Raw genomic sequence first — 72,089 nt, forward strand, 5'->3', positions numbered from 1 at the left:
AATGAAGATGTGTTTTAAGATGGAGGTACAGTATTAATAATTTACTGTGCTCAGTGGCAGTTGGAGACTATGCATGGAGGTGTTGAGCCTGAGATGCACGGCTCCCTGGCTTCTTCTCTGGTCTGCATTTGCAAACTTTTTGGAGAGTCACTTCTTCTGAGTGTGAAGGTTTAGGACTGCCGAGAGCCAGGTCAGTAACTGGGTTTCTCTTCAAACTTCAGACCTCTCCTGTGGTTGAGGTCCGTTCCCCACTGCCAGTGAAGATGGGCATTCGGAAACTTCCGTGCCTCCTTCTGAGATGCCATCCTGAGCCGCTTTGGTTCTGAGAGCCAGCTCACGTCCCTCGAACAGACTCTTCTCTTGACTATGATTGCTGCCGCCTGCGCGCCATGGTAATTCCCACTACCGCTGTCTACACTGCAGAGTTCTGTGGATCTGCGGAGGATACCGGCGCCTGGCCTTCTCTACTCTCTGATCTACTCGCAGATTCCTTGGCTTTGTTCGGAGTGGAAATTTGCCCCGCTGTACACGTTTAAGCTACAGGTACCCATATGACGAGGGTCTAGGGTGGTCGTTCTCAACCTTCTCAATGCTGTGACCCTTTGAGACAGTTCTTCGTGCTGTGGTGATTCCCCCCCCCCCCCACCATAAAAACCATTTTCATTGCTTGGGTCAATAATTCACTTTGCTAAAAGGGGATTATGGGAAGGAGTCCTTATTCCAGAGAATAAGTGCTGTTGGTTAGGAATTTTTGTAAAGATGGCAGTCGGTACTGTAGACAGCAGGGAGGTAGAGGGCAGAGCAAGGGGGTGGTAGTTAGAAGCCCCTCAACTCGGCTCCCTCCAACCTCATTCACATCTGTAGAGCACTTTGCCCTTGTTGCTAACCTCTGTGAGCATCGGTCGTGTATATATATCGTCTGCAGAGCAGAGACTATGAAGCACTCATCTTTCAGGTTACGTTAGCTCAGAAGAGACAAGTTATGAAGGTGCTTTGTAACTGGATTGAGGTGTCCAATGGGTAATGCATCTTTAAGTTTTATATGATCAGTACCATCAAGGAAAAGACATGAGAGCGCTTGAGTGTTTCCTCTTGACTCCTTCCTCGGTCTCTCTGGGCTCTTTGGATATTCTGGTTTTGGCTGTATCACAGTCGTTAGAATTCCTCGGTGTTCTAACCCATGCTATTACTCCACATCCTTGGACACTGCCAGGTGCTCATGAGAGATCCCTACAAGTTATCCATTAGCCTCTGGAACTCCCGAGCCAGGACACCCCCAAGCCAAAGAACTCAGGCATGTATCGACTATACATCCAGGTGGTTATGACAGCCGCTGTGGTCACAGTCCCAGGGCCCATCAATACTGAGAATTCTTGCGCGCATCCGACTCGACCAGCAAGAATGACGCTGCAACAGGATCCTTCTGCACACGTTTATTGGGAGAGCTTGATTGTAGAGGCGAATAGACCCCGAGCCCAGAACTGGTGCTGCTTTATATAGGCCTAGGAGAGGCGTGTCTCACACCCGGATTGATTGTGCTTGGTTGATGCTTACCACCTCATTTGCATGCCTATATCTGATTGGTTAATTTCTCTCTCATCTGATTGGTTAACTTCTCTCTCATCTGATTGGTCAATTTCTCTCTCTTCTGATTGGTTAACTTCTCTCTCATCTGATTGGTTAACTTCTCTCTCATCTGATTGGTTAATTTTGGTTAATTCTCAAAACCTCATCTTGGCAAAAAACTTTCCTGCCTATGTATGCGTGGTGGCCGACAGAAGCCTGTGCCACTCTGCAACGGCACATGTGGCTTCCCACAGAGAATGGGAACTCAGATCATGGGTTTCCCTTCCTTTTTCTTCTCTCTTCACCTAATTGTTTACACAGTGATTTTGCACAAGTTTTATAGGAACTCCTTAACAAGGTACGAGGACTTTTATTTTTGTCAAGATCCTATCTGGTAATCCGGTCTCTTCCACTTCAAAGAATTGTTTTTAATCACAAAACAGAATGAATCTGGTGTTACGTTCTGAGAATCACTCACCCCAAGGTTCTTCTCTAGGGTTCTAGAGGACACCTAGACACAGCAGGTGGGTCATCTCAGTTAAGGTGCTTTGGAAAGCAGAACCTCGGCAGATGTGCAGGTGACACATTAGAAAGTGATCCTGGGTGCAGTGTGGGGAAGGCAGTCTGGCAGGGCCCACCTGCGGTACCCACAGAAAACGCTCTAGACCATTTCTCTTCCCAGGCTCTCCCTCTCCCGCTCTCCCAGGCTTGTGCTTCCTGCCCAAGCCAACAGGCTGTGTGGCATGGGAGCAGAATGTGAGCTGGGATGAGTAGCACACAGTGGGGCAGCTTGCACATCCCTCTCCAGGGCAGGTGGCAGAGGCTAGCTGAAGACAAGTGCTTTAGGGTTTCTGTTGTTGTGAAGAGACACTATGACCTTGGCAACTCTTATAAAGGGAAACATTTAAGTGGGGCTGACTTATAGCTCAGAGGTTTCATCTGTTGTCATGGTGGGAAGCATGATGGGATATGCAGGCAGATATGCTGAGAGTTCTACATCAGGATCTAAAGACAGGAGGAAGAGAGAGTGACCCTGGGTCTGGCTTGAGCTTCTGAAACCTCAAAGCCCAGCCCCTGTGACACACTTCCCCGAACAAGGCCACACCCCTAATAATGCCACTCCCAATGGGCTCATGGGGGCCATTTCCATCCACTCCACCACAAGTGACTGGTGCATTGGGAGAGGCTGCTGACGAAGGCTCTGTATCTGTGAGTATGGACTGTCCTAATTATGAGCCGCTACATGAAATTGGTAGTTGGCAGTTTCTAACAACAGTAGTATCTAAAAGTTATTCAGTGTTATTCTAAAAGTTACTGAGTATTTTATGTGCACTTTAAAAAGATCTCCAGCTAATAAGATTGTGAGCATTATTGTTATTTATATAACTACCTGTGCATGAAATTAATTTACAACCGGAATAATTTTGACTATTTTGTCATTACTATTAGCAGTAGTTATACACACATATAATATAATCAATTATATTATATGTTATATATTTTTATATATTTACATATAATTAATCGCAATCAAAACAAAAATCAGTTTCTGCATTCAAAGAGAAACCCAATATCCAAACCTGATGTGTTTTATCATGTTGTGTGGGTTGGTGGTGTGGAAGAGAGGGTGGAATTGTATGAAGCAAGCAAGGCTGAGAAACACACAGTTTACTGTTACTATTATAAATGGACATGTTACATTTCAGCAGAGCTAAACATTTTGCTCCAGGATAGCCCTATTTTCTCTTCCTTGATTTTTCAAACCTTAAATTAAAGGGCATGGTGGTATACAGGTTTAAGCTCAGCATGAGGCCGATGCAGAGGCATAGGGGCATAGGGGCATAGGGGCATAGGGGCATAGGGGCATAGGGGCATAGGGGCATAGGGGCATAGGGGCATAGGGGCATAGGGGCATAGGGGCATAGGGGCATAGGGGCATAGGGGCAGAGGGGCAGAGGGGCAGAGGGGTATAGGGGCAGAGGGGCAGAGGGGCAGAGGGGCAGAGGGGCAGAGGGGCAGAGGGGCAGAGAGGCAGAGGGATCTCTACTGTTCGAGGCCAGCCTGGTCTATAGAGTGAGTTCCAGGACAGCCGGGAATACACAGAGAAACTCTGTCTTGAAAAAAGGAAACAAAACAAAACATCATTATACAATATCTTTTATAATAAGATATTTAAATTTGATTAAAGGGATTGTGTTAGATCCAGTCATGTGACCAAGATTTCCACAAAGAAAAGGGTAGTATAAGAGCCTTGGATTTCAGACAGCATGCACCAAAATAAAGAGGCATGCAAGCAGGGTGGCTCTAGGAGGCCTGTGCTGTGGGGTGGGCTGAGGTTAGCCAGGCCTCTCTTAGCGTCCAGGCATGGTGGCTTTGAGCAACTAGGAGTTAGACAGGTTTCCTTGTAGGCAGACTAAAGGGAGAGGGACAATGGCCAGGTAATAAAGATGGTGGCTTCCCAGCTGGCCACCTAATTCCTAATACTCCTCAGACAAAGCCTGATGGCTTAAAACTGTTTTTGTTTTTTTCTCCCACTCAACAAGTTCAAGTTTGTGTTTATACAACAGATATGAGCCGCTGCTTATCTTATAAGAGATGGCTCATCTGCAATCTTTCTTCCAGCGGACCAGACCTAAGTTATGGCAAAAAAAAAAAAAAAAAAAAAAAAAAAAACAAGCCAAAACAAACCCTTCCAGCCCTCAGGGGGGCATCAGGCTTTAGCTTCCTAAGTTTCCCCCTCTGCTGTCTTTTGGGGGTGGGGGTTGTCAGGGGTTGTCTTCATTTCTGTGTGCCTGCTGTATGCATGTGTTTCCTCACCCCCAAGAAAAGCCTTTCTTCACTGGCTGATTCTGACTGCTATACTCAGAGAGTTTCTCTGCCTTTTAATTCCTTAACAGGCAGGGAAAACAAACTGACCAGGACCCCTACAAGGTAACTGTCAGCAAGGGTACACTTAAACTGCCGAATTGAACCACTCTATGGGTAGAAAGGTTTATTGGGGATCAAAGGGCCAAAGCTATCTCTCCGAGGCCGAGAAAAAGATGGTGGGAAAACAAGCAGATTTCATGTGACAGACAGCCGGGTCTTTGAGCTGATACAAGCTATTTGACCTCAAATGAGATGATGCCCTTGCCTGAGGTAGTTGACCTCTGGGGGTGGATGATGGGAAATTCTTGGTAAACAGAATTATGAATTATGGCTGACCTCAGCCCACCCCACAGCACAGGCCTCCTAGAGCTTCCAAGGACCTGTGTCCAGAGCCACCCTGCCTGCAAGCCTCTTTATTCGGTGCATACTCCCTTATGTTACCCTTTTCTCTGTGGAAATCTTGCAGGCTAGGGCCACATGGGAAATGGTCATGTGATTGGATGGAACACAATCCGTTTAAGCAATATTATTTTAAGCACGCATGCCTTTAGGTTTCTGTTTACAAGGCCACAGTCCTGTTCAGGACCTTGTTACCAGCTCTGCTGCTTTGGCGGGCTGCTCCGGACAGAAAATTGCAGCCTTTTGTTGATGATAAAGGGTTGGGTGATGATAACCCTTGAGCTACTTCCTGCTGGTTGGGGGCTTGGTAAGAGAGGGGGTCTGGAATGCTGGTCCAACCCTGCAGGCAATCGTAAGAGATCAGAGGAAATTCTGTCAGAGGCATCTAGTTTACTGACCCTCAGGTTGTTTCACTAATTCTATCTCCCAAAGAACATCAAGTCATATCTTCAGACCCTCACAATCTTCATCCTTTCCACTCTGGAAGCATCTATCCGTCCTAATCACAACTTACATTAATAATAATGATGATGCATAACAAATGTATAATTATTTTATAATTATATATTATAAACAATCGTATAATAATTTTATAACTAAAATTTATAATTTTATATTTAACATATTATAATCATTATAATTATAATAATTTTAATAAAAAATCTTTCTCGTTACAAGTTTTAAGTTAACTTTGCTGTTAGAAGCTTTAATAGGTTTGTTTGTTTGCTTGCTTTGTTTCCCCCACACTCTGATGGCCTTACAAATCCTGGGGTAAAGTAAAATTTAGGCAAAAGCTTCAAAGATAGTAAACAAAGCCAAGGAACAGGGGAGGGAATAGTCAGAGAGTCAAACATCTGCCATTACATTCAGCCATTAGTAACCTCTATTGGAAATAGTTTTCCTTTTAGCTGTTCTTAAGTGTATTGCTTCTCCTCCTCCTCCCCCTCCTCTCCCTCCTCTCCCTCCTTCCCCTCCCCTCCCCCTCTCCCTCCTCCTCCTCCCCCTCCTCCTCTTCCTCCCCTTCCCCCTTCCTGGGCTGTTCTGTTTCCCCTTTTCCGTGTCATAGAATGAGGTGGCTACCTTGACTCAGGACAGAAGCTTTGGGGGAAACTTTTAAATAAATATGCTTAGATCTAGAGTGGGACGATAAACTCTTATGTCCAGAGCCAGGTTTTTCAGTAGGTAGAAGAACATGTGAAAATATTTTAACATTATCCATACACAAAAGTTATTTGAATCTCTGTAAGACCGAACGAACCCAGAGGTCAAAGGGAGGGGCTAGAGTTGAGTGGAGAGTGAAGAAGACTTAGAGATAAAGAGATTTTCAGGTCATTTGCTTGAGTGGTGCCCTAAATTGGCACAATCTGGGGGAATTTCCTGGCCATGGAGACTGATTATCTAGTGTGTACTGAGGTCGAGCCCTTTGTGGTAAGACTCTGTGAGTCTAAGGGGGGAAGGAAATCAGAGCAGGCAGGTGAGAGGAGTTGATGAGTTAATAAGAGCTCTGCCTAGTTCAGGCTCCAGCGAGTGAATGTGGGGGGAGGGGAGAGAGAGACAGAGACTGAGAGAGTGACAGAGACAGAGACAGAAAGACATACATACACATACACAGAGAGAGAGAGAGAGAGACACACACACACAGAGACAGAGAGACAGAGATACAGAGATACACATACACAGAGAGAAAGAGAGAGAGAGAACGCATGAGACCAGCAAGAGAACACAAGCTCCGAGAGCAAGCAGGAGACAGAACAGCCGAGAAAGAAGGCATCCTTTAAAAAGATGACAGTAGGGAATTTCCAGGAACAGAGAAAGGGGTAGGGGGTAGGTGGGGGAGTCTCAGGGAAGGGGTCATAAATTGGAACCTCCACTAACACAGGGACAGAGACTCAGGGAGGGAAGGGTACGTGCTACATCCACAGAGTCTCAACCCGAGGCTGTCCCCAAGGGAAAAGAGACTTGTCCTAGAGAGCTTGTGGGTAGATGTCCCTCATCCACCGAGTGGAGCATCCCAGAGGGCATAGTGAAGCTGCCTGAAGCACCTGTGTGACTCATGGAGTAGGCTCTGTCAAGCCAGAGAGACAGAGCAGGCAGCTCTGAGGACACATATCTGGGTAGTCAAGGAGCAGAAGTGGGTAGCATAGATGGAAGAGAGAAGTAGCTGAAGAGGCAGACTCTAAAATTTGGAGTCGGATATAATAGTGGATGGCAGAAGCCAGCGCAGACAGACGTTCCATATGCAGACGGGCGAACCATCAGTTCAGTTCAGTGAGGAGGGGAAGGGCCCTTTGGAAGGGGGTCCAGTGTTTCTCTCACAGGGTTTGGTAAACTGGACCACTCCATGGGTAGAAAGGTCTACTGGGGATCAAGCTTTGTCACCAGCACTGCTTGCCGTTTCGGGGGGCTACTTTGGACTTAACAGGTGACAGCTCTTTCGAAGAGAGCATCCTCTGTGAACAACAGAGACTGCAGAACAGGAGGAGCATCTCAGGTTGGCTCCATGCTCACGAACGAACGTTTGGGCAGAGCCAGGTAAATTTCACCTCCCACTTTGCTAATTTGATGTGTTGTTCCCAAGGTGTCTGGATGACCGAGAGCACACTGCTGGTTTGGGAGCTGGAGGCAGGGGCAGTCTGTCCGTATCCCGGGCTCTGCAGGGAACAGTGGTGGGACTGTTGGCAAGTTGTTTCCTTTTTACAGGCCTCAGCCAACCCCCACCCCCACCCCATGGTAATGTACCAGAGCCAGGTCAGGTCACACTTTCTGTGGTTCCCTGTGCAGGGGTCAAGGGTATGCTTCTTCTTGTCCTGTTTGACAAGTAAACAGGGAAGGGCAAGACAAAGAAGTCCCAAAATGCCAATGAATTTTAAAGCCAAATACAGGTATGTTTGATAACAGATGGTGTGTACACTTAAACATCTGCTATCAGAATCAGAGACAGGCGCTGTGCTGGGGGTCGGAGAAGACAGGATACTTAGTTACCTCCTTTTACTTTCTGTTTCACTTGGGGAGTACAACCTCCTGGTGAAGGTTGTACAGGCTTGTTTTTGTGGACTTGTTACAAATTAGAGTCACCTGGGAGGAGGGAACCTTGACTGAGGATCTTCCTTCATCAGATTGGCCTGTGGGCAAGTTTGTAGGGCATCTCTTTGATTGCTGATTGACGCTAGGGTCCAGCCCACTGTGGGTGGTGCCATCCCCTGGGCTGATGGTCCTGGGTTCTATAAGAAAGCAGGGTGAGCAAGCCGGTAAGCAATGCCCCTCCGTGGTTCCTGCCCTGACTTTCCTAACAGATTAACTGTGATCATGATTTGTAAGTGAAACGAACACTTTCCTCCCTGTTTCTTCAAAGCCAAAGAAAGAAACTAAGACAAAGGGCGAATCTGGTTTCCCTTTGTTGTCCCAAACTCTCTATGGCAGGGTGAAGCTAGGAGTTATCTGAGAATCATGCCTGGGAGTGTGTTGGTCCAAGCTTCCCTCTTCCGCACTGGGACCCACCTCCCTGCAGGGAGCATGCACACAGAATAGTGTTGTCTAGACCTTTCAATCCACGTGCATCTTTCAACTGCCTTTAGGAAATGCTTTCTAGCCAATTGCTTTGAGTGTTTCTGTTTGAATTTTAACTATAATATTGCCTCAGTCAGGTGTATGTCACCAAACCCAGGTGTTCACCTGGGTGCTGGGCATCCGGGAACAGCAGGCACAGCCTCAGTCTTCTCCCCCTGTCCCCTGTTCTTTGTCATCCCACCCCCACCCCACTGCTCTCAGATTGCAGTATGCAGTTCAAGCTGGAGTCGAACTGATTGCCCTACCTCCTAAGTGCTGGGATGACAGGCATGTGCTAAATTCTTAAAAGCATTCTCTGCGGTGCTTAGGGTGGGACTACATGATGTGGGCTTTCTGGTTAGGAAGTCCAGGCACTCTTTGCTCACAGGTGATGATTGGCCCAAGTCCGGCCTCTACAGCCACAGGTGTCCCCCCTGAGGAGTCACCCTGCTGCCTCTCCTGAATGCCAGGTGATGAGCAGTGTTAACCCCCAGCCAATCCCAGCTGGAGATGTGTTAGGCCTGATAAGGCAGGAAAGAGGTTCCATCTCACAGGGACTGCAAAGATGAACTAGCTCTTACTGGTAGGGGCCAAGGAGGAGAGCTAGGGAATACATTTTGATGGAGCTTAATCACAACGGCAGAACAGGAAACAGATGAGCAGGAATGAATTGGGAACTTTCTCAGGACATGAGATTTAACACTAGAAAGGAAACCGGTATGCTCAGTGGCTCTTAGAAAGATGGGCCCGTGGTTCAGCAGGCTGTGCATCCCGGGAAGAGAGAGACGGATGCTGATTTTCAAGGGTACCATTCCCGTTTGTTTTTATTGCAGTTTAAGGGCTGTGAACTCTCTATACCTTGGACAAGCACTTGGAATCCATTCATTGGGAACAGTATCTTCCCTGGGAGTGACTTTTGCCCTTTCTACCTTCAGGGCTTCAAAACTTCTGCAGGTGTTTGTTCCAGATGTGGACTCTTGCCCCAGCATTTGACCATCCATCAGCCAGCTATTTCACACAGGTGAGTCAAATCCACCTGGCCTGGACATAGTTCTGCGACGTGTCATTAAGAGTTAAAAAGCAAGTGCGGGTAGCCAGCTTGGTGAGAGGGTGTTTCTAAAAATAGCACACCCAAGGCCCTGGATTCAATCTCTAGCCTTGGAAAGAGAGAAATGTCTAGAGAAACGTGGCCTGTGATGTGAGTCATGTTTGAGAAACGGTGACAACCCACATCATATGTATGTGATTTTTTTTCATGATCAAGCAATATGGAAAATATCACGGAATGATACAGGCCTTAGAAATACATGCTGGTCATTAACGCTGGCTATGTGGGGTGCAGGTAAGAGTTAAGATGTCTGGTTGAGGGAGGAGGAGAACCGAGAGGAGACAGTTTAAGAGGCACTGAATTTGAAGACACTGCCATGGTGAAAAGAATGTTTCGCTATTATCCCATTTGTGTGGACTGCATAAAATACAGCTTCTAAGATATGAATAGTAGTTAGAGTGCTCAAACACCAGAATATACCAGATTCCATGGTCATCTGAGGTTTTCGGCCCTTCCTTCCTCCCTTCCTCCCTCCCTCCCCCTCTCTCTTTCTTTTGCTGCTTAGTAATGTAGTCTTTCTAAGGTTTATTAAGAAAGAATATAAACATATAAAATCAAGACTTGGTTCCGACAGCGGCTGCATATCGTGTAGATTAGATCCAGGATTCATGAGCAGAATCAAGGGTGAGAAAACAAAAGGTCTCACGTCTACAAGTCAGGTCTAACCAAGGCATTGGCAGCCAGGACAGAAGACCGTGAGGAGACGTGGCTATGAAGATATCTAAGTTAATACTGAAGTGCCTCATTTGTTTGGGTCAATCTCACCATATGTATACCTTACAAAACTACACAGTTAAAACACTTACGTTCAGAACTTACTGCTCATTTACATAGAAATTGGATTTCTGTGTAACTTACAAAACTTTGACCTTGTCAGCACTGCTAAAAAACAAAATTAAAAAACAAAAAACAAAAAAAAACCCAAAAAACCAACCACATGGCAGAGGTGAGATCTGTCAGGATGTCTGCTGTCGATTTCATTAGTATGTTTTCTCATCTTGGAAGGAAGCCTGAGCTGATGGGGCAGCCCAGGCTACCTAAGCAGATGTCACAGCCTGACTGGCATTCCATGTCCGCTCCTGACAGGAAATGCACGGCCACTGGGAAGCTGCTGTAAGTGGCTGGCACAGCACTGAGAGAAACTAAGGGCTTCCCTGGTGTCTATGGCGTATGCTGATGTTGATGTTTTTATTTTAAAGAAACGAAAGAGAGAGGGACAAGGAAGGCAGAGAGGGGAAGGAAGGAGATGCCAATCAAACGATCTCATTGATCTAAAAACACTTTAGAAATAAATATTTCTTTTTGATTCGTGATTTAGGGGAAACTAGTTTGGTTTTAACAGAGAAAAATGAGAACAGATACTTGTTAATGTTAACAGCTTCTTTCAGGAGCCTTCTCATCTGTTCAACAACGGGACACTCCTCCTGCAGGCAGAACTCTGCCTGTGCTAGTTGTCCCTGACTAGGTGTGTCAGCACACACAGCACTGTCCATAGTGTCTACCCTGCCTCCATCCCAACCAAAGGCAGGCTTTAAGCTTTGAACACCTTGGGTTGGACTGTGTTAAGAATTCCTTTCTTTCCTCTAGATAAGATTCTAATCTTTTACACTGGATAGCCACTGAGTGTCTGGAGCTGACCAGGAACAGGCCAAGAGCATGGCTCTCCTCAAACACACACATTTAAACACATCCAATCTGAATGGGGATGAAGTTGGCCTGTGGACGTTTACTTTACAGTAGATCTAAGTTGCACTATGGTGAATGCAGCGAACAGACTTCCGGTTGACCTGGAGGCGAGCTGCAGGCTGTTGCGGGAGGTAGCTTTTCTGGCACGTCAGGTGGGTCAACCCAAAGAGACGCAGCTCTCCAGACTGGTAAATGTTTTGTAAGCCCAGTGGGTTGAAGAAAGACGCAGATAGCTTCTTCAGGGTCAGCAGTATTTCCGAGATGCATCTCCCTCCTGCTTGATTGTGTCCATTCTAGGCAGTTGGTTTGGAAAAACGTGGCTTCCCCTCAAAGCTTGACCTGCTCGGGACCCATGGAGGACAGCCCTGACGTAGGCATGGAGGTCACTGAGGTCACTGAGGTCATGCTCCTTATCTGGTTCCTGTTGCTCAAGCTACCCGTGTCAGTTGCTATGGATACATTGACATTCATGCTGTTACTGTACATCCTGGTATTTGCTTGTTGCCCAAAGCGAGGTGGGGACTGTGAAAACATGCTGTTTCTACCCGTGCTCTCCTGTGCCCATTCGTTCATGTCTGAGGAGGGCTGGTAAGCTGGGTTGTTTTGAGACTGCTACATCATGGGACTCTGGGTATGTACCATCAGGGAGACATTAAAGGATTCTGGGGAGTCATAGCCCCAGGAAATCTAGGATCAGGTTCCTGGGAGATCCGGGGATTCCTCATGGCTGCTGGTAGACCAGTAGGAGCAGCCATGCTTGGGGTCATATTCAACCCTTGTCCTCTCATCGTCAGAAGTTCACTGCTGTACCTGCTGTTGCTGGTGCATCAGTCTCTGCTGAAGATGCTGGTTGAGGATTTCCGTCTGCCTCTGGGCCAGCATCTGTGAATTAATAGGAGCCTGAGTTGGGGCTCCAGGCCCCAGAGTCAAGTTCACATTGGAGACACTGTCAATCTGATTCATAAGAGGACACCTTGAGTGAGGTGCCATGGGTGGACCGAGGCCTAGGCAAGCTCCCTGTAGAGTCCTTGTTTGTGTCCGACAAGGAGCTAGGCAAGGGTGAAGGTTCCATCTGGTTGGACTTGGTGGTCAGCAGCTGTAAGAGTTTGGTCTGCCCTTTGCTGTCATGCTGTGTCCCTCTGCCCTGTCCCCGCTGGTCGCCTGGGGCATGCTGGAGCCATTGGGCACCTTTTGTTCTTCAGGATGGTAGCTGGCCTCTGCTTGTCCAGTTGTACCTTCTGAGGGCTCCCCATGAAGTCTGAAACAGTCTCTGGAATCCAAACTTCCCATCTTGCTGAGTGGTGGAGGATTCAGATTAACTGGGGAGTTTTGCAAATTGCCCATTTTTAGGTCCAGTGAAGCCACCGAGGACCCGAGTGAGACCCCACGACCCTCGCTGAGGGCTTGCAGTGCATCAAGGGAACTGTTGGTATAACTATGGCTATTTCCTGTGCTGCTGCAAACTTCCACAGGGGAATGCAAGCTTCCTGCAGGGGAAAACTGACTCGGTGCAACTCGAGGACTGCCAGCCACTCCAGGGCTCATTCGATGACCTGGGGAGAGCAGGGAGCTGGCTTGCCCTGAGTTCATGCCAGGGCTGCTTTGTGAGGGACTGTTCATTTTGAGTGCATAGTTACTATCCTGAAGAGTGCTTGCTTGCATGCCTGATACATGGTTAGTGCCCCCAGAGCCACCAAACCTGCCCATAGGCATGGTCCTTTGGACCATTCCTAGGAGCATTTATTTATTTATATTGCTTCCGAGGGTCATGTCCTGACCTGGGTTCCCACTGCACAGGGCCTGATGGGCAGGACTGCTAGTGCTAGTTGGATTCAGTGGCTTCCCCATCGCTTGTCCAGTCAGATCCGGATTCATCACACATCTGTTCTGCTCTCTGTGAAGCATGTGCAAAGATATTACAAGCGGAGGCTCCTTAGCCGTCTGGGAACGACGTGTTTGCTCTGTGTTTGTGCAGCCAAAAGAATGCCACTGGAGAGAAAACGACAGATCTGACTGAACGCCAACCCATGCTTGCCTCAGAGTTTCATGATGATGACTCTTGGTGTGTGAAGAGACTTCCCCCACTTCATGCGGCGTGTGGAACTTCTGAATGCATCCTCTCGCCAGATCCTCCCAGCCCGGCTTCATGGCGGCCCTCACGGTGCTAGTGTCCAGAGAAGTGATTTTTGCCTTGGATGTCCTGGCGAGTGGTAAAGCTTCCTGACGAGGGGAGGGCTGAGCTTCCCTTCGAGGGGACTCTTCCTGCCACACAAATCAAGCAGGACTGCAAATCTCCGCCTTCCTCTCTGATCTGGCTGAGACACAGAGAAGTTCCGTATCATCTCGTATTTCTGATGGGCTTCCTGGTTACCGTGGCCTTCCTCTTCTGAATCTGGCAAAGGCTTCACCAGCATCTGAGAGTTGAAGGTATAGATAGCTACTCTGCCTCGGAGGTTCTCCAGACAGAGGTCTCCCCATTCACCATGGACTTTGGCAGCTGGTACAGTGTGGTTCCGAACATGCAGGATGCTGTAGACAATCTTGTTCATCAGTTCTTCCTGGTTATACTGTAGATGCCGTGTCACATTCTCTGACAGGGACACCCCATTGCCTTCCACATTCACAATGAAGAACCCTTCATTGCCGAGGGCCTCGAGCATCATAGGCCACAGTGCATCCTTGTTGATGATATCCTGCCCTGTGGACCACACATCTGACTCCTGCATTTCATCTGTGCTGGCAGGGGCTGCTTTCTCTTGCTCTTTGATCCGGCGGATCTGCTTCACAGTTTCTTTTAAGATGGCACATTTATCAGGTTTGAAATTGAAGTTGTCGATATCATTAAAAGTTGCAAAAATCAGCCCTGCAGGTTTCTCTATGTGCGTATTCCCCTGCCAACTATTACGTTTCCCAGTGTCCTTTTGGGGCTGGGTCTAAGATGGTCAGGACATTCCTTGCGTTTTTCTGGTGTGGATGGGTCAGAGATATCTCTCCCATCCCACTCGTTTTACACATATCAGCAACTGTGCCTGTATACAGTGCAGAAGATCCGACAAACTGAAGTTTGATGCAAGAAAAATATCTTGCCTGGCGCCCTAGTGCCTCCTTTCTCTCCTGGGGACTCCACAGCTTATCCCCCCCCCCCCCGGAGCCAAGTCCCCAGCTCAGCCATGCCTCAAGGATGGGCATAACAGGCACCACACACCCGGGCGGCGCTTGGCTCCACAAGGCCAGCTTCAATTAACTTTCTCTCTCTCTCTCTCTCTCTCTCTCTCTCTCTCTCTCTCTCTCTCTCTCTCTCTCTCTCTAAGATTTATTTTATTTATATGAGTACACTGTAGCTGTCTTCAGACACACCAGAAGACTGCATTGGATCCCATTACAGATGGTTGTGAGCCACCATGTGGTTACTGGGAATTGAACTCAGGACCTCTGGAAAGAGCAGCCAGTGCTTTCAACCACTGAGCCATCTCTCCAGCCCCAGCTTTGATTTCTTAACTAGTTTGAGTTTCCAGTTACAAAATGAGAGAATGGAGCCAAGGCGCTTACAATCTGCAAAGCAGAAACATTTACAATATTTTAAAGTGTAGTTTGTACATGAAATAATTTAATACAATCAAAGAAACCTTGTACCATTTTTTCCAGACTTGCAGTGAGCTGCGGATTTCTGGAGATAAAAAACCACAATGGCATGGTTTTATGGTGTGGCTGGATACTCAAGCCCAGTACCATGTTCCTTTACATAGGAAGTGCTAAATTCAGAGAGTGGACATGTCTTTAGTCTCAGGGCATGGGGAGGGCTCTGTGCAGTACAACTCTAGGGACTGCAAAGAGTAAATGATTCTTAGTAACCCCCCCCCTCCCACTGCCAAATGGACAAGCGGCCATTTTTCTTTGCCCTAGGGCTACGTGATATAATTGCAACTATTTTAAGAAAAAAAAAATGGTGCTTAAAATAAAGACTGAAAAGAAATCTGTCAAACTGTCTCAACTGTGGTGACAGAATTCCTAGTGGCTTTCCCGATACTCTTCCACTGTTTGGAATGTCTCTAATTTGTTCCAGTGAGGATGTCCTGGGGATGGTTTTACTGAATTTCATCAGTTCCGGGCAAGAACGCTTGTTCCTTACATGAGTGGATGTTCTCTAATGAGACAGGATGGGGAATTTATGATCGCCCTTAGCAGGGCAGCGTGGATAGTTAACACTGTCTTCTAAGAGAGGGTAGTCAATGTGACAGTCACACACCCGACCTGTCCCAGATTTCCATGCTTCTCTGGGTTCTTCACAGGCCAGAGGAACCCAGACAGTAACTTCAGTTACTTTCTTAAGTATCCCAAAAGACTGGTACTGTATGGAAAACTGGGGGGTCAAATGACTTGCCCAGATGTTTTCCAACCTAGGACTAGCTATTGAAAGGCTCGGTTTTCATCTGCAAACCTCAAAGGCAGCTTTCTGGGGTGGTTGTTTCCCAGCAGCTGCAGTTGCTGCTTATAGCTTCCCGTCTGGGCTCTGTTGGGGTCTGGTCTGGTGCTGTATATACAGGGATGCTAATTTCTGAACCTCAAGATCTGGAGTCGAGTGAATTCTCACTCACACTGGCCTTTGTGGCGTGCTCCCCAATGTAAAGCGATTAGTTAAACAGAAGAGGCTGCAGCCAATTACTGGAAAGAATAGAGGTAGGTGGGCTTCTGTTACTAGGCTGTGGGTCACAGGGAGAGAGAGAGAGAGAGAGAGAGAGAGAGAGAGAGAGAGAGAGAGAGAGAGAGAGAGGCAGACACACACACACACACAAAGGTGCAGAGAGAGAGAGACACAGGCAAGAGATAGGCACACAGAGGAAGAGAGAGACAGAGAGGCAGAGAAGAGACACACACAGAGTAGGGGAGACAGAGACAGAATGGTAGAGAGAGAATGGGGAGGAGCCGAGAAGGAAGACAGGAGAGCAGGAAGTCTCCATTAGATGGGATGGACCAGGAACATGTGGCCCGAGAACAGACTGGTAGAGCAGAAAAAAACCAGGTGAGACTCAAACAGCAAGTAACTTGGGGAGTGTGTCTGGAAAATAGCCAATCTAGTATAGAAAAAGTTTAGGGGTAACTGCCCAGTAATTGTGTTAAAGCTGATTAAATCCACAGGACTCTGCCTTGACTATTGGGGGGGGGGACTGGTCAGATCATAATAGAGCTAACAGTAACTAAATATCTATTACAACAACAGGGCTCTGCTAGAAACTTACCTGGCTCAAACTGCTGCTTTAGGCTGCAAAGCACTTAGTTTCTCCACCATAGGACTCGTCACACCGTACTAGAATTATATAATGCCAGAGGTTCCAAAAAACTATAAAGCCTCTGCTTTCATTTCAAGTCCAAGACAGTTCCTGGTATAAATAACAGCCAAGTAATTGTATGTATATATATATATATATATATATATATATATATATATTATATAACATATAATATATATACATACACACACACACAAATAAGTGGGTGATTTTGGGTCAAGTGATGGGCTATATAAGCTCTAATATGTCAAGCACTGTAAAAGTGTTTTTCACGTCTGGATTCAGTTGACTCCCTATCAGCCCAAGTAGGCAGGCATCATTACTCTTACATAAGAGAAAATGAAGGAACACAGGCTAATTAGCTTGCTAGGTTTCACAGCAAGCAAGTTGTTCAAAAGGTAGCCCAGGCTAGCCCAACCATGCTATGTAGCCCAGGCTGGCATTGAACTCCTGATTTCCCTACCTCTACCTCTGAAATTCTGAGGTTATAGGAGACATCCATAACATGTTCTATTTCATAAATTTTTTTCCTCTGTGTAATTATATAAAATATATTAAATATAACATCCCCAGGGACAAGATAGGGGCCAGGGCCAGGGCCCAGGGCGGTGGTCCTGGGAGAACTCTTCCCAGAGGTATGTTTGCCCACCTTGCCCCAGGTCTTAGTTTTGACCTGCGTAGGGTCTGAGTAGAAAGGAAACAACTGGAAGACAGAATCCTGAGCTGCCAAGGGCCTGCTTAGGAGCTCTGCTAAGATGCCCTTAGTAAGCGTTTTTGAAGGGGCAACTGGGTCTTCCGGGACCCCTTTTCAGGGTTGGGTGATATCAGCCATTTTTAGATGGGTTCTGTTTCTACCTTCCTACTGGTTCTGCGCAAGCTGAAAAACTTACATTACCCTGTTCTCTCCCAATTCTGCAGGTGGTGGAGGCTGTCCGCTTGGCTTCCTTTTTGAGATATTTTCATTTTGCGAGACTCTTCGTAATAAAACAGCACATTTCTTTAAAAAAAAAAAAGGAAATGAGTTTTCTTGGGGTTCCTAGCAAGAGACAAGCACCCACAAAACCATTACCTTTTCAATTCACACCATCACTGGGGAGACACACACTCACCTTCCTGGGGAACTGAGGTCCAGAGAAATTCGAGGGCTCACTGGATCCTTAAGCATCCAATACAGGCTAAGTGTGGGTTCAGCGCTCACCGTTACGTTCCGGGTCAGTTCACTGTGGTTTGCTTGCCAGCTCGCAGGCCTTGCTCTCTCGGAGGATTGGTTATAGTGTGAAGGTTCTCGTTTCACTGGGTAGAGGGTTGGCACCTCTTGGAGAACCTCCCTCCCTTTAGGCAACACAGTAGTGCTAGGATCCATAGCCTTTGCGATTCTGTTCTGGGGTTTAAATGGGCAAATTGCCTCGGCTACTTATGGATCGTATCAGTGGCTAATGATGCAACCCTTTCACGCAGTTCCGCATGTTGTGGTGACCCCCCCACCCCCCACCCCAAACATTAAATTATTTCTGCTGCTACTTTGTAACTGTCATTTTGCTACTGTTATAAATCATATTGCAAACGTCTGGGGTTTCTGATGGTCTTAGGCGACCCGGTGAAAGGGCCATGGGAGATCCCTCGCGGGGGTCCTGGCCCACAGGTTGAGAACTACTGGCTTACGTTTTGGTTTGTGGATGATGAGCTATGGAAAATATTCTGATCTGAGACTCTTACTATATATAGAGTCGTAGGGAGTCAGAGCAGGGTGTGGCATTACCTGATACCAATTTTGTTTTACATAAGGTTGGCGGTTGGAGATTAAAGCTTTCAAAACCTGGATTTGAGGCAACAAAAGAATGAAAGCAGCGCTTGCTGAGGAGAGGCAAGGTCCTTCATTATGTCTTAAATCACAGATGGGGCCTAGGGGTAAGGAGGCACGGCTGGCCTGAGTCTTGTCTTGTATTCTCCTAGAGATTTAGGGTTTAACTAGGAGTAGGGATGTGGGGGTCAGGGAGGAAGAGGGGGATGCTGTTTGGCAACTGTCCAGTCAGTGAGCGCGCTCTGGGCTCTGTGGGGATCTGTAGTTGTCTCCGTGAATAAAGCGTCCATTCGGACCACCTCACTTGGCTATAAGCTGACACTGAATGATGGCCAATTACTAGAGATTCACGTTTGGATCGATATCCCAGGCGCGAGCTCATTAACCCCCAATCCCATTATCTCACACATGTGAGGCAGGTTGTTTTTAATATGATGACATTTTCGGCGTGTGAACTTGAGTCCTGATGTGGTCAAGAACCCTGAACACAAGCAGCATCCGTCTGCATCACTCTCCGCACAGCCTGTAGAGTGGCGCCTGCAAGTTAATAGAGGTCTGCTCACAACACACAGGGTTCGGTGTGAGTCGACGACTTGATGGATTTCCAGTTTTCCCTTGTCTTATTTCCCATCTTCTTGAGATGCTGGCTCTTTAAGGGGAGCCTAGAAACCTCCCTTAATATCTGCAGATTGTTTCCTTTCCCCAAGATGTTGGTGCTTGGAGTCTGTCAGTGCTATGGCTTTTTTTTTTAAACCTAATTTAATCTCTGTGTTTCCTTTAACCACATTAATGTGCAGACTTTATGGGTGGGATGTGCAAACTCCCTAAAGATACACCACCCGACCTCCTAGAATCATTTGCGTGTTACCCCATTTTCCATCTCTGCAGGAACAAGTCAATTATTCTTCACGGTATTATCTCAACAACTAATGGAGTCAACTTAAAATTGCTTCTGAATCACATGGCTGTGTCTCTTGTTTTTATTTCGGGTCCTCTTTGATACTGGTTGAGTGGTCATTTCCTTTCTCGTCTTCGAAGTAAGGCATTGGCGGGTTGTGTTTGCTAGGATAAAAATTTAAAATCAAAACGATTCCACTTTGACCCATCATGCCATCTTGGTGGCTTCAAATGTGAATCTTGATTTCATAACATTTATCAGAAATGGTTTGTTGTCCCACCCCCCCCATCTCTGAAGGGTTGGGGGAAAGAGTACCTTACCTGTACACAATCATTATAAATGGTTTGCCAAGTGAAAATGTTATACAAATATGTTTAGATATTATACCAGTGGTTCTCAGGAGCTGGTTTTGGACCCCAGGAAATATTTGCAACATCTGGGAACATTTTGGGTTGTCAGAATTCAGTAGAGGGAGATGCTACTGGCATAAACATCCTGTGGCATGCTGCAAAGTCCTCTACAAACTCTTCGCAGCTCTGGAAGTAAATGGTAAGAGAGGATTGAAGGGAGCTTTGACAGAAAAAGCAGAAATTAGTCCTGTTCAGCTATCACTCACTCTCCTTCTCGTCGGCCATTTGCTGGGTGCCCAGCGGTACCAGTGGAACTTTCTACACCAATCTCCCTGCAGGCAAGCTGAACGATGTAATGACACATTGATTACAAGTGCAATGCCTTCGGTGTCATCAGACATATTTTTAACCTGTCATGTTAATCAGCAAGTGCCACGTGGATCATTTTCAGTGGCTGAAAGGATCATAAGATGTTATGTCCTGGCCGAGGTTTGGAAGAGTCATTAAAGAATAGAATCCAAGAGCCAAGGCAGATCCAGAGCTGTTTCACTCTGTGCGTTGTTAAGGCTTAAAGCAGAGGCTGGGTGTTGTGGTGCACACCTTTAATCCCAGCACTCAGGAGGTGGAGACTGGTGGATCTTTGACTTTGAGGCCAGTCTGATCTACCTAGCAAGCTCCAGGACTGCATAGACCCTATATCGAAAATAAACCAAGACTCGCCATCCCTGCTGGTTTCAGGCCGTTGTGGTGATTGCCAGCATTTACTAAGCAGCCAGTAAAGCTCTGACACACGTATGGTATTTCTTTATTCTGTCTTCAGTCAACCCTGAGAAATAGATACATCGGGCTAGTTGAAAGCTTTATTTCAACTAAATAAAACTTTATTAGTAAAAACCTTGAAAGTAAATAAAATCATTACACACCAAAATTTTGGAGTTTTTGGTCTGGGTTGTGGATGAGTGTATACAATATATTAGGTACTGAAAGTGTGATTTTTTGGTGAACCTCCACAGCTCCCACTCTGAATGCCTGACTCACTGTATGGGAGTTTATTGAGGTGTATAGACCTTGGGTCTCGTTAACTTTGGTGTGTGATATAGTTTATGTACCCATATACTCAGATCCTTTTGTCTATGAAAATATAATATGAATTAAGTGATTTTTTTCTTTTAAATATATGTGCCTAAGCTTGGTCTATGTAGCCCAACAATGTAAGGTGTAGACAGTGTATGTACCCACGAATGAAGGGATGCTTATACCAACTATAGATCCTTACACATAGATCACCTGAATAGATCATGTAAACATGTTAACAAATAGGCCGCCTATAGAACTGGGTGCACAGAATAAAGCCCTTTGTGTTGTTGTTGAAAATAGATCTATGCTTTTTAAAATTATTATACACAGAGAGTGGTGGCGCACGGCTTTAATCCTAGCACTTGGGAGGCAGAGGCAGGTGAATTTCTGAGTTCGAGGCCACCCTGGTCTACAGAGTGAGTTCTAGGACAGCCAGGGCTACACAGAGAAACCCTGTCTCGAAAAACCAATATATATATCATACAGAAAACCTGACAAAATGAACTGTGGCAGTCTTTGTGGTAGAATTTCAGAGACATATTACCCTTCTCTATATAAATTTAAATATTTTATAATGGTCATGTGTAATTCTAAAGAATAACAAGCACATTTCTGCTGAGGATATGTACATTAACTAGAACTTAATAATCACAACATGCAGGCAGAGCTATCCCTCACGACAAAGTGGCAATAATAAACCAAATATCCCGCGTCCGCAGAATGTATACGCACTGTGCCTATGAGATTTTATACATTTTGCAAACACAAGCTTGTTATCGCAACACGTCTATGAGAGATCTTAAGTTCTACTTCGTAAATGAGGAAACTGATACACAACAAAAGCAAGACCGTTACCCAGCGCTGCGGAAGTAGGACTTGACTGACTGAGACTTGAACTCAGTTCATCCAGCCGCAGAGCCATAAGTGGATGAGGGCTCTGCAGGGGGCTTGGGATCACTAAGGTTTCCTACACCAGGAATGCCAGGTTCATGCCTCTGTAAGGCAGGTATCGTGTTTTTATTACCTTTCCTTCCACCAGCACCCAGAACTGACTTCTTATCAATGACAGGTCTTTAGTAACTGCTTGTGACCTTTAAGGTTTAAAATCCCCGGAAATATCTGCTTTTCAGGAGACTAAGCATCTAAATCCCTTTGCTTCACTCTTCGTAAGGAAACTTTGGCTTGGCTGTCGTATGTGTGATCACAGGTGAGTGTGGTCATTTCCGCGTTCATCTGTCACGCGCCTTGATCACCTCCCACAGGTGGGCATTGTCGCTGTCGAGCTGGGGACACAACGTCTCTACTTTGCATAGTTATTGTTTAGTGGGAAAAGCTGTCTGAGACAAACCGGGCAAACACTGGCATACAGAACGTGCTTGGCTCTCGGGAGCATTACAAACCCTGTGAAGAAAGAGTTTGTATGAAGTACACATTTTATAGTAAATTAAAGTATTACTTTAATAGATATTAAAAGAGAAAAGTTCTCGTGGCAGACGAGGCACTGGTGTTATGTTATCGAAACAAGGAAATTAAACTTAATGGCACCAAAGGGAAAATATTAAAAATTATTTTCTGGTCACGTGTTATTAACCATAATAATACAATGAATAGAATCCTGGGAAGTGGGCTGTTCACATCCTTAAGGAGAGAATGGCCCAGGAGGAGCAGAGGAGGGCTGGAAGGCTGCTCACATCAGCTTAACTGTTTCCTGGGCTCCATCCAACACCCTAGAGTGTTTGGTATTCCCGAGGGGCATAAAGCCCACCTTAAATGGTCCTCATTACAAGCCTCAGAGTTATTTTATGTTGTCCTTGGAGACAGAAAATAAGCTTTTACCTCCCTTCTGGATTCATTTTCAAAAATGATTCTTGGAGATGAGTTTTCCTGAGACACATCTATATATAATGACAAGCTAATATCTTACACACCGTTACTGTATGTAATAACAGTGTGCCACACTGACAAGAACCAGGCCAGAGATGGAAGGCAGTTAGCTACGGAGGGCAACACTACCCAGCAGGAAGGATGAGCACCATCCTCTGTGTGGTGACTTAATGGTTACCAAGTGATAAATGTGAACCTCTCCAGAGGCTTCGCACGAGTGCCATTTGTCCTTAGGGCCCCACTTTTCCTGTTCTGCACAGACGTTGTAGCTGTCAAGCCCCTTTCACCATGTAGAAAAGCCACAGCCCAGAGCCCAGCATTTAGTAACTGATTAGAAACTCTTCTTTTGATATGGATACACAAGTGAACAGATGGATGGGTGGGTGGAGGGGTGGAGGGGTGGGAGGGTGGATGGGTGGGTAGGTGGGGGATGAATGGATGGGTTGGTGGGTGGGTAGATAGGTGGATGGGTGGGTAGATAGGTGGATGGATGGGCGGGTAGATAGGGGAATGAATGGATGGGTTGGTGGGTGGGGAGATAGGTGGATGGATGGATGGATGGGTGGGTGGGTGGGGCGGGGAGATAGGTGGATGGATGCATGGGTGGGTGGGTGGGGAGATAGGTGAATGGGTGGGTGGGTGAGGAGATAGGTGGGTGGATGGGTGGGGAGATGGGTGGATGGATGAGTGGGTAGATAGGTGGGTGGGTAGATGGATGGGTGAGTGAGTAGATGGATGGGTGGGTGGGTAGATGGATGGAAGGGTGGGTGGGTAGATGGATGGAAGGATGGGTGGGTAGATGGATGGAAGGATGGGTGGGTAGATGGATGGATGGATGGGTAGGTGGGTAGGTAGATAGGAGGATGGATGGGTGGGTAGATGGATGGAATGATGGATGGGTGGATAAATGGATGAATGACTGGATGAATGGGAGGGAGGGTGGGTAGATATGTGAATGGATGGATGGATGGGTGGGTGGGTGGATATCTTGCCAATTCACTAAAAGATGTAAGGAGCTTATATGCCACCCACATAACTTTTTATTTTAGACGTGAACTGTTGGTGATGGAATTTGAGGAAGGAGAGAAAAGAGTGTTTTCTATAAGAATTTCTGGTTCACACTTTGTTTTATTATTGTGGAGGAATATCCATGCACAGAGTGTGTTTTCAGGTCAAGGGTTGATTTTGGGGAACTGGTTCTCTCTCTCTACTGTAGGTTAGAACTTAAGACTTCAGGCTTATGTAGGAAGCACTTTTACCCAATGAGCCATCTTGGGTAAACTTCCTGTACTATTCGGCTGTTTATGTCGTACAGAGCATGGAGGAACACGGCCAGGTGGGAGGGATGTTTGCTGTTACTTTCTAGCTCCAGCATCTTGGACCATTCCCTTGCTGGCAAGGGTAAACCAGCCTGTTACCTCCCAGGACTCCTTTGACTATCAAAGTGATGCACACAGAGTCCACCATGAGGTTGGAGCTCAGCACACATGTGCTTGTCTCGGCTGTGTCCAGTATCAAGAGAAGCCACGTGTAGCTAAGACAACAGGAAGAGTGAAGAGTCAGATGTGGATGGAGCACATCTTGTCTGTCTCCAGACACTGGGGTACCACTGTTTTGCCTCTTGACTCTTCTTTTCTTACAATTGCCTGTCAAGTCAGTTTCTCCATTGTGGGTAGGATAATCTCCTTTAAGTCCTTTCTCACTCTGCCGTGGCTACCCAGGCCCTCTCATTTGACTTCACACATAGTCATGTTCAACTTTGGGGTCTGCAGTATCTTCTCACCTGGCAGGAATGAACCCCCAAGATGCTCTCGCTCTCCCTCTCCCCCTCCCCCCTCCCTCTCCCCTCCCTCTCCCCCTCCCTCTCCCCCTTCCCCTCCCCCTCTCATCCATGCACAAATGTCACTTTCTGACTGAGGCTGGCTTGGACCACCTGGACCACTGGTATCTTACCTACTGACCCCCATATTCCTGAAGCCAATTACCTGCTATTTCCTCCTCCTGGGTGACTTGAGGTCCACACTCTAATATAACTCATACATTCTTATTTATCATGGCTCTTGTGCATTTGTCTGTCAACCAGGAGGTGAGGACCTTACGACAGGGAATTTTGTGCTTTCATTTTATCATCTTCCCCAAACCTCCAGCTGTACTCATGGTCTGACTATGGACAAGGGTTGGGTGGATAATGATTAAACAGATAACTGAGCTCCAAACCATCAAGCACATAGGAATACAAGGGACAAGCTGGGTGCCCAACCACCTGTTAGAGCACTGGGAGTCATCTTGGAGCTCTTCCCCCTCCCTCCATCACCACATCCCAACAGAGAGGCTCCTTCTGCCTCTGAGACATTCTTCACTCCTTTGAGACATTCTTCACTCCTTCCCTTTATTTCTACACAGACCGACTCACTGTTTCCTACTAAACAATGATCTGCATTGTCTTCTGTTGGCCTCTTGTTTCACTGTGATCCAATGGTTGTTTATGTAAGATACAGATTTATTCATATTGCTCTAGTCCTTAAGAACCCTTAATGGTTTCCTATCAGCTGGAATAAAACTCTACTATATGCTATCTCAGTCTCTCTCCTGAACAAGCCATGTGAGGTAGGCACAATGATACTTTTTCTCTGTAAGGCATTCATGTCTTAATCTCTGGAACTTGTCAACATGTCAGGTCACATGGGAAAGGGGAATTAAGGTTACAAGTGAAATCAGGGCTGATAATCAGCTGCTGTGAAAATACGGAGATTTCCCAGCCAGGACCCAGGTGAATCCCAGGGTCCTTAAACTTGGCATCCAAGGCAGAATGAATAATGGGAGGTGGTGGCCCTCGGAGTTTGGGGATGGATGAAGAGGACCACACACACACACCAAGGATGTAAGAATTAGAAAAAGTCAAGTGAGGATACAGATTCCTTCAGCTGCCTTGATCTAGTCTGGGTGAGATCTGTGCCTGCGCCAGACTAGTGAAATAAGTCAGTGAGCCATAGAAGTGTTTTATTCTCTCCTGCGTAGGCTTAGCTCTTGATGGCTTTGTTGTGAAATGAGGACTGGTAATACCAACCTTTTATCCCATTACAAAGATCAACGGATTTACAAATTACCAAGCATGTACCACATACAACAGGTACTCTGATGTTGTCCCCCAAGTCGTCTCCAAACATGATCTGTCCCTTCCTCTTGTTTTGCCTGTATAAAACACCTCAACACGAGTCTAAAAAATGTCTTCTCATTCTCTGAAGACTGAGAAGGCCTAACATCGCATCACTGAACAAGCATTTTTATATCCTACTCCCAAACAGGTATCAGCTGCTATCCCTCTGCCTCTTCAACTCTATGACTGAGTGAAATGGCTAGCAAGGCACCTGACACAGAATTGAGGAAGGCATCACTGCAAGTGTCGCAGATACCTCACTCTAACCTTGGTCCAGGTTAGGTATGTTTGAAAGGAAACCCAAGTTCAAGCAGATGTGGTATCCTGCTGCTAGGGGGCAAAAGGTGGTAGCTTTACTTTACTATGGACAAACTCCTAGAGGAAAGCCTGTCACATGGCTATATCCGTGTCAGGATAAATATGAGCAGATGAGGTGGTAGTGTGAACAGCAAAGTGGCCGGATATTTGATGTGTTGATGGTGATGGTGGCAACGGTGAGGATGAGACGCTAACCTGTGTATACTCTATGCTAAGTATCCACTGAACGCTTTCCAAACAAGTCTCCTCATAGCTCTGAGCTTGGCAATATTAATAAAAGTTTTACTCTGACATAAAGACACCGAAGTTCTGAGGAACTCCAGATCCTTTTCTAAGGCCTTGCACTTAGTAGGCTTGCAGACTGAGAGTGGGAACCATAGAATACTGACTCAGCAGCCCTCCGACTTTGGTTTTATCATTTTTATTTAAAGTACTGACTGAATTAGCTACTTCATATTAACCAATGGCTTATAATTGATCTTAGGATTAACATTGAAGTGTCAAGAGTCTAAGGTGGAGGTTCTCAATCTGTGGGTTGTGACCCCTTTGGCAAAGCTTTATCTCTAAAAAATATTGCTGGAAAATGTCTTCTCATTTTCTGAAGGTCTAATATCTCCTCATTGAACATGCATTTTTATATCCTACTCGCAAACAAATATTGTCTGCTATCCCTCTGCCTCTTCAACTCTATGACAGTAGCAAAATCACAGTCATGAATCAGCAACAAAAATAAATTTTTGGTTGGAGATCACCACAGCCTGAGGAACTGTATAAAAGGATCTCGGCATTAGGAAGGCTGGGAACTGCTGTTCTAATGTAACTCAGAACTCCAGCGGGAGCTAGCTAGCCCTCTCCTCTGTCAGCAGGAGCAATGGATGGGATATTTGTGGAGGTGCTGAAACCAAAGGAAGGGGGACTGGGGACAGCAGTCCCACCCCACCCTGTGAAGTGTGTTTACCGCCCTGCTATGAACTCGCTCTAATGTAGCTTTACTTTTGGTGTAATAAATTGTATTAACTTTATGCTTGAGTGAGTTATCTTTCAGGATAGAAAAATGTGTATTTCCAGGAGTCTTTTTTCATTTACACATGAAAGTATATAGGAGTTTAAAAAATGGATTTTAAGAGCATCTGTGATGGCTAAGGAATTGCTATTTCAGTCTTGAAAATTGCCTTTTCTACCAAAAACACTGAGCAAGGAAATCAGGCCATCTGATTTTGCTGGATTGGAAACATTACTCAGGAGCTGGGATGCCTCCAAAATTTGACCCCCTTTCTCCCTGACATTATAAAAATTAAACGTTGGAATTTATCATTAGAATACTTAATAAAATAATGCAGAAAGCCAACTTTTAATTAATTGTAAAGATTGCAGGCTCCAAAAACCCCCGAGATTTAAAAACATTTATTGTGGTGAAATTTAGATATCTCTGTCGAGTCATGTGATAGGTAGGCCCTGGTATCTAAATAAACTCATGAGGTCTATGCAATGATCTTAGTTGCGTATTTTTAGCCCCTTGCTACTCTGCTAGGCAGAGGACAAGCAGCTGTGACAGTAACTCTGGCTCTGTAATGTAGCCAACGTCTTTGTAGCTATCGCCAAAATCTCCTTCCTTCAGTAGCCACAGAACGTTAGTTACTCTCCTAGTAGGACAGGATGGACTGTAGCAAGTTAAAGATCCCTGCTGATCAAATTCCCAGCTTGGGGAGAAGAGCTTGTGCTTTGCTGGTGGTCACATTTCACCCTTGATTGCAAAGACCTGCTGTCAACATTCTTATCGTTTCTTGGTCATCTGCCAGACACTGGCCTCTTTCTGCTGCTGCATCCAAAGTATGTTATTACTCTTTCTTCATTGGCTGTAGGATATCACAGACTTTAAAAGTTAGGGATCCTGAGGGAAATGACAGAAGAGCACTAGAAGCAATCAGAACATGAATATTAGAATTTCAGGGTTCCAACCAGGATATCAAAGCTGGTAGGAGAGCTACTTCCCCCACTGACAATATGAGGCAGGTTGACAAAAAACACATTTTCTTGGGTCTAGCAGAAAGTTGAATTCACAAAGAAATCAACTAGCCTGAAGTCTAAGGGATGGCAGGTGTCACTGAAAAAAAGGCAAGGTGAGACATCCTGTCAGGACTGGGTTACTTTGCCTGCAGTCAAGAAGAGTTTTGTTAAATGCTTGGATGAATTGCTGAAGCTGGACTTTGGGAGATACTCTAACAAAAATGAAATGTAGCTATGTGTGGAGTTTCTACTCTGCCCATACTCTAAAAGACCACTAAGAGTAGGATGGGTGGAAGCTGAGAGCCTAAAGAATACCAAACAAACCCAGTATCCTCTGCCTGAGTTCTTTTCTTTTTGAGGAGTGAAGACCTTAGGACAGAGACAGCAATGAACCTTGGGAATCCCAAGCCATTGTTTGCTGGAGAATGGATAAAAGAAGAAGTACAAGAGACGATTTTGGGTTGACACTATTTTGGGTCCTCACCATTAGAGACCCCCTTTGCTATCCACAAATGGGAGAGAAGTAGAATTGTAAGATAGCCTCAGCGTGGATGTTGGCCAAACAAACGAAGATAAGAAACATTTTACCTCTCCCAATTCACCTCCTACCACACTGGACAACATCGAGAACAACAACAACAACAACAACATTTTAAAGCAATCTAAAAGAGCCATCTAAGAAAGGGAGGTGGGGTCTAAAAGAACTGATTATTATGCTAAAAGGTATTTTGAAAAAAAAAACATATACAAATGGCACATAAACAGATAGGGAATCTCATTGAAGACATGGAACCCTAAAGAAATGGTCAAATAAAAACATAAGGGCAGAAAGCATGTCCAAAATAAAAAATGCCTTTGAAAGATTCATCAACGGACTTTTAAAGAAAGAGCTGGTGAACTTGAAGCTTAAAGACAGACCGATAGGTACTATCTGAACAAAAGAAAGCCACCAGAATTGAGTACCACACACTGTTGGACAAGACCACAACAGCTAGCATACAAGCTTTGGAATTTAGAAGGAAAAAGGAATGGTAATGGGACAGGTAAATAATTGGAATAATAGCGGCTGAGACTTTTCCACAAGTACTGAACCAAGAACTGAGTGCCCAGCCTGCCGCCGTGTTGAGAGCTCAAAGATAATGTAGGCCTTAAAAAGCTAAGAGGCCACAGGAGCCAACTCAGTTTAAAGGAAAGGGCTATCAACGTTGAAGACAAAAATGAAAACTTTCTTTAAAACCAAAACCAAGGGAATTAATTCTCAGCATAAAATATATAGAATGAATTCCTTCAGATAGATAGAAACAGGAAGTGTGTCCTGCATTGGGGCTGGAGAGATGTCTCAGCAGTTAAAAGGGAATGTTTACTCTTCCAGAGGAATTGGTTCAGGTCCCATTAGCAGTCTCAGAAGCATCACAAACATCTTCCCCTCCAGCTCTAGAAAGGTGTTATGCCCTCTTCTGGCCTCTTCTCACATGCGCGCACACACACGCACACACACACACATACACACACACATATGCACACATTCATACACACACAGAGTCAGCACCCACATAGACATATATGCCTATACTTAATATAAAAACAAAATTTTTAAGTCTGTCCTACACAAACAAACGAAGGTCTCTGAAAATAATTAAAATGAAAATATTTTGAAAGCCTGTTTTTTTTTTAACTTTTAAAAATTGCCCATAAATATAAGCAACCAAGAAATAGCAATGCTGCTTAGTCTAAAATGTACATAAAGAGAGCACGTTTGTGAAGAGGAAAAGGGATCGATGCAGGGGTGAGGCTTACATGGTGGGGAGGGAGATAGATAAAAACCAGAGGTAGAGAGGATTGGGGTAAATCAGGGTTTCCCAGGCTTGACAGAACCATTGAACTGGGGAACTCATGGCAGTTATGGTGGCTTATACAAGACCTGTACGTATGGCTCAAGACTTGGTAGTATTAGTCTCTTAGAAAAATCGTATCATATAAAGAAACAAAACATAATGACGTGGTCCTCTATTACATATCGTAGTGAAGCAAGAATCCTCCAGTGTGTGGTTTTTTTTTTTCTGTCTTCATTATTTGTGTGTGTGTGTGTGTATGTGTGTGAACACACTAGCACACGTGTTAGTAGGAACGCCTACTTTTTAACATGGGAGCTGGGGATGAAACTGAGGTCTTCTTACATCCCTGGTAAACACATGACTGGCTGAAGCATCTCCCCAGTGCATGTTCCTTAGTCTCTTGTGAAGAATAGACATCTCTTCGGAAACCTCTGTCATCCAAGGAGTTGAACCGGTCAGCCATTGAGACATCTGACCGAAGAGTCTTGGAGGCAGAGGAGATGATACATCATTGGGTGATGGGTGAGTGAGAAGCTCCTATGAGAAACAGCAGCCAGACAAGGGTGGCTGGAGCACGTCAGGAGGGTTGTGAGTACAGGGTGCTCACGTTTGAAAAGTAGGAAGGCCCAGAAAGGGAGGTCCTAGCAGGCCAAGTCATGGTAAGAAGGTTCGAGACTGCTGCAGCATGCTTTCTTCCTTAGACTCTCTCTCTCTTTCTTTCTCTTTCTCTCTCCTCTCTCTCTGTTCTCTCTTCATCTCTCTCTCTCCTCTCTCTTCATTATCTCTTTGTTCTCTCATTATTCATTTTCCCTCCCTCCCTCCCTCCCTCCCTCCCTCCCTCCCTCCCTCCCTCCCCCCCACTCTCTGCCCCTTCCTCACTCCTCCCTCACTCCTTCCCTCCTTCCCTCTTGCTCGCCAGCCCTCTCGCTTGTCCACCCGCCCGCCCCGCCCGCCCTCTCTCTCATACTCTCTCTCTCCCTCCCACGCATGCTCACATAGATGCTCCTCCTTTAGATAAGTCCTGGTTTCCTCTTTCTAATGAAAGGACATCTGCCTTTCTGCATAGACAAGGCTTCGGGCCGGGAATTATAGTGCGTTAATTCATGCTTAACTGTTTGAATGGCTACGTTACCCTCAGCTTTGCATCTCTTAATGCAGACGGTGCTAATTATTAGGCAGTAAGTCACACCGTGTGAGTTCTCACTACTTGTCGTTCAGGGTCCAGATGGCGGGGAGTAAACGGTGCCCGCCCGTGAGTGACCAGTATGCTCAGTCCGCAACAGGCAAACAATCACAGGAAACACAGGAGTGCAAAGAGAAATGGCAACTTGGTCGTTTTTTTTTTTTTTTTTTTTTTTTTTCACAAAGTTGCCATAGTCAATTAATTGACAGCTGTAGTGACACTTCTCAACTTGCTCAAGACTTTCCAGCAAACTTTGTATCTGCCTTACTCGGTCTCCCAAACTAAAACCTGCAGCTTTTGAAGGAGATCATGAAAAGCCCCGGTGTTGGCCTGAGAATTCACTAACAGATCTGATTAATCTTTTGTGACAGAACTAGGAGCCTATTACTTTCTCATAGCTTAGGGGGGACGCCATAGTATCTTTGGGGAGTTCATGAGCTAGACCTTGAGAAGCCGTGGGAATGCTATGAATTGGTAGAAAACAATAACATTTGCACAGCTGGACCATCTGGCGCGTTCTTCAGACGTAGCAGATCTTGTCACTGACGGCAGCCATAAAACACCCGAGGAAGATAAGCTGACATCTTCCTCTTGTTTTTTTTTCTTCCAAGGCTTAATTACATCCCTCCCTTACGTTCTGGAAATGAGAACTTCGTTTGCAATGGCCTCAGCATTTTGTAAAATGAGATCCTTTGACCAGAGTGTTACATCTTCACTGTCAACTTTACCCAGTATCTTCCTTCTGCACACTTCTGGGTAGAAAATGCCTTATGCTTCATCCACCTTGGCTTCAGAGGTGTTCCCTTCAGTAGAGTAATGTAGTGAGTCCTGCTTTCTTTGCCTTGGGTTTTGAGACAGGCTTATGCTATGCCTCCAAGTATATCTGGCTTAAGACCACTGATGGAAAAAGATTGCTGACATAGGTCCTAGCTTTTTGCTGACTGTTTTGTGGCAAATCACTCACTCATTCTTCCATCTCAGAATGAAGATAATTCTAAGTGCACCCAGTAGGTCTAAAAACAGAGCACATGACGTTGGGAGGGTGTGGTAGTTTGAAGATGCTTGGCCTAGAGAGTGGCACTATTAGGAAGTGTGGCTTTGTTGGAGTAGGCGTGGCCTTGTTGGAGTAGGCGTGGCCTTGTTGGAGTAGGCGTGGCTTTGTTGGCCTTATTGGAGTGGGTGTGGCCTTGGAGGAAGTCTGTCGCCTGGGCTTTGAGACCCTTCTAGCTGCCTGGAAGACGGTTCCTTTCTGACTGCCTGTGAATTGAAATGCAGAACTCTCAGCTCCTCCAGCACCACGTCTGCCTGTACTCTGCCATGCTTCCTACCATGATGATTCTGGGTTACTCTGAACTGTAAGCCAACCCCAGTTAAATGCTTTCCTTTGTAAGAGTTGCCTTGGCCAGGGTGTCTGTTCACAGCGGTAAAACCCTAAGACAGAGGGGAAGCAGTTGTGAGGTAGAGAGGAACTGGAAGGGAAGGAATCGGGGTATTCTTGATCAAAACATATTATATGCATGTATGAAGTCCTTGCACAATATGAAAAACGTACTGAAGATAGTTTTTGGTATCATGTACTACATAGACTTGCGAGTGAGTTAATTCAGAGCTTAGGCCAGTGCATGTCACATAGTAAGTATTGTGTAGCTGCTTTGGTCATCATCACCCTCATCACCACTACCATCATCATCACCACCGTCACCACAATAGCAATAACAATAGTTTCCGTTAACAAGTTGAATTGTATATAACATCACTTTCCAGTTATTTTTAGACAGTACAAAGGTTCGCACACATGCTCACAAGAGAGGCCATGCTTTATACTATGAATGTAGAAAATTCACGAACAACATTACACCGGCAGCAGAGATAACGGCTCATTTATCACACTGTGGCTATGTAGCAGGCGGTGTCCGGTGTTTTCAGTTGACAGGCCTTTGCTGAGTACCTTCTACATGAATAAGATATTGAGGATCCAACAGTGAGCCCCGGGCTGCTGCTTGTCTGTGATGGAGGTGTTATTCTCATTCCTTGGCCATGAAGATACTGAGTCCTCATGAATTTAAACGGCTTGCTTATTACTTAGTTACTGTATGAAACTTCTGAAGAGCCGTCTGACCCCAAATTCCATGTTGGGTCTGCTCCGTTTTGCTTTTCTCTTGGCATAACATTAAAAGTCTGAAGACTCATCAATACAGTTACATTTGGGATATGTTGACTATATTACAGAATAATGTTGAAAATGGGCTATAGTGCATTATCTTAAAACAGCAATAGCAAAAAAGCCCAAATCCTGAATCTTAAAGGGAATGTAGTGGAAGAAAGAGTGGGCCCTTCTTTTAAGCCGGAAGCTTTCATGATGAAATAATGAGTGTCTGGAGAGAGACTCCATGGTCACGAGCACGAGCTACTCCTGCAGAAGAGCTGGGTTCAGTTCCCAGCCCCCACATGGTGGTTCACAACCATCTAGTAATTCAACTTCCAGGGGACTGAAACCTCTCTCCTGACCCCAAGAGCACCAGGCACTTGTACGGTACACTACATGCATGCTGAACACCCATACACATAAAATAATCTAATTTTTAATAAATAATGATGAAATCAGAAATTATATAGCACCATTTACTAACTGCAATTTAATAATGGATCGAACCAAGTATCAGTGTTGGAAAACAATCTTGGACATACACACAGTCTCTAAGCAGTGCACTGGTTGTGTTTTTCTTATGACATAAAATGCTATTTTTCTCACAATGGGTCAAGTTTAGTGTGTCTAATAATGAGAGCAGCCAACCTCATGCAGTGCTTAGAGGGTCGCATACCATTGTCTGTTCATACTTTTAGATGCTTCGCATCATACCATGAGGAAACACCGAGACAAATCTGAAATGTAAAAATGGTAATCTGCGTGATCGATCACTGGCCTGAGCTCTTCAAAGCAGACAATGTCAGGAAAAGTCCAGGAGGCTAGAGTCTTGACTGGATTGGCTTCTGGGTTGGGAGTCAACTGAAAGTTAATAAGAGACATTTTGTTGTTAAATAGAAAGATTTGGGGTTTCTGTCTATGCCTGGAGCTGAACCTGTGCCACAGTGCTCCACATCCAAATACCATCGGAGAGAGCTGGTGTCCCAGGAGTGTTGACACACAGGCTTACAGGAGGGCAAGCCACAGCCAGAGACAGCAAGACCAGCTAACACTAGAGGTAACCAGATGGTGAGAGGCAAGGGGAAGAATGTAAGCAAAGATTTGAAGACAGGCTCTATATTAGATCATAATGTTAATGTGGGTTTCTTGGCTGCAATAATTTTGTTATGGGGCTGCAAAGGAGAGAACGTTGTTCTTTGGATTTTGGTGCCAAATGCTGTGGGGTGGCATGTCACTGTGTGCATTGGTGAGGACATGGAGTGAGAGAGAAAAGAAGGGACAGACTGACATTAAGCGAAGTGTGGATAATCTAGGCAGGGTATATAGTTATTCTTGCATTGTTCCTTCACCTTTGAACACTTTAGAGTTTGAGGAGGGGAAAAAATCCCAGCACTACGGATTATTGCAGCCTAACTAAAGGATGACAAGTGGCCGTATCCATGAGCAATGCTAAGCAAGGTGGAAGCTCTCCCTTCACCTCCACGCAGACGTGTTTACTGTCATTTCCACCATCTCGGGTCTTTGCAGGCACTGACAAACAGAGTTTAGCTAATTCTCTGAATTCTGGCTTCTGAGAAAGCAAATCTAGTCTCTGTAACTCGGATTTAAGTTCAAGCTGACTCTTGGGTTAGTCACCAGTAACCAAGGGGCTAAGAATGTTTTAGCCACACAGACACACTGTGGACCCAGTTTCTAGAAAGGGAAGGGTTGACCATCTGCTGGCTGGGTCCCTTCAAAGGGTCTACTGCAGAGGGTGACTTTTGACCTATGTTGACACGAGTTAGTAGGAAAAGCCCGTGTGGTTGCCGCTCATCTGGGGACATCCTCCACTGAGACTTTGTTCTCCAAAGGGGAGCTCCCCACCCAGATATATACACGCCTATCAGTAAATGCACCATCTATTTACTATTTTATATTATAAAACATGCATACTGGTATGACTTAATATGTATGAAATAACACTAAGTCAGGGTTCGCAGAGTCCCTTGTCTGACTCTAATGTTTTTATGAACCTTATCTTGCAATGCTTCAGAAATTTCTATTTATCTCAGGAACTTGTTTGTGCCCATTCACACATTTATTGACACCTACAGGAGCTTTTAATTTGGTTTCATAAAGCAAAATGAAAAAAAAAGCAATTAAAATCTTCACGTTTACTTACTTTGGAATGAATTATATATAGTTTCTTACTTACCCTGTTGGTGGATTAGACTCGCCGGTACATGAGTCTTTCCTTGAGATTAACGGACATTTGAGCTTGCTTTCCTTTGAACCAGCTACCATTCTTTGCTCTCACATGGAATACTGATCCTTCTCCTCAGGATTCTCTGTATAATGGAGTCCTGGCTGTCCTGGACTGGGGTTGGTAGACCAAGCTGGCCTTGAACTCACAGAGATCTGCCTGTCTCTGCCTCCCAGTGCTGGGACCAAAGGTGTGCACCACCACACTCAGCACTAGAATACTAATCTTTAAACGTTTTAGCTTTTGCTGAAAGGACCCAGATAGAGCTGTCTCTTGTGAGACTAGGCCGGGGCCTAGCAAACACAGAAGTGGATGCTCACAGTCAGCAATTGGATAGAACACAGGGCCCCCAATGGAGGAGCTAGAGAAAGTATCCAAGGAGGTAAAGAGATCTGCAACCCTGTAGGTGCAACAACATTATGAACTAACCAGTACCCTGGAGCTCTTGACTCTAGCTGCATATGTATCAAAAGATGGCCTAATCGGCCATCACTGGAAAGAGAGGCCCATTCATTGGACTTGCAAACTTTATATGCCCCAGTACAGGGGAATGCCAGGGCCAAAAAAATGGGACTGGGTGGGTAGGGAAGTGGGGGGTTATGGGGGACTTTTGGGATAGCATTGGAAATGTAATTGAGGAAAATACGTAATAAAAAAAATATTAAAAAAAAAAGTTTTTTCCCTTCTCTTTTCCTCTTCAAGCCTGTCTGTTAGATACCTGTTTCCTAAAACTCAAATGTCCTAAAAACACATACATAATCTGAAGTAGGGTTATAGACGGTATATAATAAATGTTTCACTAAATTTTTTAAGAAGGGAACTAAAACATAAGTAGATATTGTAGTAGCTTCGTTAGCCACAGGCCCTACATTAGGATTCTCCAGAGTTGGGAACAGATGGGACCGATTACATTATAATAGACAGGATATGGTACACAGTATGTAATGCAGTGTAATATAGTACAAATACATTTATATAGCAGAAAGAGAGCCAGAGAAGAAAGGTTTTTAAGGATCATGATTGTGGACCTCTGCGTCCAAATCTACAGATTGGCTGGAAGGCTGGAGACCTTGGAAATCCTCAAGTCCAAGGGCAAGTTTGCTGGAAGAATGTCCTCTCCCCGGGGGAAAGGCTAGTCTCTTATCAGTCCCTCAACTAAGTAGCTGAGGCCCACGGGCACTTTCGAAGGTAATCTTCGTTATTTGAAGCCTAGTGACTTTAGTATTACTTAGACATTCTCTTCATGGCACTATCCAGCTGCAGTAACCAAACATCTGGCTACTGTGACTCAGCCGAGTTGGCCTCTGAAACTGACCACAGGTTATTCTCTTAGATTGCCACAGATTTGACAAATAGTCATGTTTACTAAGGTATCAGTAAGACCTGTATCCACCTGTCCAGGCTTTCCTCCGGTTGGTCTTCTCATTGGACTATTTCACTGTGTGTGAAGCCCCTTTAATGCATGTGCAAGCATTATGCTTGAAAACAACCTCGTTTCATCGAAGTGTCTGTGCATCATTTAGCTGGTCATGAAACTCTGGCTTCCGGGGGTGTTGTTCCCATCAACTGTTGCAGAAACCTCTCTTTCAGGCTCTCACACCTGGTGTTGCTGTTGGGGACAAGTCTGACATTGATTCTGTTCTTGTTATGAGGTTGCTGACCTGCTGTGGGGACAAGTCTGAGATGGATTCGATTCTTGTCCTGAGGATATTCCCCTGCCTCCCTTTCTGGCAGCCCTGGGGCTTTTTATTTTGACTTTCATGTTCTCACATTTACCCATAAAGAATTTAGCTTGCTTGGCTAGTGAAATAGCCAGTGTGAAAGCTTGTCTGTCATCAGGCCTAAAGTCTTGAGTTTGATCCCTGGGTCCGACACACAAAATACATGATTTTAAGGAGTTTCTAGTTTTTTTTTCTGTATTTTATGTGAGTTCTGGTGTCTGGGCCCTTTAACTTTGAGACGCTTCTGTCACGTAATTTAACATTTTTACGATTTCTCTTCATGTCTTTAAAGCTTCATTTCTCCATTGTTTTGGATATTTTCCCAAAGAATATTGAATCAGCTCTTGGGTCTTCTACCCTGCCTACTCTATTTTGTTAAGTCTGTCTATTTTGTTAAGTCTATTTTATAAGTCTGTCTACTCTATTTTGTTAACCTTTATTTCACCAACGATAGTTTTTATATCTAGTGTCTTTGGCTGGTTTTTCTCTCTTTACCTTTTAGAAAGGTTTTCTTTGTGTTTAATTTTTTTTTTCTATTCTATCTACAGATTCTGTTTTACATTCTGTGAATGAGATAGCTTTCTTTCCCAGGGTCTACGATTCTCAGATATATATTTCTTCTAGGAGCACTTGTCCATGGTAGCAAATGTCTGGTCACTGAACTGTCATGGGGGGACAGATGCAAAGCTTAGAGAACCACTGGGTCCCATCAGTGACTGTCAGAAGGACCCGAGTTTGAGTCTAAAGCCTCCGACATTGCATTTGCTCTCATTTATCTTGCTCTGCATCTCTCTCTCTCTCTCTCTCTCTCTCTCTCTCTCTCACTCACACTCTCACACACACACACACACACACACAAGAACATGATGTGTGCACACACAACGGAGGGGAATCTCACATACTCAGGGAGCCTGCTTCTCTCCCAAGTGTCTCTCTGTGGTGATTACCTGACCCGACACAGCTAGGGGTGGGGGGAAGGGTCACCCAGGCCCCATGTATCATTCTTTTTTTTTTTTTTAAGATTTATTTATTTATTATATGTAAGTACACTGTAGCTGTCTTCAGACATTCCAGAAGAGGGCGCCAGATCTCGTTGCGGATGGTTGTGAGCCACCATGTGGTTGCTGGGATTTGAACTCTGGACCTTTGGAAGAGCAGTCGGGTGCTCTTACCCACTGAGCCATCTCACCAGCCCCCCATGTATCATTCTTAACCATTCATCACTCACCCCAACCAGGACCCACTGCAAACCTAACTTGCTGCATCCTCTGACAAGCAAGAGATGGCTTCAGCTTTGAAGCTAAGACGAAAGGAAGGACCATCCAGAGATTACCCCACCCGGGGATCCATCCCATAATCCCATAATCAGCCACCAAACCCAGACACTATTGCATATGCCAGCAAGATTTTGCTGAAAGGACCCTGATACAGCTGTCTCCTGTGAGGCTATGCCAGTGCCTGGCAAATACAGAAGTGGATGCTCACAGTCATCTATAGGATGGAACACAGGGCCCCCAATGGAGGAGCTAGAGAAAGTACCCAAGGAGCTGAAGGGGTCTGCAACCCTATAGGTGGAACAACAATACGAACTAACCAGTACCCTCAGAGCTCGTGTCTCTAGCTGCATATGTAGCAGAAGATGGCCTAGTCAGCCATCATTGGGAAGAGAAGCCCTTTGGTCTTGCAGACTTTATATGCCCCAGTACAGGGGAATGCCAGGGCCAAGAAGTGGGAGTGGGTAGGTAGGGGAGCAGGGCAGGGAGTAGGGTTTAGGGAACATTCGGGATAGTATTTGAAATGTAAATAAAGAAAATATCTAAAAAAAATTATTCTTTCGTGCTTCATTGGCAACCAACCTACAATCTGCATGCGGGCCAGAAACACTGCTGGCATGCTGGGATGCTCAGACTGTCCTACACTGCACTGGCTCTGCCTTCTGCTCTTCCTCCTCTGCTGAGGCCCTGCCCCACTCAGGGATTTGTTTCGAGTTGGTCTTTGTAAGGCTGGGTACTTTTTCCTTAGGGAGAACCATCAGTCCTGTGGCCACAGGAGCTCAGGCTTGTTCGGATTCTTGATGGCTTTTGTTTGTTTTGGTTTTTTTTTGAAGTGAGTCTCACGCAGTTCAGACAAACCTCAAATTGACACACGGACAAGGCTGGCCTTGAACTGCTGGTCCTTCTACCTCTTTCTTCCAAGAGCTGACATTTTATGGGCAAGTGCTACCACACTGGGTTTAAAAATCTGTTTTTCCCTGTCTCAAAAAACAAAACAAAACAAAACAAAAAAACAAAAAAAAAAACAAAAAACAAAAAAAAAATCTGATTTTCAGTTGACATCATCTACTAAATTGTATCTGCACCCATCCAGTTGAAGGGTTCAAGGGCTTACATCCTGGGATCTAGGGAAGCTGCCAGGTTTCTGAAGTTGGGTATGGGAGTCATGAGTCTATTGAGAGGCCCTTAGGAATTTGCGTTCGTGAGATCAGACTTAAGACACTATAGGCTCTTTCTGTTCATATGTGCTCTGTAGCCCCTTGAGAAAGCATGGCTCTTCTCCACAGAGGAAAACTCATATTCCTCCTGTAGTAACAACGTAGCTGTGAGCACAAAGGAGCAGAGAACCGAGCGGTGCCCAGCAGTGCACGGTAGCCCCACTGGTAAAGAATATGCTTCAGGGCATAGATTCCATGCCTTTTGAACCTTAACTCAGCTATAATTATTTTGCTTTTGATAAGTTCTTCTTCACTTGTAAATAATAATAATGCCCATTTATATACTAGAGGGTTGTTTTGAAAACAAAAGATTATTTAAATATCAAAAACGACCACCTAGAACGGAGCCTAGCATTATGAATATAATTGCTATTAGTTTTATATTTTATGGACTGTTCAAGGTTTCTGAGCCATGGGGCTCTGAGCATGCTAATGCCTGAATCTGTGGCTCTCATGTGGTACAGTCCGTGGTGCTGGCATATCTGAGGGGTGCCAAAAAGGTGAGCAGGCAGCTGGACTACTATGCCACACCCAGGGACTTCATCCGCATCCCCTCTTGCTAGTGAGCCTACAATCTCAGATAACTCTCTCTGTTTTAGGACATGCTACCAGATCTATTAGAGAATAGGGAGCTATTGATAATATTTATATACTTAATGATGTAGAAATCAGCATTTGAATTTAGGCAGACTAGCATTAATTTGTAAGTATCAGTCGTTCCCTGCCGTCTGATAAGCCGTGAAATACTTTAATCAAATGCTTCCCTGAAATGTTGTGATTTCACTTCTTGGAAAAGCACGTGCCCAGCCACTAGTGCACAGAGCATCTTCAGGAGAACTCAAAACTCTCCAGGCCTGATGGTGTCACTAAGCAACTTTATTCTAGCCCATAAACACGTGTGCGTTTGCATGATCTCAGAGGGTTTAAAATCAGCTGTTCATTATGACCTCTTAGAGCAACTGTAAAAGACTCAAGGCCTGAATTGTATCTGTTACCATGGAGGGGTAATTAACACATCTGTGTTCCATTATCCTTGCCTTGTTAAAAAAACAAAAAACAAAAAAAAAGAGCCAGTTTTCGTCAGGTTTTTAAAAATCTGCAATTCTTGGTCTTGAGAAGGTAAGTTGGAGGCTAGCTGAACTAGTGAGTTTCAGTCTAGTTTAGGTTAATATAGAGACTATCTCTCACTCCCAACAAAACAAACAAAAACCCACTACCTTCACCCAAAGCTGGTGCCAGCTGTGCCCATCTTAGGTAAATGTGTTCCTTCAAACGGTTTTAGTGATCGGTAGTGCTCGCAGAGCTTTATTATGTATCGACTATAGAGCAATTATTTTCCTGGTAAATTTGGGGTTAAAACACAATTCACCTTATAGTTTAGTATATGTGGCATTGCTTTTTTGTTTATGATGCTAGTGTAAGATAGTACCTTATTGTGTTACAATGAAGATTAGCTGAGATGATGTGACTAAGGTTCAGGGGACAGGGTTTGCCACATTGGCAGGGCCCTGTGGGTTCTTGTCATTGGCAGTTGTCACTGTCAGGGATGGTGTTTATATTATAGGTGCTCCCTCCCAGGGCCAGGCAAGTGGCAAAAGAGAGAAAATAGGCTTGGAACTTTCTCAGGACCTTCCCCGGTGTGGACTGGGGACTTGTTCTCCAAGGTGTGTGATGCCCACATCCATGCTGTATCCCTGATATGGCTGCCAGCTGTGTCTGTCTGCTTGAGTCCGGTTAGGAAACCACAAACCCTGAGTGACCTCTCTACTTCTCTGGCTGCAGCTGTGCACACCCACCTTTCCTAAGTCATGAAGGCTGCTGCAGGAGGTGTGGCCTCTTCACCAAGCCAAGACCAGAACCTGAGGCATAGCTAGTTCCCGTAATTCTCTTGGCCCCTTCTGAAGACACACATGGCTCTTTCTCTTCTTCAGCCCCTTTCTGCAAAGCCACAGTAGACATCAGTGACTTATCTGAAAGCCTCGACACACAGGAAAGGATCAAGACAGCCTTGCAAGCCTGCTTGGGTGACATCAGCAACGGAGTCATTATTTCACCAAGACTGTAGTTTCCAGAGAAGGGGAAATACTGACATCACCCGCTCCCTCTTCCCACTTGTATCTTAAGATGGAAAAAAACCAAAACCTAGACTAATGAAAGGAATAACACGCAACTGGGATATCCCCCTGTCGTGATTGCCTTCCTCATCCCACACGTTTAAGGGCCAGTCTGACAGTGACCCATATTCCAATGTGACTCAAGTAAACGTAATTATTAGGCCACGTTAGGAGAACCTGGCAACATGATTTATTGTTGTGCTAAAGAAAGCACTATCTCAGGGTCCGTAGACTGAAGGGTATTTTAAAGCAATTTTACTCAAGTTTGGAGAACATCCCGCTAGCAGAACGGATTTGAGTTTGACAGGCACAGCAGGCAGACAGATGCACATCACGTGGTATCTACAGTGTATGAAAGTTGATTTTTCATGACCAGTAAGATATAAATATAGCAACGTTCCTCATTTGAAAGTGTCATTTACATCAGACGGCAGTGTGATGTATTGGGGAGAGGGGATGCTCCGTCTATAAATAGTCCTGACTTGGAATCCCCATCTTGGAGTGGTTGAGCCAGTGAGAGAGGGTGACGAGTTCTCTGTCTGCCTACAGACTTAAGTCTAGTGGTCTGTGCAGCTCTTATATTTGGTTGTCTTGGGAGCATACACTGGACTCATTATAGTCTATCTCTCAAGCTTGCTCCTCTTTCTGACTTTCTGCCTTTATGTAGACGACATCATCATCTGGTTAGAAGAAGGGAAAACCCAGCAATCATCCGAGACTTTCCCTCACACCTATATCCAGTTGATCTCATTTCTCATCAACTGAGCCTTACTGCATGTCCTCTTGACCCTGACTATCACATATTCCTACCATTAGAGATGACCTGCTCCGCACAGCAGTCTTGCGTTCTAAAGTGAATCTGTTTCTAGTCAGGTGTCATAAGGCATGCCAGCACCGAAAGAAGGGAAAACAGACAGACATCTAGAACTGGAGGCAGACCATGTAGGAGTACCTGAGGGTAGGCAGGGTTGACTGGGGGTTGGGGTGGACATGATCAACATACTTGATTGGGATTTCCAGAGGAAGGATTGGTCAAGGCAGACTATATATGGGCCTGTTGGGGTGATTTTGGATGGCATTGGGGCATGGGAGCTTTCCCTAATTGTCTGGTGCCTGGTTCTTAGTGATGAGGAAAGACGATAAAGGCCCACAGAGAAGAACCAGAGGGAGGAGGTGGTTGGAGATGCAAAGCAGAAGCTATGTAATTGGTTAATCTGGAAAGGGGCAGTCCTTCCAGACTCAGCAAAGACACAGTTAATACACCCATTCCCAGTCTCCCCCAGCCACTCTTCCCAGCCAGCGTGAGAAAGCCTTCTCCCTGGTTCCACCTCCATGAGCTGTGCCTTATTGCTCTTTCAACATGGCACTAAGTGATCTGGTCCCTGACCCTCTCCACCGTGAGCAAGCCTCTTGGTTTATGAATCCCTGGTCACCTTCACTTGCTCTCAGTTTCTTATATGTGTCAGGTTACCTCCCTGGGCCTACAAATAAATCATACACACACACATATACATACACACATACATTCATATAATACATACAGACATACATACACACTCATACTCACATACACACACATAATACATACATACATATACACATACATACAATATATACACATATACATACATACTCATACTTACATACACACACATTCATACATACACACATACACATGCATACACATAGTAACACACACATATACACACACTCACACACATATACTCACACATACATACACATACGTACACACACACTCACACATTCAAGCACACATACTCAGACATGCACACATATGCACATATAAACATATACATACATACACTCGCACACACATACACACAAATACACACTAACACACTGACACACACATTTATACACATTCACACACACGTACACATACACAAATACACTCACACACATACACACACACACACACACACCTCTGCACGGACTGACTTCCCTTCTCCTTGTCTCTGTGGTTGACCCTAACCTCTCTGACCATCAGCTGAAGCATTACTTGCTCAGGACAACCCCTCCCTTCTTCCCCCTGGCAGGGCATGTGTGCCTTAAGATCCTATAACCTCTCGTGTTCTCCTTCAGTTGAGTATCATGGTCTTTCATTTTATGATTCCTTTCTGCTGCTGGGGAGGCAGTACTGTGCTACTTGACCCACACTGCATTTGTCACTCTTAGCAAACTACCACAATACATGCGGAAGTCTCCAGTAAATGTGTGTGTGTGTGTGTGTGTGTGTAGGGAGTGACCAATGCCATTCTTGGTGTAGGATAGAGACTCAACTGGAAAATTAAAAATGGTTTGCTGAGCTTTTGAGACAAAGTCTCACTGAACCTGAAGCTTTAACTGTTCCCAACTAGTCTGGCTGGGTAGTGAAGCCTTGGAATCTACTATCTCCACCTTTAAATGTTGGGGTTGTAAACACATGCAGCCATGACTAGCTTTAGTATGGGTGTGGGGATTTGAGCTCAGGCCCCCTTGCTTGCATAGCAAGAGTTCCTATCCACTGAGATGCTTCTCCAGTCCCTCATGGCTGCCTCTTTAGGGGATGGTGATCTCCGTGACTATCGTTTTAGATCAAAATAGATAGGAACATCTTTGTGTTCCTCTTAATAGTTTATAAAGGAGGGTTATACAAAGATGGTGCGTCAAACCCCTCTTGATGTTTAAAGAAAGAAAGTGTGAACCTAAATGCATCAGGTTTCTTCAGGAAGAGAGGGTGTCGGATGAGTAACTCAACCTCAGCGTCACAGATCGGACCAGATGACGTCATTTCGAGGCTTCAGAGCCTGGCAGAAGATGTCAGAACTCATTGCTTTATATCATTCTGACAGCACAGGGGACTTTAAAAAAAGTTTGTTTTTTTTTTAAATAGAATTTAAAATTTTTTATGGGTACGTGTATGTTGGGGGGAAGTGCCTATGAAGAGCAGAAGTGCTGGTCCCCTAGTTGGGTTCCCTAGTGCTGGAGTCATGAGTAGTTGTGAGCTGTCTGACATGGGTGCTGGGAACTGAACGCTGGTCCTCTGCAAGAACAACACACACTCTTAACTGATAAGCTGGGTCTCCAGCCCCATTTATAGTCTAACTCTCTCCATTGTCTGTATCCTGTGTTTCCTCTCTAGGGCTTATTTTCCCTTGAGATATAAGGAAGTGCTACAATAAGATCCTCAGATGGAGCAGATTTATCTATATATGTATGTCCCTATCTATCTATCTATCTATCTATCTATCTATCTATCATCTCTGTCCATCTGTGTATCTATCTATGTCCCTGTCTATTTATCTATCTATCAATCAATCAGTCTATCTATCTTTCTATCAGTCTATCTATCAGTCTGTCTTCTGTCTGTGTGTCTGTTTGTCTGTCTATCTATCATCAATCTATCATTTCTGTCCATCTGTGTATCCATCTATGTACTTGTCTATCTACCTATCTATGTATCTATGTATCTATCTATCCATTCTTAGATAGATCACGGATTTGGAACATTAGCTAGATCATAGACGACATCTAGCTGGTGAACATGGCTGGCATTTAATTTACATAATACTGTTTGCCTTGAAAATGCTTTGTGATTTCCTTTCAGAGTTTGCAACACATATAATTAAGAGATGTGCTCTGCTAGAGGAAATGGGAAAAGAGGGACTCCTTAGGGAGGGAGAGACAGGTAAATACAAAAGAAGGTGATAGGATGGTAAAGTGGGGTAGCAGGACACCAGTGATCCGATAGGAGACAGGGGAGAAGGGAGGGGTTGTTAGGGAACAGGGAGGAAGGTAAACGTAGAATGTGAAGTGTGTACAATAGCAGCAGCATATCTGAAAAGGTCACGAAGAATCATGCAGAAAACCCTATAATACACACAAATAGCTGTTTGTGTGTGCATGTGTGTGTGTCTGTATGTGTGTGTGTTACATCCTTAAGGGTGCAGTAGTGACATAAATTCCTTAGCAGTAACCAACAGCTCTCTAATTGGACTTAAGACTTACTCAACAAGAGGGGAACCATGCCTGCCCCTGGGAACCCAGAAAACTGCTCAGCGCTGGTGACGCGGTGGCTTTGGGAGGACCTACAACCTCTAGCTTACCAAGCCAGTAGAGTTTCTTGCAACCATCTATAAACTCTCACCCTTGTGGCCAGAGAGAAGTGTAGCCTCCACTCCTCATCAAGAAAACGTCTCCTTGTAACAGATGGGGATCACTACAGAGCACCACAACCAACCAAAATGCCGAGTTGTGGAGCCCTATCCCTGTGGGTATCCCAGGCATGGTCCCCTTTTGCTTTCCTGTGCTCTGGTTGCACCTGAAGATCTGGAACTAGGGGCGAGCCACAGGTGAGACAGCTCACATGGCCCCTGTCTTTCTGGATTTGGATTATGTCACTCTGTGCAGTATTTTCCAGGTCCATCCACTTATCTGCAGATTTCATGATTTCATTTTTTTCAAAGTCATCCATCAGGTATCTCCCTACGTATTTGGAATACAGAGGAGTGTCTGTGCTGTGTGACTCCTCCTAAGTTCTAAATGGCTGTGTGCAACGGCTGTTTAGAAGTATCGCAGTATTCTTCTTTTTGCCTTGTTTTCCTTTTCTTCTCTTTTTAAAAAAAGATTATTTATTTTATGTGAGTACAGTGTCGCTATCTTCAGACACACCAGAAAAGGGCACCAGATCCCGGTACAGATGGTTGTGAGCCACCATGTGGTTGCTGGGATTTGAACTCAGGACCTCTGGAAGAGCAGGCAGTGCTCTTAACCACTGAGCCATCTCTCCAGCACCCTTTGTTTTTCTTAACTGCTTCAAATTCTCAATGGGTGGACAACCTGCACTGTAATGATTACAACCACCGGATCACGTGCCCACTGAGACCATTTGCTTAGCCTTTTCCTTCTACATTCCCTTTTGAGTAGCTGGCGTGCAATTAGAGTGACCAGCCATCAGAGGACATCCAAGACAAGTAGAAAGAGAGAAATATGTACGTAAGTCCAGAGACGCTGTATCTACTGCTTAGGTAGAGACAAAAGTTCTGTTGTTACTAGGCCTTAGGATCCTCTCTAATTTACATAGTGACGAATAATCTGCAAAGTTGGAAATTCGCTTGTCTTTCATGACTCCTTGACACGCAGAATGGAAACTAGTACTTTGTAGATGCTTGATAAAACAGAAAAAATAAATTTAAAATGACTTCCAAGTAAACAAATACGTACACATACCCGTGAGTGAGCATGCTCGCTTGCTTGTGTGGAGGCCAGATAAAATTGTGAACTTTTTGTGACCTTTAGGGTCTGCTGGCTTCGCGCACATACGATTCCAGCATCTGCCAGTCAGAATATTTAGAGACAGAGTTCCATCTGAGCTGCAGATGAGCACATGTCATGGCTGATCACATCCTGAGCGATACCCCATAATAACTAGCTATGTAGAATTCACACTCTAGCTAGCGTTATAACTAATCTAGGCTTGATAGACGTGTCTGGGAGAATACATGTAGGTTAAGTGAGGGTACTTTGCCATTTTATATGAGACTTGTATATCTATAAATTTCATCATTTTGGGGGAGTTCTGGAAGCAGTTCCCTATAGATACCAAGGGGTGGCTGTATATTCTAGTACATAAAACAAATAATCCACTTAATGACAGAATCTGTTTACTCCTATTCTGGGTTTGTAGCCTGAAACTCTGGGGTAAGCTGAGGCTAAAGACAATAGAAGCCCTGGAAGAGACGTGGCTGGTAGGAAATGCAGTTGCTGCAGCCTTGAATGGAGGTTGAAGACAGACAGCAACTCAAGGATTTAGCTTCCAAACTTGGGAGCAAGCAGGCTGTGACATTCTAGTAGGGGTAATTAATAATGGCAGCATGTTTGCCAGCCAGCCAGCCAGACCATTAGTGCCCAAGAGATGTGAGCACCACCGCCACAGGGCCAGGAACGGCTCCTCTGCCCAGCAAGATGAAGTAATGCGGAGCGGGAAAATCGTACAGGACTGGAAAGACAACGTTTGGTGACGCTCTTACTGTAATACCAAGCAGCTTTCTGAGCTCAATAGGAAAGCATGTTCCAGGGCCCAAGGCCAGCCCCGAGAGTCGGAGTCTCTGGCAGGTGGTGCTCACTTCTGTCTGTCCTAGATGTCCATTATAGTTTGAGAAGCTCTGGCTTATAGCACAGGATCCCCGCTTCCCGGTTGAAGGGTTTAGAGATGATGGCGTGGGATGAGAGGTGATCCTGGGGCTGGTGTGAGCGGCTAAGTTCTCGTGTGTGGAGAGACAGAAGGAAAATTTAAAGTGGCACCCCAGCTCTGCTCAGGGAAAAGCAGCTAACCTGCTCACCCGTGAGACAATGCTTTGGGCCCTAAAACAAGCTTCCCTATGGAGCTCACAAAGATGCTTTAAGCTTCAGTAAGATTATCACCACTCCAGCCTGGGTTCCTCCTTCCCATGAAGACAGGCTACTTCACCAAAACTTCAACACATTGCTGACTGCTGCTATTGTAGCTTCTGATCTTCTTTATCCCCTCCCCCCAAATATGTACAAAGGATGCCGGTTACTGCTCAGTTACCCGTGATAGTATGCAAATAATCAAATGTCCCCCGGAACTTCCTAGTCTGTATGAGTTACATGAAGATTAACCTGAAACAAATAACTTCTTTTAAAAAATATCTATTTTATGTGCATAGGTGTTTTCTCTCTCTCTTTCCATGGTGTGTGTGTGTGTGTGTGTGTGTGTGTGCGCGCGCACTGCATGTGTGCCTGGCTTCCAAGGAGATTAGAAGAGGGATTGGATCCCCTAGGACTGGGGTTACAGATGGTTTGTGAGCAACCAACTAAACCTGGGCCCTCTGTGAGAGCACCTACTGCTCCTAACAGCTGAGACATCACTCTAGCCCTCTGAACTTTATAAAAATATTCATTTTATTTTTGTTCATGCATTATTAATGCCCATGGTATCCAGAAGAGAGGGTATTGGATCTCCTGGAACTGGAGTTACAGACATTTGCGAGTAACCATGTGGGTTCTGGGAACCAAACACGGGACCTCTGGAAGAGCAGCGAGTGTTCCTAACCACTGAGCCACCCCTCCGGGTCCAGGAATTTCTGTTTCTACCAGTCTTTTTTTTTTTGTTGTTTTTGTTTTTGTTTTTTCGAGACAGGGTTTCTCTGTGTAGCTCTGGCTGTCCTGGAACTCACTTTGTAGACCAGGCTGGCCTCAAACTCAGAAATCCGCCTGCCTCTGCCTCCCGAGTGCTGGGATTAAAGGCGTGCGCCACCATGCCAGTCTTAATCACCCCAAATATTTTCATCCACTCTCCAATAGCATTCTTTCCTGATGTGGCTTTGATGGTAACATTCAGAGATAGTTGATGGTAATATTCACAGATGCTAAAAAGCTGCAAGAATGGCCATGGTTATGATAAATTACTTCAAAGATACATGGTTAGAAATGATCTGTGATTAAACACTACTTCATGCATGATCCAGACTGACCAATCACACAGTCTCAGAAATACTGATTTTAAATGAAATATAAAATCTAATCTTTTCTGTCAAACAAAAGACAATATGAAAAGAAAGAGGAATATGGAGTTTGAAGTTTTGAGAGCACACGCTATAGCCATCACTCCCAGATCAAATCGGATGATGTAAGAGCTCATTAAGGCGTGGCCATCACCGTCTGATCGAACTGGATGATCTGAGAAGAATAACCCTGTTGTGAGTTAGCAGATGCTGGCACTGCATCTTTTAGGAGGTTTGCTTCTGTAGCTTACTTTCTTAAGGAATAATTTTAGTTGGTGAGACAGGTGGAAGGAAAGATCAGATTGCATTTATAATTTATACTGTTTCTCTGTCCTTACACAATGCGGTATGTGACAGGTCACTAAATTGTATCATTTTCTTTCTAACATCAAACTGATGAATCTTGGAGGAGTCACAAGTGGGGCTGATAGCTGTATCTAGATTGTGAGGTTTGCCTCACAAAAACGTCAAATAAAATGCTATTTTACATAAAGACTCCAAGAATCGTTGCACTTTATTTTTATTTCAAGCAGACCACACAGTTCCTTGCATTTGAAGCGATGGCTATTTCTTCCAAGTTCTAATTCCAGGCTCTGAATGTCCTTCATGTTAAATTTGACATTTTAATGAAGTTTTCTGCAAAATATTTGAGGCTGTATGACCCTGATATATCATGCTGGAGACCAGAATCCTGTGTGTGGCGCTGAGGACAGATGGGGCTGTCCGTTCCATTCCTGATTAACAGCATCTGAATATAGATCAGGGATCCAGGTATGAATCCCCAGTGATCAATCCATCATGACTCGCTAAATAAATCTGCTGGTTTATAGCTGTATTAGTTATGAATATTTAATTAAATTTGATTAAAAAAATTCCTGAGCCTACACTAAGTATAAAGACCCGAATCTTCACTTCATTATCTCGTTTGACCTTCACGGTACTTCACCTCAGCCGCTGGTGACAGAATCCACAGTAGAACCTGTCTCCCACACCCTCCTGTCAGAACTCTCTTCTTCACACTCATCTCTGTCCACATGGATCAGTTGCCATCTGGTTTTTATTGATGAACATGGGGTGGTGGAGAACATCAGGGTACAAAGGATTCTCTGGTTGCCACCTGCCATGGAAGCTTGACCCAGGGTGAGAGAGGTTGACAGTGTTAACAGGTGTGAGCCATGTCCTCGTCCATCACAATAACACCGTCATTTCTCATCTTCCCAACTTGGCCCTAAAGTATGGGTGCCTTTGTTAAAACCCCATTTGGGGTGGAAGGAAAAGAAGAGGTCTCTCTTGAAGAGGATGCCTGCTTTAGCAACTGCTCCTTGGGACAAGTCAAAACTCGCTCCTCCTCTGTTTGTGGAACCTCCTGAGATTGCATGGAGAGTCTTTGCTAATCCCATACCAACCGTTGGCCACCTCATCGCAGTTAGCTCTTATTATTTACATTCTTACTTGTTTGGTTAATGAATGGAGATTATTTACCAAAGATAGTCAGGGCTCAGCATTAGGGCTTGAAAGAAATGGCTCTTATTTCTACAGGCCAACCATAATAATAATAATTAATAATAATAATAATAATAAATGAAGTGAGGTTTTACAGAGTCCCTCTGTGGTCTTCCTTCTCAGCTCCCTTAGTTAAAACTCACCAGCAAGCCCTCAGCCCTCATGGCTGCATCTTCAAGTCTGTTTCTCTCTCTGTTTGTGTGTCTCCTTCTCTCTTGCAGCCTCCTGATTCTAAGGCAGGCTCCTAATGACACCAGGAATGGTGACAGCGCCAAGTTTGTTTTCTTCCCTCAGGCTGGCTTTGAATATCCGAGACCTTTCCTGTTCTCAAATGAACTGTAATTTTTTTCTCTGTTTCTATAATGAATGGCGCTGGAGTGAATTTGACTGGGGTGGCTCTGAATCTATAGATTGCTTTCAAGAAAAGACCCATGTCACAGTATCATTTGTCACTTACGGCACTACCAATTCTTTCAATCTGTGAACACGGAGGTCTTTCCAGCTTCTAATGTCTTCTTCAGTTATTTCCTTCAATATTTTAAAGTTTTTTTTTTAATATAAATCTTTGATTTCCTTGGTTGGGTTTGTTCCAAGGTATTTTAAAACTATTGTGCATTTATTTCTTGTATTGATGTACACTGTGTACTTGTGTGAAAGTGTCCTTATGTAACGTAGTATCATGCAGAAAGCAATTGGATGATTGGATAATAGAGGCTGAAGAGACAGGAGTCAGTTCTTCCCTCAAGAAATAACATGTAGTATCATGTATTTATTATGAAGTATTTCCTTGATTTCTTCCTTGCCATGCTTATATTAGCGTATAGGAAGCCTATTAATTTTACATGTTAATATTGCATCCTGACACTTTGATAAAAGTGTTTATCAAATCTTAGAAATTTTTGGTGGGACCTTTGGGAAACTTTAATATAGATAAACAGAATAGAAAATGGACTTAAAGCCCAGCCAAATAATTTTTGGCAAAATGCCAAAAATACATATTGAGGAAAACCTAACTTCTTTAAGAAATGATGCTGGTGCTCGCTTCAGCAGCACATATACTAAAATTGGAACGATACAGAGAAGATTAGCATGGCCCCTGTGCAAGGATGACACGCAAATTCGTGAAGCGTTCCATATTTTTTATCCCAGAAACTTAGGATACCCAAGATATAAGATACAATTTGCTAAACGCATGAAATTCAAGAAGAACGAAGACCAAAGTGTGGACACTTTGCCCCTTCTTAGAAATGGGAACAAAACACCCATGGAAGGAGTTACAGAGACAAAATTTGGAGCTGTGACGAAAGGATGGACCATCTAGTGATTGCCATATGCAGGGATCCATCCCATAATCAGCTTCCAAATGCTGACACCATTGCATACACTAGCAAGATTTTGCTGAAAGGACTCAGATATAGCTAGCTGTCTCTTGTGAGACTATGCCGGGGCCTAGCAAACACAGAAGTGGATGATCACAGTCAGCTATTGGATGGATCACAGGGCCCCCAATGGAGGAGCTAGAGAAATTACCCAAGGAGCTAAAGGGAACTGCAACCCTATAGGTGGAACAACAATATGAACTAACCAGTACCCCGGAGCTCTTGTCTCTAGCTGCATATGTATCAAAAGATGGCCTAGTCGGCCATCACTGGAAAGAGAGGCCCATTGGACTTGCAAACTTTATATGCCCCAGTACAGGGGAACCCCAGGGCCAAAAAGGGGGAGTGGGTGGGTAGGGGATTGGGGGGGGGTGGGTATGGGGGACTTTTGGGATAGCATTGAAAATGTAAACGAGGAAAATACCTAATAAAAAATAAATTAAAAAAAAAAAAGAAATGATGCTGGAAAACCAGATATGCATGTGTTAAAGAATGGAACTACAGCAAAAGAAACCATGAATCAAGGTAAGAGACAGCCTTCTGTGTGGGAGAAAGTCTTTAGTGATGAAGAATTTTTAAATATATTACAAAGAATTAAAAAAAAACCTAAACAACAAAAACTCAAGCAAGCCACACAATATGTATGCTTATGAAAGGAACAGACCATTTGTAAGAGATGAAGTACAACTGACCAGGAAAGATATGGGGAACATGTTCCTTTTCACTAGTTAGTCATTAGGGAAATGCAATCCAAACATTGAGATTCCATCTCACCCTGGTCACAATGGCAACCACAGGACAGCAAACAACTACACTTCCGATAAGGATATGAACAATGAGTACCCTCACATGCTGGTGGTAGGGTGTGACTAGCTGCTATGGGGATTGCTGCGAAACGTTTTGAAGAGCCTAAATCAGCTTTATGTGAGCCAGCTGTGCCCCTCCTGGGAGCATGCCGGACATTCCCCAAGTCAGCCTACCCCAAGGCACTTCCCATCAGTGTTCACTACAGCGCTGCTCACGGCTAAGTATGGAACTGTTCTAAGCACCTGACAACTGAGAAGTAGACAGACAAGATGTGGTCTATGAGCACAGAGGGATGCGCTCTTCCATAAGAAGGGAATTATGTCATTTGCAGGAAAATGGAGACAACTGGAGATGAAGATATTAAGTGAGTTAAGGGAGTGGCAGAAAACAAATATCATGAATTAGCTCAGCTGTGTCATCTGTAGTTCCTAATACATATATACATATATATATATGTGTATATATATATATATATATACATCTCTCTCTCTCTCTCTCACTGTATGTGTGTATATGTATGAAATAGACAGACAGACAGAGAGATAGAAAGATATGGTCTCTTGTGTAGCATGTATTTGTATATGTATGTGTACACATATATGTATATGGTATGTATATATAGTCACACGTGCATAGATACATCTCTTTGTATATGTGTATGTGTGAGAGAGATAGTCTCTTGTGCAACTTATATTTGTGTATATATTTGTGTATATATATATATATATTTGTATATATATAATATATATAGTTTGGGCAAATTTGACTACATGAAACTGCATATATATGGGAAGAGAGAGAGAGAGAGATACACAGAGAGAAAGTGCCTAGAAGAAGGTAGAGGGCTGACCAATAGGCAAGGGGAGGGCTTAGAAGGGGAAGGGTACAGAGACATGGATGGGAATGTACTCAATGTACACTGTGTACTTGTGTGAAAATGTCCTTATGTAACGTAGCATCATGCAGAAAGCAGTTGGATGGGTGTAGCATCATGCAGAAAGCAGTTGGATGGTTGGATAACAGAGGCTGGAAGAGACAGGAGTAAGTTCTTCCCTCAAGATTGCAGAGGGAGCGCAGCCTGGTGAACACCTTGATTTTCAGGCCTCTGGCTTCTAAAGCCACGTGAGTCCGAGTTTGCATTGTCTTATGCTACCAAGGCTGTGGCAGTTCGCTTCAGCAGCCACAAGGAGCTGATATACTGCGGTTGGGATTCTCCGTTTCTCCCTGTATCTGGGGTCAGCTTGTAAGGCGACTCCCACGTGTCTCTCTCTCTCTCTCTCTCTCTCTCTCTCTCTCTCTCTCTCTCTCTCTCTCGTTCTCCAGGACTGAGCTCAGATGTCACCTCTGAAAGGAGAGTGTTCCTGCCACTAGTGTTCTCTTCAAGTATCATTTAAAATGGTAACTTATTCTAAAAACGAAATCCTACGTGACCCTAAATAATGCTTAGTTTAAATTAGTCTCATAAAATAAGTATATTCCCCAAATATATCAAGGGACAGTCTTACAAAAAATTACGTTTTATAAAAATTCAGGTTTAGCTGGACTTTTTAGCTCCCTACCCTCAGACTTGGCATCTGTGTAATAAACAGAAAAATTGCTTCGTTCTTGAGGAGCAAGGCCAAATTAAGAGATTACAAACCTTACCTTCAAATATCTTTCCTTATACAGTTATTCTTTAAAACCTTAAGTGATGTACTAGTGAGTTCACGGTCCTTCCTTTGAAGCAAAATTAGAGGACCGCTTCGTACTCACACCACCCAGGGATAGATAGGAGGGTGCAGCCTGTTAGGAGCAAGCTCTGACTGGTTCATGAATGAATCTCCACTCATGATGGTGAGATCAGGTTGAATTCCCAAATGGCCAAAGGTTGGAGAATTTCTCTATACTTAAAACAACACAGAAGACGCTATGGAAAGATGGGAGAATTCAAGAAGGAATGCTTATGTAGGTACCCAGAAGACCATAGAGAAACCTCAAGATGAACAACAGAGCACAGAAACAGAAAAGTATGTCTTCCAAGAGAGGCTGCTGTGCCCTAGAAGGGAACAAAAGCAGCTGTGTATCACAAGGCAAAACTTCAAAATAGCTAATGATCATGAAAATTGGTCACCTATTGCGGACTACCTCCGTGTAATTGCACATAATCTATACTGGTTAAACACTTTTTCAGAGGCCCAATTTTCTTTTCAATCTTCCCCACAATTTTAAGTGGTCAGCATTTGTTTTTCCAATTCATCACGGTCTTTATTTCATCCCCACGTCATTCCCAGGGCCGGGAGTGTAAATTCCGTGAAGGCTGCTAGGCAGTGCTAATCTGTTCTGCAGTCTGGGCAAATTTGACTTCATAAAAGTGCGCGATCACAAGCTGACTGTGCATGGAAGCACTGGGTGAGATTGTGGAAAACACTGAGAGCCAGGTGAAATCAGGCATGCCTATGATCTCAACATTTGGGAGGCAAAGACAGGAGCCCCATGAGAGGCTAGCCTGGGCTGCATAAAGGGACCATGTTTCAAACACACATATATATACACACCATACAGAGTGGGGGAGGGAGGAGAGAAAAGAAGAGGGGGAGGGGAGGGGAGAGCAGGAAAAGGAGAGAGAGGGAAAAAGGGGAGGGAGAAAAGGAAAGAGGAGAGAGAGGGAGAAAATGGGGAGGGGAGGGAGAGAAAGACAGAGTAGAGAAAGAGAGAAAGAGAGAGAGATCCCCAGAAAGGTAGTTTCATACATAAAATCTAAGAAAGAGATGCCAGTAGAGGAATCCTTATCTAGCAGACCTGAGGTCCTCAGAATGTCATTGGTCTGTCAGCTGTTGTAGCTGCAGCATTTGTGCTTATAGATGATGAAATGACATTATTGCCTGTTTGATTGTACAACTGGTCTATAATGATATCTACCATTTGTTTCTAAAATAGTTATTCTTTTTACAAAATTAATTTCTCTCTCTCTATCTCTCTCTCTCTCTCTCACACACACACACACAAACACACACACATTTTGTTTAAGAGACAGGGTTTGATATGTAGCCAAGGCCAGTTTCAAACTTGTAATCCCCCCTGCCTCCATCTCCCAAGTATTCAAACTATAGTGTTTCACTAGTGTGTCTGAACTTATTTGTACATAAGTATATTTTAAATGATCTTTAAATTAATTTTTTTTTCAGAATTATGTCTTCTGGATTTTGCTCTGTGGGAATTTGAGACTTTACATACAGGTTGAATTTTAGTGACTTCACTACTCTGTGACATTGGGACTGCATTTTACAGGATTCAGACACAAAGCTCACCTGAGCACAGATGGAGTCTGTGACAGCAATGTCTCATCCTGAGAATGTTTTCGTTCTTTGTTGAGATTCTTGTCCATGCGGCTGTTACCCAGGACCCTCATCCGTAGGATAAACAGGGAAAGATGAACTTGATGCTTCAAATGTCAGGAGGGGATGCTTTGGGTCATGGCCATTTAGTTGACTGGGATCTCTTTCCTGCCTCTATAGAAAACAGCGACCCACAGCTCACATCTGCACATGCTCACCCGTTGAGAGAAAAATCAGAGCTGCTTACCCTGCCAGGGCAAGCCCTGCTCTCTCTGAGATCTGAGGAGCCTGGGCCAAGAGATTGAGAGACCATGCACTGGGCTCCAGTGGCTTGTAGCCAACCAGACCCACTAAGTGTGGCCTTGTTATTAACAGGTCTGCTTAGCCAGACCTTCTCACAGGGAGGAAATTTGGGTGGACAGAGGTATGAGCAGCATCCCCACAGCACTGCCCTGCCCACAGAAAGTGTGAGCACTCTCTTTTCTTTGGGTCCCCACATCCTTGGGGAGTATGAAAAAGAGAACTATACTTCCCAGGAGGGTGCCTCTCCTGGAGAAAGCCTGCATTCACAGAACCAAGCCCTCAGCGTTTTTTGGCAGGTCTGACTGACCTTTGGTGGCTGGCGTGGCAGAGCCCCTGTGAAACCGAACACTCTGTGCTGGACATTGTGACAGTTCGGACGTTTAATAAAGCACACCCTAAGACTTTTGTTACCTTGAAGTCCCTTACATTCTAAAAATAGGAATTCTACGTTGGAAGGCTTCCTGTCCGTAAGGGACAGAGGGCCTAAATGCAGAGTCTCAGGTTCCATACTTGAGTCTTCCAACAGCTGTAAAATGAGCACTCCAGTCTGCCCCCCCCCACCGTGTTTTCAGTTAGTTCACCCAAAACAATACGATAGAATGTTCTAGAAACTCAAACAGTGACTGAAAACTCAGAGGTATTATTCGTTTGTTTGTCTTTAATTTTCATTGCACATAGTACCGTGTTACCTAAGGACATTTTCCACAGGGCACACGCTGTGCAGGGAGCATAGCGCCATATTCCCATCCCCCACCCCTACCCCGTTCCACCCTTCTGCCTCCTGGCAGCCTTCCTTGCTCCCCTACACAGGACACTTCTGCTTTCAGGTTATATACACATGCGTGACTTTGTGCATCTGTTTAAAACCTCAGAACAAAACTGTAGGCATGTTTATTCAGCTATCTTATTGGGGTTTTCTATCTACCACCCTTTCAATCCTTATTCCACCCTAATCCTTTCCAACCCACCAACACTAGGCAAGAGAGAAAGAAGGTTACAGGGGAAAGGGGGTGGAGACCTCTTTGGACCTGCTGATCAAGGACACCAGGATCCTAAGGGAATCCACTCTTCATTGTCAGAACAGCCAGCAACCCAGCGACCCTGCAGCAGCAGATGGGCCTGTTGAACCAGGATTGAACTTTACTGTAGCAGCAGCAGCTGCTGCCACAGGCCCTCTCAGGGCTCTGGCATGTATACCCTCTTCAGGGTCCCCAGAATTAAACTCTCTGCAGCTGGCAAAAATCACATCCCATTCCTCCCCCCAACCCCCCGCCATATACACACACATCCAGCACGAAACAATCATGGTTCAAGGCTGTGGACAAACTGAAGCCACTCACTCCACACCTGCTAACCTGCTATTAAAACACAAATGTATTCGTATAACATACCTGGGGTTTTAAACCAAAATTCTCACTACACGAAGCGAATTAGAGAAATACGGTGTTTGTCATTCCAAGGCTGGTTTACCTTGCTTAATGTGACTATCTCCAGTTGCATCTGTTTCCCTGCAACTATATTCTTTATGACTAAAAAAGAAATCTCTTGTGTTTATACACATCTTCTTTATTCCTTGGCAGGGTGACTCCATAATTTAGCTATGTTGATTAATGCAGAAATAAGCATTGTTGGGCAAGGCTCTCTGAGAGTCATTGCTGGTCTCAGAGGCCCTTTGCATAAAAACCAACAGGTAGAAGCTGTGGGTCCTGTGGTCTCCTTTGAGTCTTTTGAAGAAACCTCCAGAGTGACTTGTGCAGTAGATATGTAGGTTTACACTCCTACCAATGGTGTGTAGATTGGTGTATTAGATTTTGTTTTGGACCACATGTTCCCCATCTTTGGGGAGCAGAAGCAGGCCTGAGAGCCTGTGTAAGGAGCAAATAACCCCCTAGGTGAATGTTCAACATGAACTCAGAGTGTCAGGGACTCCAGTGCCTCAGACCCATGTGAATGGCAAGAACATCCTCAGATCAACCTCAGGGAGACAGCAAAGCCTTCATTTGGCCTGTGTGTAGATCTTAGCAGTGTGTTCAGAAGGTATAGCCTACAACTCCTTCTTCCCAGATGTTCACAGCCTGAGACCGAACATCTGCACAGATCTACCACCAAGATTCACTAAACCTATTCACTGTATGCACTAAACCCACCTCCCCTTCATATGGATTAAAGGAATGCCCTGAGTTTCTTTGCATCTCTACCAGAGCATGCTACCCACCTGATCCCAGTACATCCCCCACAGTGTGTGTGTGTCTGTCTGTCCTTTCATCCACTCTTTGCCTTGTCAGGACATCCCCGAGTTCTTCAGGTCATAACAACCAGCCCTTGTCGTTGGGGGTTTGGGTGGGAATCTACCTTCATTAGCTAGGTTCTTCTGCATGTGGATTCATCTACTTTGTGTGTTGGGGGTTTGGTTTTCACATTTTTACTGAGAGTCAACAGGGGAAGGGCCTCTTCAAACATCAGGAGTATTCACAGGTTTTTCAGCCATTCCAGGCTTGGGTCTGAGGCGCTGGGCACCTCAGGCATGCTTCCGTTGTCTCTCACAAGTACTGGGTGGTCATAAGGAGTTGCCTGGTTGATCACAGGAGAATACTTGGTGTAGGGGCTGACTATGGGCATAATTATAGTCCCAGCTGTCTTGGTCTTAGCCGCGACAAAGGCCAGGGTATCTACTTCTTTAAAATACCATTTGCTTTGTTTTCTGCACTGTGTGTTTTTACATGCTTGACCAATACTAGAAGACTGCAAATAAGCATTTGGGGTTTATAGATAGGTTCTCTATTTTGTAACATTGATGTATGTGTCTGATTTGTGCAGTACTATGTTGTCTTTGTTCCCGTGACTCAAGTATGACTTAAAAGCAGGTACTGTTCTTGCTTTGGCCTCTTGAGATCTTTTGTGCTTCCACATGAATTTTTAAAGTATTTTTTCTCTATGTAAAGAATGATGTTAGAATTTTATTGGAAGTACATTGAGCCTGCAATTTGCTTTATGTAGGCTGGTCATTTTCACAATGCTAATTCCAACAGTTCCATAAATGGTGTGTGTGTGTGTGTGTGTGAGAGAGAGAGAGAGAGAGAGAGAGAGAGAGAGAGTGTTACCACTGACTAGTATCTTCTTCATTGCTTTTCTTCAGTGTTTTTAGGCTTTCATCCTTTCATCCTTGCTAGGTTAGATTTATTCCAAGGTAATTTATTATATTTTGAGGTCACAGTGAATAGAATTATTTTTCTCAGTTTGTTTGGTTTTAGAACTGTAGAAAAGGTATATAGAGTGCTTTTGTATTTTGACTTTCCATCCTGCCCTTTTGCTAACAGTGTTCAGCAGATTAACTATTTTCTGGGAGAGTCTTTAAGGGACTCCTATTTAGAGACTATATCATCCCCAAAGAAAATTTTGACGTCTACTCTTCTTGTTCATGTCTACTTTATTTCTTGTCTTACTGCTCGAACTAAAGCTCTGGGCACCACATTGATAGACTAAGGAAGTGGAGTCCTGTCTCTCTCCTGATTTTATTAGGATTGTTTTGGCTTTTCCTCCATTTAGTATAATATTGGCTATAGGTTTCTCATGTATAGTGATTATTATGTTGGCTTCAATTCCTTATATTCTTAATCTCTTCAGGGTTTTTAATTATGTATGTGTACCTCAGACCCTCTTGGTCCCTTGTCTGTGTGGAACGGGTCTCTGGTAACAGGTGGGCAAGGAATCGGTGGGAATTGACAGACAGACTCAACACAAGGGAGTGTGGATCTGAATGTAATTTGTCAAATCGAGCATCAAACTTTTTATACAGAAGAAAATAGGGAAGATGGGTGACACACTAGCAAGGTACAAAGAGGTTACTGGATTCTTACACAAAACAGAGGAATGCAAACAAGGAAGAACTGGCAGGAACCAACTCCGGTAAAATTCAATGTTAACAACTGGGATCAAAAACAGCTCCACCTAAGGTCCACTTAATCTTAGAAGTCAGGGCAGTGCGGCGCCTAGGGGGAACGCGAGAAGGAGACGGACGTTGAGAGAACGAGGAGGAAGGCGAGAAAATGGCGTCCACGGATTACAGTACCTATAGTCAAGCTGCAGCCCAGCAGGGCTACAGTGCTTACACCGCCCAGCCAACTCAAGGATATGCACAGACCACCCAGGCATATGGGCAACAAAGCTATGGAACCTATGGACAGCCTACTGATGTCAGCTATACTCAGGCTCAGACCACTGCCACCTACGGGCAGACTGCATATGCAACTTCTTACGGACAGCCTCCCACTGGTTATACCACTCCAACTGCCCCCCAGGCATACAGCCAGCCTGTGCAAGGATATGGCACTGGTGCTTATGACACCACCACTGCTACAGTCACCACAACGCAGGCCTCTTACGCAGCTCAGACTGCATATGGCACCCAGCCTGCATACCCCACCTATGGCCAGCAGCCAACAGCCACCGCACCTACCAGACCACAGGATGGTAACAAGCCTGCTGAGACTAGTCAACCGCAATCTAACACAGGGGGTTATAACCAACCCAGCCTAGGATATGGACAGAGTAACTACAGCTATCCCCAGGTACCTGGGAGCTACCCAATGCAGCCAGTCACCACACCTCCATCTTATCCTCCTACCAGCTACTCCTCTTCACAGCCGACTAGTTACGATCAGAGCAGTTACTCTCAGCAGAACACCTATGGGCAGCCGAGCAGCTATGGACAGCAGAGTAGCTATGGTCAACAAAGCAGCTATGGGCAGCAGCCTCCTACTAGTTACCCCCCTCAGACTGGATCCTACAGCCAGGCTCCAAGTCAATATAGCCAACAGAGCAGCAGCTACGGGCAGCAGAGTTCATTCCGACAGGACCACCCCAGTAGCATGGGTGTTTATGGGCAGGAGTCTGGAGGATTTTCCGGACCAGGAGAGAACCGGAGCTTGAGTGGCCCTAATAACCGGGGCAGGGGAAGAGGGGGATTTGATCGTGGAGGCATGAGCAGAGGTGGGCGGGGAGGAGGACGCGGTGGAATGGGCAGCGCTGGAGAGCGAGGTGGCTTCAATAAGCCTGGTGGACCCATGGATGAAGGACCAGATCTTGATCTAGGCCTTCCTATAGATCCCGATGACGACTCTGACAACAGTGCAGTTTATGTGCAAGGATTAAATGACAGTGTGACTCTGGATGATCTGGCAGACTTCTTTAAGCAGTGTGGGGTTGTCAAGATGAACAAGAGAACTGGACAACCCATGATCCATATCTACCTGGATAAGGAGACAGGAAAGCCTAAAGGTGACGCCACAGTGTCCTATGAAGATCCACCAACTGCCAAGGCTGCCGTGGAATGGTTTGATGGGAAAGATTTTCAAGGAAGCAAACTTAAAGTTTCTCTTGCCCGAAAGAAGCCTCCAATGAACAGCATGCGGGGAGGCATGCCACCTTGTGAGGGCAGAGGGATGCCACCACCACTTCGTGGAGGTCCTGGTGGCCCAGGAGGCCCTGGAGGACCCATGGGTCGCATGGGAGGCCGTGGAGGAGACAGAGGAGGCTTCCCTCCAAGAGGGCCCCGAGGCTCCAGAGGAAACCCCTCTGGAGGAGGAAATGTCCAGCACCGAGCTGGAGACTGGCAGTGTCCCAATCCGGGCTGTGGAAACCAGAACTTTGCTTGGAGAACAGAATGCAACCAGTGTAAGGCCCCTAAGCCCGAGGGCTTCCTCCCGCCACCCTTTCCACCTCCGGGTGGTGATCGTGGACGAGGTGGCCCTGGTGGCATGCGAGGAGGAAGAGGAGGACTCATGGACCGTGGTGGTCCTGGAGGAATGTTCAGAGGTGGCAGAGGTGGAGACAGAGGAGGCTTCCGAGGTGGCCGTGGAATGGACCGAGGTGGCTTTGGTGGAGGAAGACGAGGTGGTCCTGGGGGGCCTCCTGGACCTTTAATGGAACAGATGGGAGGAAGAAGAGGCGGCCGTGGAGGACCTGGGAAAATGGATAAAGGCGAGCACCGTCAGGAACGCAGAGACCGGCCCTACTAGAGACCTGCAGAGCTGCATTGACGACCAGATTTATTTTTTAAACCAGAAAATGTTTTAAATTTATAATTCCATATTTATAATGTTGGCAACAACATTATGATTATTCCTTGTCTGTACTTTAGTATTTTCACCATTTGTGAAGAAACATTAAAACAAGTTAAATAGTAGTGTGCTGAGTTTTTTTTGTTGTTGTTGTTTTTGGATTTGTTTTGTTCTTTTTTTTTTTTTTCCTTTTTAAGATGGTTGTTTTAAGACTTAACAATGGGAACCCCTTGTGAGCATGCTCAGTATCATTGTGGAGAACCAAGAGGGCCTCTAATTGTAACAATGTTCATGGTTGTGATTTTTTTTTTTAAATAAAATTCCAAATGTTTATAAACTGAAAAAAAAAAAAAAAAAAAAAAAAAGAAGTCAGGGGCAACGGCTTCGTGCCCTTGCCATAGTTCCTACTCTAGTCTATAGTATAGTCCACCTTCCCCCTAGGCCATTGTAAATACTTGTGTATGGGTTTAACTCAGCTATCTATAGTTCTAAGTATCTACTCTGGTTCCTCTTTAGGTCACAAACTTCCTTCTTCCTAGATAATGGTAAATTTCTGTGTAGGGCAGTGACGTAGCTATCCATGCCCAAGGTCAGATCAAGGACTGCCTAGAATCTAACTTAGCTATATGTCAAAATATCAATCCTTAGAAGTACTTATAATAAAGCAATATTAAGGGAAAGTACACAGATCTGTTTACCACTAAAGCAAGGACATTGGAGCATTCGTTATACAGGATGCCAATGAAAGATCCTGACAGAATGTAAAAGGTCACAGAAGCCCTGAAATTGGCAAAATAGATTTCACTGTTAGCAGAACTAGCTTCACTGATTTAGAAAAATAGAGGTGCACAATGCTCTGGCCACTCCTTGAACCCGTGTGTCTGCCAATGTTTTGACCATTCCTTGAATCCAGGTGTGTGCCCACTGATGAAGCCCATTGCCAGGTGTTTGTGATATTGGTTGCTGAGAAAGAGTCAGAAAATCTCCACAGCAACCACAGCCCGGCCAATCCTGAGTTGCTACACCTGCACCAGACTCTTTCCTTGTACCCCTCCCATACCCATTTCTTGAGAATAGACATTGTTCAGATCTAGAAATCCCCTACTCCCATCTTCTCCTTTCCCCCCTGAGGGCCTATAAAAACTGAGACCCCTTTTCCCTCAGGCTCGACTCCTCTACCCCTGCGAGGGATATGAGTCGTCCCCAGAGCTCTGGCTTTCCCCAAATAAAGCCTCATGTGGTTTGCATCAAGCTTGGTCTCTCGTGAGTTCTTGGGTGTCCGCTATTGTCCTGAGGCCTGAGCGAGGGACTCCTCTCAGAGTCTTTCACCACGATTCCAGGAGACTAGGTTTCTGTGAACTTTTCGCCTAGGGACAGCACCCAGGTGTTCAGGGCCTGTTGTGCTTGTCACTACTGGAGTGGATGTAGCATATGTGTATTTGATTTTGTCAAAGGCCTTTTAGGAATCTATTAAAATGATCATATGATTTCTGTCTTTGAGTCTATTTTAATTATATTCATTGATTACATATATCAAATAATCCCTGATTCTCTGGAATGGAGCCAAGTTGATCATGGTGGAGAATCCTTATGTGTTTTTGAATTTGATTTGCCAAAATTTTATTGAGAATTTTGCATCTGTTTAATCTCTCTCTTCTCTCTCATATCTCTCTCCCCCCCCCCATGTATTCTTGAGTATCAGGACATACATGTGATTGGGGGAGGGGCAACTTTCAGCAGTTGGCTCTCTTTTTCCACCATGTGTGTGTTCTGGGGCAGTCAAACTCAGACCATCAAGCTTGGAAGCCAGGACTTTTACCCAATGAGCTATCTTGCCAGCTATAGTCTGTGTCTTTTGACTGATGAATTTAAACCATTAATACTCAGAATTATTACTGAATAGTGGGTACTCTAACTACTGTTATTCTATTGGTTTGTAGCATTTTGTGTTTTCTTGTTCCCCATTTAAGTTACTCCTGTTGTAGCATGGTTTAGTCTCTCCTGTAACTTCAGTAATGTTTATCTTTTTCTTCAGCCCGAAGGATTTCCTCATGCACCTTTAGTAGAGCTGGCTTAGTGCTCTGGAGACCCTTCAGTCTGATTTTGTCATTTTTCTTTCTCTTTTGGCAATGACAGATGGTTTTTCGGTGCACAGCAATCTGGGTTTGTAATGACTGCCTTTTAGAGCTTGATGTATACCAATCCATCTTGTCTACTAAAGTTTCTGCTGAGAAGTCTGCTATCATTCTGATGGGCCTGCCTTTATGACCTTGGTGTTCCTCTGTTACAGGTCTCAATATACTGTCTTTGTTCTCATGTAGTGTCTAAAAGACAACTGTATGGGTCGGTTCTTCTCTGGTCTTGGTTGTTTTGTGTTCTAAATATCTCTTGTACCTGGATAGGCATCTCTTTCTCCAGATTTGGCAAGCTTTCTGCTGTGAGTTTATTGAAAATGTTTTCTATGCTTTTAAGCAGGAGCATTTTCCCTCTCTCTTTTCCTAATCTTCACGATGTGTAGAGTTGGCATTTTAAAGCGTTTCTGATTGTGCTGCTGGTTTATTAATGAATCTGTCGTGGTCTGAACATTCTAACTCTTCTGACTCATCTGCAAGCCCTGACATTCTATATCCACCTCTATCTATGCTGCTGGTAAAGGCTTTCCAAGGAGCTTCCTACTTGACCTATTGAGAATTTCATTTCCAGCATTTCAGTCTGAACCTTCTTCAGTATTTCTATCTCTTTATTGAATTCCATTTTCCTCTCCCATATTGACTTCCTTATTTCATGGGGCTGATTTTTGTGTACTCTGGGAACTCCATTAGTCCATCCATGCTCTGTTATTTCTTCGCAAATTGTTGGGGGTTGGTCTGGTGCTGCTTGTATTCGTATGCTAAATTCTATACCCGAAGATCTGGGTTGCCCCAAGATGAGCAAATTCCCATGTGCACCAGCCCTTAACACCCCCCACCACCCTCAATTTAAAATCATTTGTTAAATAAAAATGGCTACAACCAACCAGAGGTGGAGTCTGAGTCTGGGGGTTGCAGGTAGGGCCAATGAGGAAGAAGGAGAAGCAAGAGAGAAGGGGAGGGCATGGAGAAGATAGAATAGTCATGACGAACCAGCAGCATGTGCCTGAGATGCCTCCCCAGAACACCAGCCTGTTGGAGCAGGAATAACCCAGAAAGATTCAAACAACTATTTGGGGAGTGTTTTATTCAGGGTTTGTATTCCTGCACAAATCATCATGATCAAGAAGCAAGTTGGGGAGGAAAGGCTTTATTCAGCTTACACTTCCACATTGCTGTTCATCACCACAGGAAGTCAGGACAGGAACTCACACAGGATAGGAACTTGGAGGCAGGAGCTGTGGAGGGATGTTACTTACTGGCTTGCTTCCCCTGGCTTGCTCAGCTTGTGTTATAGAACCCAGGACTACCAACCTAGGGATGGCACTACCCACAAGGGGCCCTCCTTCCCTTGATCCCTAATTGAGAAAATGCCTTACAGCTGGATCTCATGGAGGCATTTCCTCAAAGGAGGCTCCTTTCTCTGTGATAACTCCAGCTTGTGTCAAGTTGACACACAAAGTTAGTCAGTACAGGGAGCACATTTGGGGAAGTAGTCAGTCTAGCATTAGAGAGTTATTTGCGAGTAATGCCCCAGCAATTGCGCAGAGCCTAATAAATAAATCATAGTTTGAGTCTCATTCATCTGAAGCTAGATAGGGATAAACATAATTCATATTCTTTTACAGTACATATTTGTAATTATTTTGAATTCTCTATCTGGGATCTTATCTAATTCCCTAGTGCTGGAAGCAGTTACTGTGGGATTAGCCACCTCTGGGGGGAATCCTGCTACGTTGAGTTCCCATGCTTCTTGTGATTTGGTATTGAGGCTTGTGTATTTGATGTTAGGTCACCATTTAGATTTTTTTTTCAGAGTCACCTCATTCTTTTAGTAGAGATCATAGTAATGTCGAAGAGGAAATAGATTGTAGAGGAGTCCTTTACTTCTTCTCATCTAGAGGGCGTTAGGATCCATCCACAATACTTCCCACTAGAGTAGAATATTATCTCCAGAACTGATCACTGTCATTGTCACACTATGAAAATGAAGTAGTAAGCAAATAAAAACAATCACCCTTTAAACACCCATCACTTTAGGAAGTTTAGGACCACTGTCAGTACTGACTGTGCCGGTACACTAGTCATGTAAACACAAATGGAAAGTGAAAATTGGCTTACGATGAACAGAGTTGAGTAGATAAAGGAAAACATAGAAGACAGGAAGCAAACAGAAGGTGGGACACCTGGGCTTAAGGGAGGAGTGCAAAGGGGGGAGGAGAAAAGGAATGCAGCAGGTGCTGGTGAGGTGGGTCCATGTACAAAGCCACTCACTGCAAAGCCTGATGACCTGGGCTCAGGCCCTGGAACCCACATGGTGGCAGGAGAAAATGTGTTCCTGCAAGCCATCCTCTGACCTTCACATGTGCACCATGGCACACACATACATACACACATGCAAACACACACACACACACACACACACACACACACACTAAAATAAAGAAAATGCTAAGAAAAAGAAAAGCACAACCAAGTAACCTCAAATAGTTCCAGGTCTCAGGAGGCTGAGGACATAAAGACCTGGCAAACCAAGGCGACCTACGTGTTGTGTGACAGACAGCATGTCTGATCACCCTAGATAGGGAACTGACGACAGACCAAAAGTAAGGACTGTATGAAGTCCAGCTTGGTGAACTAATGAGTTTTATTGGGGTTGTACACAGAAGTGTGGGTGAGGGGTTACTTACAGGAACAGAAACGACTCAAAGACAGCTACATCGCTGAACCTCCCCAACCCAGCATGAGTTCATGAAAGCTGGAAACTTGAAGAGCACTGTGCAACCTTCGGGTAGCTCAACAGACTGGAGAGTCTCTTTTCCAGGCAGCTGAGCTGATCTTCCAGGAAGCATGTCTGGTCTGAGTCTCTTCTAGGCAGTTTTGCTTATCCGAGAGGGTCTTTTCCCCTAGTCCCTTTTAGTTATATATACTTGTGGATGGGTGTGTGTGTGTGTGTGTGTGTGTGTGGCAGGGGTCTATTGTATCTGGTGAGTTTCAGGAACTTCCTGAAATTTTTGAGTTGTTTACTTCCTAAGTTTTAAGGAGCTTCCTTGAATGAGAGAACTTTCACTCCTCTTTAGAACATTGTCTTAATTATCTTCCCTGCAAGATGAAATATTTTATCCCAAGGCACTTGCTAGCCAACACTATGTGCTTTAGGTAAACCTATCCAAGGGGACGTGAGCAAGGAAAGATAAGAAAAAAAAAAAAAGAGAAAGAGAGAGAGAGAACAAGACAGCAAGACAGAACAGGTGTGGTAAACTGCCATTGAGTACTCAATAAAGGAGAAATAAGTGTGAAGAAAAAAGAGTCTGTAGGCAGTCTTCCTGTTTGCTAGCTCCAAGCTGGAGTGTCCTCCTAGGTTCCCAGATGATGATCACACAGGTAGAGGTACAATTGCGGTTCCCATCAGTGGGTGGCCCTCCACACACTGGTCATAGAGGCTAGTCAAACCTCTCAGTGGTCCTTCAGGGGTCTGACTGTCAATGTTGGCCCCCTCCTTGGGCAGTCCTTGCTGGTATCCTGCATGTGTTTGGAATCTGTTTCTATATTCCCTGTAGATTATGGCTCTAACCAAGTTTATACCTTTATAAAGACTGTGTAGTTGAGATTCGTGATTTCTTCCCTGGAGTCTAGAGGAATCCTCTTGGCTCTGCTTATTCAAAGTTTCCCTAGAGCACAAGAGAGTGATTCTTAATGGGTCTGGGGTAGCCATGTGGCTGGCTCAGCAGGAGTCTTCTTAATGATGCTCCAGGTTAGCACACAGAGAAGTTTTTCCACCTCTGCTGTTTTCGCAGCTGAACATGCCTTATGTCTCTCCCTGTCTCTCTTTTTCCCCTTAAATGCCCCTTGCTGAGAATGGTTTCCTGGGGCTCTCCATCTTAAGCATGGCTTTGGTTATTACCGTTCACTGGGTGATGAGGTAGCGAACCCTCCCCCTCCCGCCCCCCATACCTGCTAGTCTCTCTGGGATGGATGGGGGTTTCTGCCCCTCTGTTCTGTTTTGTAAAGTTTCTCATTTTACTTTGCTGTTAAACTAGATACTTTCAGACATCGCACACATACATCCCTCCTTGTGATAGGGCTTATCCAACTTTCAGCAGTTCACTCCCTGGAGATTTTAGCACAGTGTGCTTGTGTGTCCTCCATCATCTTCCTAAACTAATTAGTGTTTTCTTTTAAATATTATTAGCAAAATTCCCCTCAAATCATGCCATGGGGGAGGGGAAATGAGAAAACAAAACAAACAAGCAAACAAACAAACAACAATAAGAATAACACTGTCCTGACTGGTTCCTCTCCCATCTTTCTACAAATTTTCTGGGAGTTTGGTCTTTGAGAGACCACAGATCGTCACGGAACACTCGCTTTCACTCTGAATCAGCTGGGGATGCTCTGTGCATCTTCGATGCTCTGTGCATCTTCGGTGCTCTACAACGCATTCATTTCCCATCTTAGAGAAGAGACTGAGCCCTAGTGGCTGGGAATAGAAATGGAGTGACTTTTTCCAGAGACCAAAACTAAGACTGAGCCTGCAAGGAGTTTGCTCGATTACTCCGCTGCATCAAATGTTTGAGATTTTTGCTAGATAATTTGCCCATTTGTATTCTGATGACTTAAAACATGCAAATCTGACAACACGCCTAGGCATTTAAATTATTGTATTTGTTCTAAGAAACCAGAAGATCCAGGAATTAACAGCCACATTGGGTCTAGAAATACCCAACCTGTTTTCGTGCAGTGGTAACATACTGGGTTGAGGTGTTGTCTAAGCAGATTTGATCACAGAAACTGATATTCTCTAATGAAAACCCGAAGATCTGGATCAAGTTTTATACAAGCAGAGTCTCAGTTTTAGTTTCACAATAACCTATTATGTAATTCTCCTGTAATCTGAAAATCTATAAGGTAGTATGCATTTCAAAAACTCATTTAATGTATAATCAACGAATTTTTAAAAAGATTGATTTTAAGAAGAGAGCAAATGGTCCTGATGCTCTTATCATGTCTAGCTTTCTGTCTATAAATACATATATTTATAAAAAATTCATTTTATCAAGTGAGAAGAGATTCTCTTTCCTTCCATCTCAGTCCTACATTTGGGCAATCATTGATATTGGTAATTTAATGTGGGGGTGAGCAGAGGATGGAGGGAGGGAGGGAGGGAGGGAGGGAGAGAGAGAGAGAGAGAGAGAGAGAGAGAGAGAGAGAGAGAGAGAGAGAGAGAGAGAGAGAGACTGGCCAAGGACATGTGGGAACAGAGAGAAAGAACTGGGTGGCAAGCAGTCCCTGTGCTGCCCTTAGCTGACAATGGAGGTAAGCCCGTGCTGGGTCCCTGGGAGCAGCTTAGTAGAATCATCTGTAAGCTAGCATTAGATACTTTCTGATTTAGTTTCCTATGCACAGAGAAACGTTTATTTTTGTTTACTTTTAGTCATTGTTATGGGAAGTTGGAAACAAAATAATAGTAATGTAAGCTAGTATGAAACTGCTGCTGAGCTACAGCGGTAATGGAAACAGTTTTACTCTCTTCTCCCCAGTTCACTTTCCTTCACACTCCACTGGAGAATTTGCACGCTCATCTACAACATAATATCTTTTCCCACTGCTGACATCACACAGGCATGAGGACTGTCTCAGAATTGGTCATATTTTGCCACTGTGTTCTCCTTTTGCAAACTAGATTTATCTATTCTAATTTTGTTTCCTTTTCACATATGCTAAAATAATTCCTCCTTACCGACAAAAGCCTTCCAATGTTACTGGGAATTGTGTAAAGTCTGTGTGGTGGTTAATTTTCCATACAACTTGTCTGGGCCATGGGACTTTGAGTTCTCAGGCCTTTAAGCATAGGACAGAGTTGCATGCCGTCACTAGCTTCCTTGGGGCTCCTGCTGGCTGATAGCAGATCACAGGACTTGTCATCTGCCATTGTCACAAGGCTCAACTGTCCCTTTATAAGTTGTAGCTTTAATTTTCTCAAATTGTATTTTTAATGATGGTTCTTAAACACTTTAACCTCCCTTGTAGCTCACCATCCACCAGAAGTAGTGGAAAAGAAAGGATACAGGAGAAGTGGACCTGTTTAGAAAGGGTTCTTTGGAGCAGCTCCCGTCTGTGTTGTCTGGAAATCAGCAGTTCAGCTCACAGGTTAGCAGGCAGTGGTAGCTCAATCCATTCGCAAACACTTCATGGATACACCAGCAGTCCAGTTCAGTAGAGTCGGGTTAGCAACAGTGGTGACATGACCTAGCAGTGATAGCCAGGCCTCAGCCTCAGTTTGAGTCAGTAGGAGGGACCGACAGGAACACTAGGAGAAGTTCTCAGCTGTGCTTCTCTCAGGAAAGCTGAAGATCATGGAAAACATGAGACCCACAAGTGTTGCACAACTAGCTCTATAAGAAAGCCTAGCTCCCTCTCTGTCACTATCCATTGAGTGTGTCCTCCGCATGCCTTGCCTCAGCATGTGTCTTACCTCAACACATGCTTCTATCTCAGCTGACATCCCTCAAGTCAATCAGCTCAAGTCCATGGAAGCGGCAAGAAACTGCAGCACACCACCAGAAGGTTTTTTGGAATGTTTCTCACTATGCCGTCCACAATGTAAGGCAGACCAATACATTCATATTGTTAGCAAAGAATCTTTCACCTGTCCTTTCACGTGTCTGCTTCAGTGAAATACATTACTTCATGAGTCTGCCTTAGTCTTTCACCTGTGTCCACTTCAAGAAAACATTCACATTTGCTCTAGCAAAATACTATCCAACACAACTGACTCTCCAAAGAACCCTTAAGTTTCCACCTCAATAAGTAATAGTATGTAAGTAATCTCTTAATATATATTATATATTGCATATACTATGCAGATATACTATGAAAATATACACATGTATATATATATCATATAGCATGAATCACAAGATCACATATAAGGTGACAAATACATTACATTTTTCACACATAATTTTAGAAAAATGTATTATTATCAATTGCCTTATATTTGGTCATAATGTGCAATAACATATATGCAATACTATATGACTATAGCTTTTATGCTAGTTTGTGAAGAAATGTCATTTTTACTATGTTTTACAATCATGGCTAATCTTTTTTAGTAACATACAGAGTAATGGGTTTCATCTTGGTATCATAATATATAGGTGTCATGTTGCTTTCATTTCTTGTCTTCCTCCACTGTCCTTTGACCCCCTTTCCAGTGGGTTCCCATTTCTACTTTTCCATTACATGTATCTCACATGTATCTCACAACCCTTCTATTTCCCTCCATCTTTAAGGACTCTTTCTCCTCCTCCAATGACCTTCTTTGTAGCTTGTTGGCCCATATACACAGACACACATACATATACCCCACACACAATTTAAA

At 44.6% G+C, this 72,089-nt stretch overlaps 1 non-coding gene and 2 pseudogenes across 1 annotated transcript; 2 read left to right on the forward strand and 1 right to left on the reverse strand.

The window, feature by feature from the left end:
* Positions 1–11,417: 11,417 nt before the first annotated feature.
* LOC110310093 (nuclear receptor coactivator 2 pseudogene) lies at positions 11,418–17,824 on the reverse strand (annotated as a pseudogene).
* Positions 17,825–51,748: 33,924 nt separating this feature from the next.
* On the forward strand, positions 51,749–51,855 carry LOC115029520 (U6 spliceosomal RNA). Its single transcript, XR_003835081.1, has one exon. It is a non-coding gene; the product is annotated as a U6 spliceosomal RNA (small nuclear RNA).
* Positions 51,856–60,506: 8,651 nt separating this feature from the next.
* LOC110286833 (RNA-binding protein EWS pseudogene) lies at positions 60,507–62,701 on the forward strand (annotated as a pseudogene).
* The last annotated feature ends 9,388 nt before the right edge of the window (positions 62,702–72,089 follow it).

Source organism: Mus caroli, unplaced genomic scaffold (assembly GCF_978045245.1).
Source record: "Mus caroli unplaced genomic scaffold, Mus_caroli_1 scaffold_16, whole genome shotgun sequence".
In the NCBI taxonomy this organism is placed as follows: domain Eukaryota; kingdom Metazoa; phylum Chordata; class Mammalia; order Rodentia; family Muridae; genus Mus; species Mus caroli.